Genomic DNA, 72,089 nt, shown 5'->3' with positions numbered 1-72,089 from the left:
TCTAGTCCTCTCTCCATTGATTCTTAGTTGTGCTTTTTGTCCCTCGTATATTTTCCCTATCCAATTGATAAAATTCTCCCCTATTTCAATCCTTTTTAATATTTCTATCATTGAATCCCAGTTAACCGAATCGAAAGCTTTTTCAAAATCAAGAAAAAACAATCCTAATTTCTTCTCGTTGTGTTTTTCATAATATTCCAGTATATCTATTACAGTCCTTAAGTTTTCTCTTATATATCTATTGGGTAAAAAACCTCTTTGATCTTCATCTATTGCATTCCTTAAGTAATCTTTTAATCGACATGACAAAATTGATGCAAAAATTTTATAATCATTATTTAGAAGTGAGATGGGTCTATAGTTGGCTGGGTTTAATGGATCTTTCCCTTCTTTTTTGATGAATATGATCTCTGCTTGCTTCCATGAGTCAGGTAACTTACCCACGAGTGCCTCATTCATTACTCTTTGTAGGGGTTGCCAAATTTCCTCAATAAAGGTTTTATAGAAAATAGCTGTGAGTCCATCATTACCTGGGGCCTTTCCTAATTTGCTTTGTTTGATTGCTTCCGAAATTTCTTCTTTAGCAATTGGTTGATTAAGTCTTTCATGTTGTTCTTTTGTAAGTTTTTGGATTGTACTATTCTTCAAAAACTGCTTGATATCCCCATTCTCTTCTTTTTGTCTCGAATATAATTCCCCATAGTAATCCAAAAAAACCTCCTCGATATCTTTTTGTTGTGTTAAAATTTGATCTCCCTTCCTGGTTTTGTTAATCAAGTTTTTCTCTCTCTCTTTTCTTAATTTGTGGGCCAGCCATTTTCCTGTTTTATTGGCATGTTCGAAGTTATTTTGCTTAGCAATCCTCAACTTATTCTCTAAATCTTTATTCGCTTCAGTTTCTAATTGTCTCCTCAAAACTTTTATTTCTTTTTGGACCGTTTTATTATTTGGTTCACTCTTTAAGTCCTCCTCTTTATCTTTCAATAGCCTATTTAATAAATTTAAGTTTTGTTTCTTTTTTTTCTGACAGATTATATTTTGTTGGGTAAAAAAACCCCTAATAGTAGCTTTCGCCGCGTCCCACACAGTTGCTATATCTACTTCATTATCCAAATTTACTTCAAAAAAAGTCTTTATCATATCTTTCCCTTTTCTAATTATGTCCTCATTCTTTAACAGTTCTTCATTTAATTTCCAAAAACATTTCTTAGGTGGCTCTTTTAACTGTAGTAGAATTGGGTTATGATCCGATATCTCCCTGTTTAATACTGTCATTTTTTCAACTTCATTAATCAATAATTTGGAAACTAAAAAGAGGTCAATTCTTGAAAGAGATTCGTGTCTCTCTGAATAGAATGTGAAGCTTTTTTCTTCGTTATATAAGTGTCTCCATGTTTCAATGAGAGAGAAATTTTTAACCATTTGGAAAAATTTTTTGGGTAGTTTACCTTGATTATCACTGATCATTTTTCCCGAGGATTGATCTAGTTTGGGGTCTATTACCCCATTAAAATCTCCTAATAGAATTACTTGTTCGTAGTCCAGCTCTGTTATCATCTTATTTAATTTGCCATAAAAAATATTTTTACTTTCTTGGGGGCCATATATTCCAACTATTAGGATTTTTTCCCCATTCCAATGAATTTCTGTTCCAACAAACTGTCCATTTTTATCCGAGAATACTTCTTTAGGTTCTAGATGATTCTTAACATAGATAATTACCCCTCTTTTGGATTTATCTATTGTACTGGTATAGTCTTTACCTAAGATGTTATTTCTAATTAATCTTATGTCTTTCGTTCTGATACGGGTTTCCTGCAGACAGATAACCTCGGCATTAATTCTTTTTAGATATTGAAATACCCTCTTCCGCTTCTGAGGGGAGTTTAAACCTTTTACATTCCAGGATAAAAGCTTCATGATTTAAATTAGACCTTACACTGGGAATAAGCACACACTCTCTTTCTTTTTCTAAAAGTTGCGACTTTATTAGTAATAACAACAAGTTGGTTAAACTATACCTAGATTAGGTTTAAATCGAGAATAAGTTAAAAAAGGAGAGGGGTGGGGAAAGAGCGGAGAGAAAAATAAGAAGGACAATAAAGTCTAATTGTATGTGAATGAGTTGTTTAAGTTTAAGTTTAAGTCTAGGAAGAAAGAAAAAAAAGAGTCCACGTAGAAATCTAACTATTCAAAGTCGTTCTTTGCTTATTCCTTTTCTTATTATCTTCTCTTGCCTCTTAACTCACTCTCCGGTTATCTCCTCCTCTTCCTCTTCCCTCTCTTCTTCACCACTCCTTCCTTCATCTTTCTTATTTCTTTCTTCTGGTTCCTTGCCTAGCTCATCCAAAAACGATCTAGCCTGTTCCACAGAATTCAGTCTCACTCTTCTTTGTTTCCATGTTACTATAACCCCATCTCTTTTGAGCATTTGAAACCATAGGATCTCACCAAGTATTTCCCTAAGCTTACTGAAATCAACTTTCTTGAAGTTCCCTTTTTTTGGGGCACATGCTCATGAATTGATTACACAAAATTGAAATAACCCAGTTTCTTGGTTATTTCGTAGTGTGAATGGGTCCTCAGAATTCCATAGCATTGGGCTATGGCAGTTAAATGGTATCAAAAGGATTATTTCTGCAGTGCTCCAAGTATTTCTGCAGCACAGATGCATCCATCTGTATCCATTTTGAGTTAAAGCAGTCAGAACTATATACATTACTTTAAGCATGGCCATGCAAATGATTTCTGGTATCAGCAATTTTATTTTTGATCACTTCCCTAGAATTTGCTTTTTCACAAGTGGCCCATACTAGGTATGTTTTTTGAACTCTCTATGCCAGCCTTAAGTTCAGTCCCTGTAAACTGAAACTCCATTAGTTTCTACATTTGAAACTATGGTTTGTGAAGGGCCATCAAAGCAAAATATCAAAACATTGTTTGACACAGGAAACATTTACAAACCACATTTAGGGTGATGATTTTGCTTCAAGAGACAGCTGCATTAAGAGAGAACCTACAAAAATAAGCATTGAGCATATGAGAATAGGAAGTCAACAAACAGCTCTAACTGCTAGAAGCTCAAGCCGTGTCATAAATTAACTATGGTGAACAAAACCATTATTTAATATTAAGTCTCAGTTCAGTCAATTTGGAAGTACTCTTTGACTTGAGAAGAAAGAAACTATTTTTATATTCTTTTTATATTTGGCTATATTTTAAATTTTAAATTTGAACACAAAACAAACAAAAATATATTTTTTCATTTCACTGTTTTAATACAGGAAGTCTCTCCTTCTCAACTGTAGCACAGATAGATTTCTGGCACAAAGTACAATGTAGTTATGTTTTAAAATACATTTGGTTGTATAGCACTGATATCTGTTTCTAGGATGTTCTCATAAATTACAACAGCTTATGCTTTTGTCTTCCTTTAAAGGGAGTTAAAATGAAGCTCAGATTACAACTGTTTTAAAGTCTGCAAATCATCACAAAGCTAAATCTTAGAAAGGCTGAAGAAGGAATAAAATTGCGTGGCATCAATATTTCATGAATACATGATTTGCAGATGATTCTAGCCCGCTCTGACAGTAAAAGCTACACTCATTTGAATGGGATTCATTTCCAAGCAATTGTGCATGGGATTGCAAGATGAAGAGGGGCATACTGGACCACCATACCCTGTGGTCAGAAATCTGCTCCCTCACTTTGACTCCACATCCTCCTTGGGCCCATCACTGTGAAACTGATCCTTGATGAATGTTTATTTCAGTGCTCCAAATATTTTGGAGTGGCATGTCACTACTTCATCTTGTAGCTTGTCACATTCCAGAACCATGAAAAAAAAGAGGGGGGGAAAACCCTCTTTTCATACTGACTGTCCGTCCATACTGCCTTCTCTGGCTGACAGCAAAGTCTTCAAGGTCTTTTTGAGCCCCGCTATTCAAAGGCTATATTGATACTGCATAGGACTTTCAACAATACAGTGGACCCTTGTTATACGCTGGGGTTTGGTTCCAAGATCCCTCATAGATAACAAAATTCGTGGATGCTCAAATCTCATTAAATATAATGGCAGAGCAAAATGATGTTCCTTATAAAAATGGAAAATCAAGGTTTGATATTTGATATTTATACTTTTTTGAACATTTTAAAACCATGGGTGCTTGAATCCATGTATAAAAGTCCGTGTATAAGAAGGGCCGAATGTACAACAGAATTTTCACCTTCTCTTTGTTCACCAGGTGCACAGGTAAATCAGCCAGTGAGGGTTTCTGGATGCCCCACCTGTCCAACCTCCACCATGGAAGAAAGAAGAGGGGAGAATGAGGAACTTGATGATACCTCTAGTAGGTCTTGGACATCAAGAATAGAGGTGAAGAGGCAATGTGTTGCTCAGCTATTCTCTGAATACCTGCTGGAGCTAAGACGCGGGACTGGGACTGGGACTGGCACAGGCAGCTTCCACAGTCCCATTCCATAGTTTTTGTTTGTTTGTTTTAGCAAGCATTCAAAAAATAGCTGGAATCTATATTGTCTCTGTTTCTTCTCCTTCTGCAGTCAGCCTACTAAAACTGCAATACCTATACTGTAGAGATGTGTTTAGGGGATGTCGAGAGCTATTCAACATCTTACCCATGGCTTGCCAGCCCTTAGGCTACCCACTGCTGTTCCATACACTCTGGGATGCCTAAAAATTTGTTCCAGAGGGCTTCCCAGGAGAGAAACTGTTTCTGATGCTGGAATCTCACTATCCATTCCTAGGGAATTAATCTTTGGACTGGAAATGCATGGAATTAAACCTTGGACTTTCTGTGCATGAAATATATCACTGATCCCTTGTTGACCTCTTATCACTGTTCCCTTATTGAATGCCAAACGACTCAGTAGTTCCTTGCCCTCTTAAAATACTAATTTCTTTCAGCGAACAAAAAGAGATCTCTCTACTAGCAGGTATCCTCATTTCACAATATTATAATCCTGATCTTGGAGACATACCTGGACATTAATGAATTTTCTTACCATTTTTACCTGTTCCTTAGTGAAGTTTGTTTCTCTTTTCCAAATAGATATTAAAACAAGGAATTTAACCTTGTTGCTGAAGGCCTCCTTTTCTGGACATAATGGCCTTGATCTAACCAGCTGGCCACAGTACATGTTGCACAGGAGAAGGGCTGCAACTCCAGCTTAGGTCTTAGATTTATAGGAAAAAATTATAATGGAAAACTTGGAAAGAGTTACTATAATTGAAATGGGGGGGGGGGACTGAATACATATCAGTATAATGGAGGAGGCTGTTAAAAGGTCCTATGAGTCATCTCAGTGTGTTGTCTAGGTACTGACTGTGATGAGCAATTTCAGGCTCCTACACTTCCTTCTTTGGTTCATGATCTTTAAATCAGACTTCACCTGTTCTTTAAATCAAACTTCAGACTAAAGATGCCTTGAAATAAAAGACTGTCCTCTATAAAGTAGGAACTAGTAATGAATAATTTCATCCCATCCTCTTCAAAGATGCATCCAGTCACTTTCATGGGTTTAGATAAATCTTATATGTATGGGGATACATACCCAGCCTGTGCATATCTATTGACAGCATATATAGAAGGAAAAGGCTATTTTGATGGCTGAAATCAAATGATTTTACCCAAAATATGAAAACAATATTTAGGACTAGAACTCCAAAAGTCACAGAGTGGCCATGCTGGCAGAGGAATTCCATGAGTTGCAATCCAAAAAACATTTTCTAACTCTAATTTTACCATTTCTTCTATTGTGAGAACAAGTGAGAAGAGTGTTCCATTACTTTTTGTGGGCTAGGTGTTGTTTCATCCCATTTTGATGCTAAGTCTTTGAATTTTAGAAGCTAGTCTATATCACAAAAGGTGGGGATCAAATCGAAGCAATTTGTCCTGGGTGTAATCTCATTTGGAGCTATCCTGATCCATTTTCAATAGGATTGTGATAATTCTTCACTGCCTCAATTATCTGTTCTTCTTTGCAATTTTTAATTTGAGTCTTTGTTGCATTGATACAATAGTATTACGCTCTTGTGTGAAATGGTAATGGAGTTTGCGGGAAAAATTTTGGTTCCCTTCAGGCATGACCCTATAGGACTTAGCCATGACATTTGGTTGGGTATTGGGGTCTATTACTGAGGCTGCCATGTTGTAGTGGGAGCAAATTGCAGTTTCTGAGCAACTTAGATTGGGCTCAGAATAGAATTTCACTTCCAGGTCTGAGGTCGGCATTCCCCTTGAGGCAGAATGTGGTTCACTATGGGAGAGTGGGTTGTTAGAAGAAGGGGTTAGACCAACAGAATGCTGGCTGCTGGTAGACAGTCCTGTTGTAGTTGGGTAGTACCATGAGGTCAGAGGAGTGGTTGACAGATGGGTGGGAAGAGGGCTCTCTGACTCTGGTGGTGCCATTGACTTTTGGCTAGGTGATATCACCATGGAGCTGTGTGGTGTGACCACTTCTACAGCACTCTTAAAGGTTTCCAGTACACGGTCATCTTTGTATTTCTCCTTCTTCTGCCGTGACTCCTCTATCCGGAGCTGTCGCCGCTGGTTACGCACCATCTGGTTCCTTGTATCCACCAAACCTCTTTGAAACAACAGAAGGAGTGCAGGTAGGAGAAGAATAAATAAGAAGTGAGCTGAAAGACTATGTGGACCAAAATAATTTACCCTTTTGAACTATAGCAATAGTCTCCAGACAGCAAGTTAGAGTCTAATATGATGTTGGAGGCTGTGAAAGTGTATTGAAAAGGAGTTATGCAGTTAAGTAAAGAATGGTGTGGTGGGAGTCATGAGACCTTCTAGATGTCTCAGTTCCACCATCTTCAGAGGTATGGATGGTAAGAACATGAGGGAGGGCATTCTCAGTGGCCACCCCTAGACTTTGGAATTCCAGCCCTGGGGGGCTAGAGTGGCCACTCCTTAATGGTCACAGACAAAGACATTTAAAAAAAAATCCAGACAGGCTTTTAAGAAAAGGGATGTAACAACTGTATAATTTCAAATGGTATTGTTTTACTGTTTTAAGCATCTTTTTAAATGGGTATGTTTTTAGTATGGTTTTTATCTAGATTTATTGCATGTCCTTTTCCAGGTCCTCCATTTCTCCCTCCTGGAGGAATGCCAAAACGTCCGCCCTCTGCCTTCTGCCAGCAGCTGTTTCCTTAATTAGAGGCTGCAGGAGGAAGGAGAAAGCAGCCGGGCGAGGGAAGTGTGTGTGTTTATCCCTTTAAGAACAAGGCTTTCTCCCTCTCCCTGGTACAGCAAGGGACCCTGGGAAATCTGGGAACAGGAGGCATCTGGAGGCTTGGTTTTCAGACAGCTGTCATTACATGAAAGAGAGTGAATTCACAAGCAAAATGTAAATGTAAATACGGTAGTTTTGTGAATTTGCTTATTTCCTGATTCACCTCACATTCTGTCTGGAATCTGTCCTGATTGTATGCAACACCATGTGAAAAGCAGCTGTAAAATTGTCCCTAATGCCCTGGATGACAGTGTATTGGCACCAGTATAGGGTTGCCATAGGTCAGGACCTCCAAACAGGGACAAATGTAGGACAAGTGTAGGATAACATTTTCAAATGTAGGACAACATTTCTAAAAATGGAGGACACACGAAAAAATTGGTGATTTTTTAAAAAATGTTAATCTAAATGCATGTTTCTTAGGCATGATCAAAATGGAGGACATTTTGACATTATTCCTGGACAAATGTCATGAATGTAATTCCCTTTCTGACCACACACACACACACACACACAATTCTAAAACACACACACACATAGCACATTTACACTATCATTTTTTCTTTCTTTCTTTCTTGCTTCTGTTGGATTTTTAACACTTTTGCCTGATGAAGATGTCAGTGGAGCTTTGAAAGCTTGCATGATATATTTTGTGCATTTTGGTTGGTACTATACAGGTATCACTGCATAGTAGATTTTGGCTGTTACTGTACTTGTGTGTCCAATTTGTTAGCATAGAATGTTTTAATGTGTGTGAACATTCTTGATCAGTGTAATCCTGAAAGGTTGACCATGTGAAGAATCATAATGACAATAGTAGAAGGTCCAAAAGGTTGGAATTAACAAATAGAGTATGGGCAAGTCCTACTCTCCACTCTCTCAGCCTCAAGGAGAGATGAGAGGTCAGGCAGCAAACCTCTTCAGAATAACATCTTGCCAAGAAACCCCAGGATAGGTTTGCCTTATTATGGTCTCAAAGTGCTTTTCAGTTCTAAGTCTCTGGTGCCACAGCCATTCTGCAAACTACAATTTCCACATCCAGGCAGGGCTGCCATAAGTCAGCAAGGAGTTGAAGGCACACAATAGCAATAACAATAACAACAGAAGAGGAGGAAGAGGAAAGAAAAGAAGAAGGAGGGAAGAAGAGGGGCTGGCTTTGGTGGCTAGAGAATTGGAGGAGCCAGAATGGCCATGCAAACCCAGTGAGAGATCTTGGGCAAGTCACACTCTCTCAGCCTCTTAAAGGCAAGCCTCTCCTCCTTTGAAGAAACTATGCCAAGGGAACTCTGCAGGGCTGCCATAAGTCAGAAAGGAGTTGAGGGCACACAATTACAACAGAAGAGGAGGAAGAGGGGAAGAAGAAGAAGAGGGGGAGGAGGAAGAAGAGGAGGAAATAATAATAATAACAACAACAACAACAACATCATTATTATTATGGCCATATGGCCAGCACAATGACAAAATCCAAATTTAAAACACCTTATAGGTTCATGTAGAGGCAGATTGGAGAGTATAAACAAATGACAGTCTATAAAAAGTAAGGCTAAAAAGCAAGGATAGGAGTGCAGGATCAGGCAAAGACACAACAACCGCTGGGTCCTCCAGGGAAAGGAGGAGGAAAGAAAAGAAGAAGGGGGAAGAAAAGGAGGAGGAGGAGGAGGAAGAAGAGGAGGCTGCCTTAGATGGAGGAGTGAGACTGGCGTGGGGCTTTTTCTCCCTCCTCCTCCTTCCCCTTTTCTCCTCTCCCCAGAAGCCATAGCCAGCCACTCGCAGAGCAGAGAGAAGCCCCAAAGGAGGAGCAGGAAAGGCAAAGCAACGAACGTGAAAGGGAGCCCCTGGTGCCTGCCTCCTTGCCTTTTGCCTTTGTACTGAGTCTTGGTGAGGGAGGAAGAGGGAGGCTGGGGGGCAAGGGAGGCTGCCACACCAGGAGACCCCCTCCCTGCCATGCTGCTTCTCCTTCTCCCTGGAGGCAGACATCTTGGCTGCTGAGGAGGAGGAGAGGGAGGCGTGACTAAGGGGGTCCCATGGGGGAAAGGAGCCAATCCTGCCTTCTTCCAGGCAGGCAGAGCTTGTCAGTCGAAAGTCTTGACTGGAGATTGCTAAAATCTGGCCTGGAGTCAGCAGGAACCCGGGATTGAATGGGCAAAACGGGCGGGAAACGGTTTAAACACTCCAATCCGTGAATTTCACGGGGGCAGCCGGGTTATGGCAAGCCTACACCAGTATAACCTTCCAATTTTTCTCATGTGAAAAAGTCCTATGATTCTATTAAGTTTATCACACAGGGCTTGGAGAACGGGAGTGGAGCGGAATGGAAGGGAACTAGAAGGGAATGGAACAGGGGGGAGATGTATGTTATCGCATGGGAGAACGCCACTGGGAGTCCTCAATCCATTCCCCAACCATTCCACAGCAGCCGATTTTGAAGGACTGTTCAGAATTGTTCATCAAAATCGGTTGCTGTGGGACAGATGGGGAACTCTTTGGGGACTCCCGGAGGCATTGGCGGTGTTCTCCTGTGCAATAACATACGTTTCCTCTACTCCTTTCCCTTCCAGTTCGCTACCGTTGCACTCCATTCCCATTCTTGAAGCCCTGTTCAATAATCTTAAAAGATTTAGCTCAGTATTGTCCCCATACTCACTCCAGAGTTTCAGGAAGAGGTCTTTCTGAGATCTTCTTGGAAACTCTATGGATGAATCTAGCATCTCCTGCATGCAAAGCATGTGCCCTGTGGCTGAGTCTATAAAAATAATCTGCAGATGACAAACACTGGGCTCATCCTATAGCAGACTTCATGCCATGTTCAGGAGTGGAGCAAAATAAATAAAATAAACAAAGACATGGGTGAGCCCCCCAAAATTATATGTCTACCAAATGTGGGGGTGGTAATGGAGATGAATGGAAGAGTGTTCTAGAACTGAAGAAGATCAAGAAATGGGGGATGTTAGTCCTTGGTGGCACAGTGGTTAAATGCCTGTACTGCAGCCACTCATTCACAAACCACATGGTTGTGAGTTCACTACCAGATAGGGCAGTGGTTCCCAACCTTTCTAATGCCGCAACCCTTTAATACAGTTTCTCCTGTTGTGGTGACCCCCACCATAAAATTATTTTCATTCCTACTTCATAACTTTAATTTTGCTACTGTATTTTCATTGAACATAAGTAAAGCATAGTGATTAATCACAAAAAAAGCCTCAGAGGATGGCAAAGGCAAAGCTCCTCTGAAGAAACCTGTCCCGAAAGCCCCAGGATAGGTATGCCTTGAGTCTTGGGCATGACTGGAAAAGACCCTTTCTTTTAAATTTTAAAGAAACAAAACATTCTCCCCTCTTACAAAACAACAAAAACCTAACCTTCCACCTGAAGGCCTTAATATTACTTTCAGTAGGAATTGGCCTCAGTGCATTTGGGATTCCAGAATACTTCTGCTGATGCAGATACATTTTTGACATGGAAATGTACTTTGTAGTACATTTGCTATCCAGCCATTGCTAGCTTCACGCCTGGCTGTCTGCCTTCCTTCCTGCCATTGTCTAAATATTGAGCAAGTGGTATTTTTTTTAGCAATCAGTTATGCATTTCCAGCCTTCCAAGATGTGCTGATGGACCAATCAATCAAATACTGTAACTGGCTCCTATCAGATGGACTCTGCAACATATTTCATCTAGTTATAGGATAATTAGTGTGCAATTTAACCTCCAGATCTTAGAAAAGAATCCAGCATGTGATTTTGAGAGCTGTAGTCCAAAAAGGTAACTTTCCCAAGTGCTTTGTATATCTGTCAAGCAATTATTTCACTATATTTCATCTGACATTACATTTAAAGGAGATTTGTTGTTACACTGGCCAAGCCTCTTTGCTTTCTTAGTGATCAGTGTAACTATTTGTTGTTATTTTGTTAATCATTATGCCACAACAGCTCTCCCAAGATTATTATTGAGGCCTAATATTTATTAATAACAGTGTGCCATATACTTTGATAGAAAGTGTGGCATAGTGGTTTGAGTGTTGGATTTGGACATTGGCAGACCAGGGTTCAATTCCCAGCTCAGCCGTGAAACCCACTAGGTGACCTTGGGCAAGTCACACACTCTCAGTCTCAGGGGAAGGCAATGGTAAACCTCCTCTGAACAAATCTTGCCAAGAAAAAACCCATGATAGGTTCACTTTAGGGTCACCATAAGTCGTAAGGCACACAACAGCAGCAGCCAGGCACTGTAGATTAAAAAAAAAAACTCATGAAACTGCTCAGGCCCGCATAATTTCACATTAGGCATTTAGAAGAAATCCAGTGTCTAAAGACTATTGGTTGTTGCCTTAATTGTTGTGTTATATTCCTGCTTTTCTTTTTCTCTATATGTAGATAAAACTTAAAATAGAAGAAAAAAACAGCCCTTTAGTTGGATCCCCATCCTTGAACCAGGAAAAGTCAAGAGCCAATTCAGATACACAAAATAAGCAAAAGGTTTAGTCTTCCTGGGCTGACTGTGCATCTTGTACATATGAAGCTGACCTGGTAACAGAACAAGAACTTCTTCTGTGCCTATAGAAAGCTATTATCTCACTCTAACAAAGCAATTCCTGCAAACTGTTATTAAACTCTGACTTTAAGCAACATCAGCATGCCATTTTGGTCTGTATTTTCTTGTATGCCACAGTACTGTGTTCCATTTAAGCATATTCTTCCTTTCTTTAAGATTTGTTTTTGTCTTAATTTGGAAAATCAGGATTTCTTGATGAAACCACAGTGGTATGATACTGTATTTCATAAAACGGAGATTATTGAGAATGAAGAGTACTGGTGTACTGGTTTGGGCATTAGACTATGATTCTAGAGAGCAAGAGTCCAAATCCTTGCTAAGCCATGGAAAATCACTAGGGGGCTGTTCATACTGCCCCTAAGGGTGGCATGCAGCCACCCCTTCCTCAGCTGGATTGGTCGCGGCCCTGATCCAGCCTTCCGAGGGGGCAAAAAGGAGCCGCAAAAAGCAGCTCCTTTTTGCACCCTCAAAAGGGCATCATAGCCGCTGCAGCACAGCTATATGGTTCCCCTTCGCTACTGCATCTGACACAGCTCCGGAAGTGCACCATGACACCGTGCACTGTCTGGAGCAGCACGTGGCGTCAGGGCCCCTGGGGGGCAGAGTCAGGCATGTGTCATCAAGATGCTGGACCTTGACTCTGCACCCAGGCCAGCATTTCAGACCAGTCTGGACAGCCCCTAGGTAACCTTGGGCAAATTACATTCTCTCTGCCTCAGAGGAAGGCAAAGGCAACCCCACTCCGAACAAATTTTGCCAAGAAACCTGCATGATAGTTTTGCCTTAGGATTGCCGTAAGTTGGAAACAACTTGAATGCACACAACAACAAACAGAAAGTAACCAGGGCCATAAATATCACAGCATAAAACTTGGTTGTTCTCTTTCAACTATTTACTGTCACACCAAAGGTGAATCTACTGAAAGAAACATGTTAGGCCCCACTACAACAACCTCAGATAAACTAAGTTTCCTCTTCCTTAAACTACTGATTGGTGAAGTTCCAGTAAAAGGGGGACCCAGCATAACTGCTCTACAAATTAATTGGCCAGTATTTTGCAAAACTGGTAATCTTTGTCAGACTAGTTAGCCCTTTTATTAAGGTAAAGGAAGAGAAGAACCTGAGGCCCTCAAGAAATCTCACCTACCTGGTGATATCTGTCATAATATGTCAGGCATACTTTGCTGCAGGTGCCCCTTCAAAATGTGCTGCTTAATGTGCTGATGAAATACCTTGCAAAGAAAGACATTTTTCAAACTTCCTCAATTGTGCAGAAAAGGGAATATAGGCAGGAAAAGCTTTTTAGGGCCTTGCTAAAATTTACTCTGTGTGTATTCTAGTGCCTGCAGTCACTCTGGTCTACAAGCATGGCAGATTAATGCAAACATTTAGGCTTACTCTTCAGCTGTGAAATACAGCAACATGAAGCATCTTAATGTTTTAGCATTTTGCATATTTGCATATATGAGCTTAATGAATGCATACATTTAGTAACATAGGCACATTGGATGCTACCTTATACTAGAGCCAAATTCTTTCTCTATATCCCCAGTATTCTGTGCTCTGGCAGGCAGCAGCTTTTCAGAGTCTCTGACAGAGAGTTTTCCAAACAACTAGAGATGCCAGGGACTGAACATGGAATGGGGGACTATCTCCAAGTAACTCCTTACCACTGATTTATGGTTCCATGCTTAACATGTATTACAAGGTAGATTTGGCTTTATTTTTGTCATAATTATTAAGAGTGGAGCTTAGGAAGAAGCTTTTTGTTTGTTTGTTTTTTTGTTACCTTCAGTCACAGAAGATGTTCCATTATTTTATTCTTTGTGCTATATTATCTTGAGACCTTCTTAAATGATGATGATGATAGAACTATGTCTGCCTCTATAAGCACACTGGGGACTTTGCCACAGTTTGTTTGTATGTATGTATGCACTAGAATATTTATTATCTTGCCCATTTTTTAAATATCATAAAGTTTTTGGCTGTACTCTAAACCCAGTTGTAGGAAGAAAACATTATTCTCCCTCCCTTTCATAATACAGAAATAAAAACTGAAGAGGTATAAATGGATAGGGCATTGGGTTGGAGAAAGAATTTGGCCACTGTCATCCTTTCCCCTTTTACAGTTACCTTCCTACAAGCATTGGCTTGCGATCAAAATTCCTGCAGAACTCAGTAGGTCTTACTTTTAAATCACTGTCCATAGGGTCATGCTTTAAATATGAATATGTGCTCCTATATTTGATTTATATAGCAGGGAAAACCATTGCTACTGAAGTGTTTAAAAATAAAGAAATTGCAAGATGTCCTGGACATGAGGAGTTGCTCATGTGTCACTTGTCGCTTGAAGGACTGATTTTAAATGAGGTTGCTTCAGAACTGCAAAATGTGCATCTGTTCAGAGAGCACTGAAGCGACTTTTGCCATTCTTACAGAAGCTTGACGTTCTTCATCCATAAATATTTGATGATGACAATAGAACTAAAGCTAGCTCACACAAAATCACAGAAATACAAGTGGGAAAGTCATGTTGTGTGTCACTACTAATATCAAGGCAGTCTTTAATAGATGCCTCTGACACTTGCCTTATTCCACATGGCAACACTAAAATAATAAATCCTATGTTTGGAGAGAAATATAGTATTATTTCCACATGGTAGAAGTTTTTGGGTCCTACAGTCCCCTCTTTCAAAGGCTTAGAAATCACTCAGTATTGTAGCATAGTTTATTTTCTAAAGTCAAGACCTTAACCATCCAAAAGCTTCTCTGTTGCTAGGACTTAGCCCCCAAACCAGAGTGTGTTGTCTTAGCTTCCTGCCAGGATTTATCCTTCCATCTTTCACCAGCTGACCTGACTGCTGGACCTGATTATAGTTCTTCTGATTCCTCCTCCACCTTAGGCTCCTGCTCTGGTTCCGCAACTTTAAAATGACTAATTTGAAAGGTGAAGGAAAAAACAGTGAGGATTTATTCAAAAAGAAAACCCTTTAATTCAAGTTCCCCACCATCCCTCTGCCAATCCCACAATCTGAGTGAAAAGATGTGATTGCCGTAGGAAATACTTGAGTGCTGTAGAAAATTATTGTTGTTAACTGCCAGGTTACATCCACAAACACTCACAAAACTTTACTTTACTATAGATATGTGCCCAAGGCATGGAACTGAATGTCTACAGCCATGTTTTACACAAGCTGGGAACCTTTCAAAAAGTTCCCGCTATTATGCCTTCATATAGTTTGCTTTTGTTCTTTTATTACAGAATTTTGGAGGTTTGTTACTTTAATATTTTGATCTAGGTAATAATATTTGTATGCTTTTAAATATTTTTGAATAACTAAGGCAAAAGGTAATTAATATAATGCTCAATATAAACTTCTATAATCCTTACCTGTAGTCCACATAGCCTGTCCTGCCATGGTCCAATTTACGTACCAGTTCTGTGACCTGTTCCCGGTTGAGGGAAATCTTTGATTGCTTGAGACAGAACAAAAATAATATGACTGGAGTTATGTCTTGGCAATTCCATATCCTTTCTGTGGGCATACTGCAAAGTGAGACTGCTCATAACTTCTCTTGGTTGTCTTATCTAGTGTCTGAAAAAGTTGCTATGTAACAGAGGGGGGCAGTGGTGACACCATGCCATGTCAGCAGGGCACTAGGGAAGATGTGCAGGATCTCGTTCAGACGAGTAAGCAGGAGGGCTCCCATGATACAATAGGACTTGCTGATCATATCTGGAAGTCTATGAACTAACATAATACACAATATCATCTTCAACAACTTTCTCATAAGGCCAGTTTAAATTTGTAAAGTCATGTATACGATCATCTGACAGCTGCATCTTTTGCATAGGTTTGACAACTACACATGAAAAGATCTAGGGGTCTTAGTACCGTAAACCACAAGCTAAACATGAGTCAACTGTATGATGCTAATGCAATTGTAGTTTGCATCAAAGGGAGAATAATGTCCAGTTCAAGGGAGGTAAAAACAACTTTATTATGCTTTAGTCAAACCTCACCTGGAGTATAATGTCCAGTTCTAGGCACTACAGTTCTAAAAGGATACTGACAAGCTGACAGATGTCCAGAGGAGGGCAAACAAGCTATGAAAGGTCTAGAAATTTTCTAAATAATGGCTTAAGAAGCTGGGTATGTTTAGCCTGAGGAAGAGAAGACTGAGAAGTGACATAGCCATCTTTTAAATATGAAGATATTATCTAGAAGGTTGAATCCTCAGGAGCCCTGGTGGCACAGTGGTTAAATGCCTGTACTGCAGCCACTCACTCACAAACCACAAGGTTGTGAGTTCAATGCCAGCAAAAGGGCTCAGGGTCAACTCAGCCTAGCATCCTTCTATAGGACACTAAAATGAGTACCCAGATTGTTGAGGGCAATTAGCTTACAGTAAACCACTTAGGGAGTGTTTAAGTGCACTGATAAGCGGTATAGAAATGTACTTGCTATTGTTATTGTGTTTTGCTGTTTCAGATTAGGACACAAACCAATGAAATCAAATTGAAAGAAAAGAAATTCCACCCAAACATTGGGAAGAACTTCCTGATGGTAAGAGATGTATGACATTGGAATGGACTATTTCAGAAGGTGATGGGGTTTCTTTTACTGGAGGTCTTTAAACAAAGGTTGGATTGCAATCTCTAAGGAGTGATTTAGATGTATTTCTACATGACAGGAAACTGGATAGTCCTTGGATTCACTTCCAGCTCTATGAAGTTCAGAATCTAACATTCTCTAATTCTATCAATGGAGAGATCGTGTTGATTCAAAGGTAACACAGTTTGCCCATAATTAAATCACTGTCCCCAACTGCTTTAACCACAAAGTAAAAAAGTCAAAACTATTGATGTGGGGGCAGGGCAAGATGCAGCACCAAAGCTGCTTTTGCTGCTCCTACTTTCTCCCACTTCCCTTTATGTAGCAAACAATAATTATTTCATGGCTTACTAAATCGATTTACCTCTATCCACCTTAAATCTTAATTTGGGCAGCATCCTGATCTTATCAGAAGGTTTTTGCTGCTGAATTTACAGCCTGAATACAGCCCGGGTGCATCTCTGCTTCCAGGAGTCCGCATCATGGCTCTTTTTGGATCAAGCGGTTTTCCAGCTTAAGAAAATTGCTGCCGGAGCACTCCTGGAGGAATGGACCTGGGCTGTATTCGAGCAGCAAATTTGGTGGCAAAAACCTTCTGATACATTAGGATGCCACCCAAATTAAGCTTTAAGCCAGATAGAGGTAAATCAGTTTTAGTAAACCATGGGATAAGATCCACAGTGATCAAACCCACATTTTTAAAAATCTGGTTTTCAAAACTTGAACTTAATTTCTGGCTTCTTTTTTAAAATCTTTGTCTATATCTGTGTATCCTTAGACTTGGTGACGGTGGCGGTGGCTTCTTCTTCTTCTTCTTGAATTTTTAACAGTCCACACAGCCCCCAGAGACTTCCAGGAGCAGAAACTGACTCTTGTACCCACCAAAGGTGCCTGTCCATGCTACTGACTATTTCTCTCTCTCTCTCTCTCTCTCTCCCTCTTCTATTTTGCTATCAATGACCATGTTCAGTTCTCAGTTTTAGTTTCAGTAGCCAGTCTTGCCACTACCACAGCCAGTTATCACTGCCAGGTTTTGGCAGCTATCATTGCTTACTGGTAAATAATGAAGATGAAAATGGCATATAATCCATTGAAAGTACTGTATCTGGTTTGTTTTTAAATGCCAGCATTCACTGAGGCTACATCTACACTACAGAATTAATGCTATCTGGCACCCCTTTAACTGCCATGGCTCAATTCTATGGAATTCTGGGATTTGTAGTTTTGTGAGATATTTAGCCTTCTGTCAGAGAGCTCTGGTGCCACAACACATTACAATCCACAGGATTCCATACGATGGAGCCATTACAGTTGTATCAAACTGCATTAATTCTGCAGTATGGCAGCAGCCTGAGTTTCTGAATTTACCGTAACATGAAAACTCCTGCTTGGTTTCCAGTAATTACTCTTTCAAGCACACACAGGTTTGTGAATCCTGAAAGTTGTGTGTGCTGTGGAGGGCATGTCTACACTATAAATATAAACTGGCTTCATTCTTGCTTAATGGTTTTGGTTTCAGCCATAAAAAACAAACAAACAAATAAAAACATGAAAACATATTTCTGGGAAGGGGCTGGAAACCTCCAAACATACAGCTCTCATCTTCCTTGTGCATTTGCTACTGACAGGAATCATTGTGGGAAACCATAATATGTGAAATACTAAACTGTTCAAACTGCTTTATGTTTTGAATCCTACCAGGAGCATAGCTCTCCGAAACTCTGCCACAGGAATCTTCATGTTGCCATATTTGTCCATATTCTTAAAGAAATCCCAGAGTCTCAGCTTGTTTGTATCCACATAGTCCTAGCAATTGAAAAGAAAAGAAACACAAATGAGAACATAAATTTTAAACTCTCCACCACTTTCTCTAGATAGCATCATCTGCTTTTTTGGAACATTCAAGTTATATCTCCCACTCCATTTGCATCTTCCAATTCTGACATAAAAGGTACTTTTTCTTATTTGTTGAAACATGCCTCCCAGGTAAAATTCAATTATTCTTCTCCCTTCTGTCTACATGTAGAACATTGTCAAAACACTAGTGAGCAGACCTGGTTTTGCACATATTGGATTGGCCTTTGCACTGTGATATTCTTACAAATTTAGCACCTTATGCAACTATCAAAGTTAGATACCTTTGAGTTTATCACATGCATTTTTCAGCCCGATCCTAGCACTGGATGGGATTCAGGCACTGGACGATCCGGGCACTGAACAGGATTGGGCTGGAACAGGTGGAAACGGGTTTTATCACACACAAAATTGCTGCTGCACTGCCATCCAACGATCAGCCGTCCCCCAGCCATGCTTCTCCCGGCGATTTTGCTCCCACAGAAGCTTTCCATAGTACCAGGAGCCCTGGTGGCGCAGTGGTTAAATGCCTATACTGCAGCCACTCACTCACAAACCACAAGGTTGTCAGTTCAAGACCAGCCAAGGGGGCTCAAGCTCAAGTCAAGCTTGCATCCTTCCGAGGTTGCTAAAATGAGTACCCAGCTTGTTGGTGGCAATTAGCTTACACTTTGTAAACTGCTTAGGGAGTACTTACATGCACTGATAAGCGGTATAGAAATGTACTTGTTATTGCTATTACTACCAAGATCGGTCAGCAGAGCACGGCTGAAGGATGGGTGATGGTCAGGTGGCAGCACAGCAGCAATTTTGTGTGCGATAAAACCCATCTCCCCCCCCCCGTTCCAGCCTGACCCCTTGCAGTGCCCAGATCGAGCTGAAAGGTGCATACAATAAACTCCCTTGTCTCTGAGGTGAATGAATTCATAATCTGTAAACAGATTAGCCAGCATGATGTTGTAATTTGAGTTTTGGACTATGTCTCTGCAGACCAGGATTTGAATCTTGGCTCAGCTATCTGAGTGATCTTAGGCCAGTCACACCCTTTCAAACTCAGAGGATGGGAATGGCAAACCCCCTCTGAAGAAACTTGCCAAGAAAACCTTATTATAGGTTCACTTTAGGGTTGCCATAAAGGATCAGAGATCAGGAAACTACTTGAATGCAAACAACAACAACAGCAGCAGCAGCAGCAGCAGCAACAATTCTGCTATCCCCCCCCCCCCAGAAATACAGCCATTGATTTGGGGGCAGTTGAACCTTGTTATAATTGCAAGACCACCCTAGAATCAGTAGATGCAAAAAGCTGACAGTAAATAATGGATCAGAACCATAATCCGAGGCTGGATGGTTGGTGAATGTGGTATTTTGTTTTCCCCTCCAAAGATGGTTCCTGGTTCAAGCCATTGCTTCTGTGCTCTGCTTTCTTTCTTGCACTGTACTGTGCAGTCTCAAGTGCTCTGGATGCAGCCTTTCCCATTCTTTGTACTGCCATGAGCTTTCATTTGCTCTTACTGTAACTTTTGCTAGTCATTTTTTTCTTGTAACCTAGCTTCTCATAGAACTCCTTCTTTTAAAAGTAGCCATTGTTCTATGATATAATGATATCATGGTTAGAGACGTTTATCACCAAGAATCTTACAGATTATTCATTCTTTATTTTTTAAAATATGTAACTGCTTTGCCAAAATAATAAAAAAAATGTTTCTCTGCACTGCTATAACACTATATTCAACTTTAGCTGCCATATCAACATCCTGTGGGATTCCGGGGTTTGTAGTTTAGTGAGGCCCAAGGGTTCTCTGGATAAGAATTCCAAATATCCTTCTCTAAACTGGAAATCCCAGGATTCCATCAGATGTTGCCCTGGTAGTTAAAGTAGAATAATAGTGCTATAACAGAGTAGTGTGATAAGGCTATTAAAATCATCTTATGCCTGATGATCCCACACAAGCTAGGCTTCCTGACACTATTGATGCTCTTTTTTATGATCTCTTAACTTTAAAGGCTTTTCAAGGCTATGTAAGACAATCTTTCCTATGCATGCCTCAAATAGATATGTCAGTTTTTAGTCCAACATCCATCACATTTCTGATTTCTCCCTGCTTGATGATCAGTCACTAAATCGACATAATAGGTTTTCTCTGTGCTTTGGGAGATTAAGATGGAAAATGCTTCTTCCTGCATGAGCCTTTCTACATACCAGGTTAAGTGGCTGGATGAGACCTCACTCCAAAATCTTCAATCTAAAGATAGATTGGTTAGGATGAGCAGCAAGGCTGGTCATTTTATCAGAGGTACACTTCTTATGTAACACCCTCCCCAGACCAGTGCTGCTTTCTCTTTTAAGTGAATTTTAAAACCCAAGCTATTATGACAGCCTTTGAGGAGGACACTTTGATTATCATTTTCTCAGTTGCTGGGGGAAAATTTTACATCATTTTAGTGCTGCTGGTTTATTTTTTTCAGCTTGTTAACAGTGTGTGGTAGGTTTGAGTTGTTTTATGATGATGGACTTATAAATCCAAAAGCTGGGACAGAAGCAACATGACCCAGCCTTGAATTTTTCAGCACTTTTAGGGTGCAGTGGCTGGTGTGCAAGTGGTCAGACAGTACAAGAGAAACTAATATTTTAGGGGAAAGGAGAAAGAAAGAAACATATGATGGATGGACTGGAAATGGGAGCTTATCATTAAAGAAAAGACGGCAATATCCTCCTTAAATATTTTCAACAAAAATTTTCCCAGCTGCCAAAACTTGATGCAGCAGTAGTTGGTCAGTCAGGCTCTCATGTCTTCTCCTAATGTGCAGTTTGAATAATGACACTCCTGCATCACTCCAGATGCATTATGTGTGCTTTATGAGGTGATGCTGGTGGAATGATACAGCTTCACTTAGACAATGTATTAATGGGAAATATGTTAATCCAGTTCACTGCTTGCTGTTGCTGATGCTGATTAGGAGTAATCAGGAAATCTATGCTTTAAAAAAAAGAAGAAGAAAAGAATAAGCACTCTTTGTAAATGAAAACAGTGCTTCCTTACTTTTTTTGGTAAGCCCCTAATACCTACGCCCATTTTCTTTCTTTCTTTCACATGCTTCCCTCCCCCAATATTGTTCAAGAATTCCTCATGGCTGTGTTTTGTATTTGGGGCTCTTAGCACAAGAGCATGTTTTCCAGCTAGCACTAATAGAAATTATAAATGACAAGGATGCCAGCCTCTTGCAACAATATGTCCCAACATGGGATTTAGGCTGCAGTTGTATACAGGTGGCCTGCATGTTACATGAGTACATATTATGCAGATCCAATTGTATGCAAATACCCCCTCTATGCTGCTAGTGCTACCTTGTGCTGCTTGTGTTATCCTGGGCTACTCATGCTATCCCATGCTGCTTGTGCTGTTTGCACTACCTCAGGTTCAGGATTGGATGACTGTAGCTGCAGAAGTCAGCTGCTGGAGGGCAGTCAGCGCTGGAGTGGCGGCAGTGGTGGACTTGGGGGTGGCGGTGGCAGTCCTTCTCTGGCTCTCTCCAGGGTTGAGTGAGCTATTCTCATCTTTCTATGGTGTAACTAATGTTGTAGCTGCATCTTCCTCCTCTTTAGCCTTTGGCGCAGTCACCAGGTGAGGGAGAGGAGTGGGCACTGATGATCCTGAAGATGGCTTACCAGGCTGTCCCAGTGGCAGTAGCCCTGGAGGGGGCCTGCAGCATAGTCCGGGAGGAGACATGGAGTGGCAGTGGCCTTCACTTGTCTGCCTCTCCAGCTTCTTCCTCATTTGTTAAGTCCTGGTAGTGTAGTGGTTAAATGCTGGTACTGCAGCCCTTCACAGCCACAAGGTTGTGAGTTCAATTCCAGGCAGAGGGCCAGGATCCACTCAGCCTTGCATCCTTCCATTGGTCACTAAAATGAGTACCCAGCTTGTTGAGGGCAATTAGCTTACACATTGTAAACCACTTATTATACTAAGTGGTATGTACTTGCCATTGATGTTGCTATTAGTCCATCAGCCTGGTCCCTCCACACTTCCTGGGCCACCTGTGGCAGATGCTGCTGCAGCACTGGCATGTTTACACAGCAACACCTTTCCCCTCCCTTCCCTGCAGCCAAGCTTCAATTATAATCAGGTCAATGCTGATGGATTTTGGCAGTCGCTGTGTCCTCATCATTAATTTCAGGTAAGAAAAATAGGATTCCAGATTCAACATGAAACAGTGGTGTGGGAGCATTTTCTGACTTCTTTGGGGCATGCATCATTTGAAGGTCATGCCGTCAAAGTGGCCAGAGTCTGCCTTGTTTTGCCTGGGTGTTCTAGGCCTGGGATTGAGAAAGGCATCTATGAAAGAACTGGACAAGAACATAAAAAGTAAAGACATTTTTAAAAAGTCAGCGAGTACTGAGAATACCATGGTTGGCAAAGACAAATAGGTTCTAAAACAGATAAAATCTGAACTCTCTCTGGAAGCCAAGATGACTGAATTGAGGCTGTGGGCCACATTGTAAGGAAAAATGAATAATTAGAAAAGACAACGATGCTGGGAAAGGTGGAAGACAGTAGAAAGAGGGGAAGACTGAACACCAGATGGTTACACCCAGTCAAAGAGACTACAGGCCTGTACCTGCAGGACCTGAACAGAGAGGTAGAGAATAGGGAGCCTTGGAGCTATCTCATCCACAGGGTCACCATGAGTCAAAGTTGAATCAAAGAAACTAACAACAATCCCTCATTGCTTTAGCTTCTGAAATGGAGCAGATCTGATATGCACTGGGTGGTATGGTGCTTATATCATGTTATTAGCCTAAACACCCTCAATAAAGCATGAAAGAGTAGGGCAGGACAGAAGCAGAAGCCAGCCTTTGTACCACATACTATATTCCTCCTCCTTCATTTAGTAAGGATGCAGCCCTTTAACTATAAAAGTAGCCACAACATTAGTTACAGTATGAGTGATATTATCACACATTAACATACTGTATAATCATTGTGCAACTTAGTCAAGTCTATTTATTTCAGGAAGGAATTAATTACATACTACTTAGAATTGTAACTAGGTACTTCTGAGCATTGTGCTCAAGGTGTAGGAAATATGAGCAAGTCAAGCTGCAGAACATCATTTGCTCTCCAAAAGTAATAGTATTATCTAACCCAACAGCACCATCTGGTGAAGCTTGTAAGGACTGCCTGATTTTGAAATTAGGAAAAGTCAAGTTGTATTTACTGAGATCTGCATGTTAACTGAAAGAAAGAAATTGGTAGCATGAATTTTTGTAGACTTGACCTGACTTATCATATCAATAGGCTCATGTCTATGAAAGCTCATAATACCAACTACTTTGTGAAGTCGAAGGCTTTCATGGCCAACATCCATAGTTTTTGGTGGGTTTTTCGGGCTATGTGGCCATGTTCTAGAAGAGTTTCTTCCTGACGTTTCATCAGCATCTGTGGCTGGCATCTTCAGAGAATGCTTGCCTGGAAAAAGTTGTGTGTGTGTGTGTGTACTGTGTGAGCCTGGGAAGATGCTAGCCACAGATGCTGACAAAACGTCAGGAAGAAACTCTTCTAGAACATGGCCACATAGCCCAAAAACCCCACAAAAAACCAACTACTTTCAGTTGGTTTCCAAGGTGCTACAAGATCCCATTGCATACTGATTTTCCTGACTAACATGGCTATGGCCTTTATCACACAGGAGGCAAGCACCATTAAATCTGTGAATATCCTGCAACAACAGGATTGTTTTCAGACAACATCATCATTATTCTGGCATTCTTTCATGGGATTTTTCTGTGAATGGAAAGTGGCATGATTTTACTGCTTTATTCATGGGTGAATGGCGATGTCATGGGGCATCATTTGAAAACACTCCCTTTATTGTGGAATATTAACAGGATTTAAATAGCAATTGATTTACAGGATGCGGGTGCTTGCCTCCTGTGTGATAAAGTCCTATGTCTTTGAATTCTGAGATCTTCATGTTATTGAATCAAATAGATTTATTTGCTGTTGGTGCCAAAGGAATTGGAGCAAAGCTTTTAAAACTTATTAGTTTAAATTGTACACAAAATGAATCAGTTTGATTAGTAAATTCTTTCCCTCCTTTTCTTTGTTTTTCTGGTAAAATTATAAGGTGCTATAATTATATGCAATAAAACTGGCTGATTTATATTGTATCAAACCACTGATCCATCTAGCTCAATTCTGTTTACATTAACTGGCAGTAGCTATTCAGAGAGTTTGTAACAGGGGTCTTTTTCCATGCCAGAAGGTGAATATGCAGTATTTTACATACAGAGTACTTCTTTTTTTGCAACATTACACTAATAGCTGTTTTTTTTATAAAAAAAACCCTGAGAATGTTTAAAATAGCAACATATCTGCCTTTCTGAAGTTGAACCCCCAATCTTCTGAAATATCATAAGTGGTAAGGAATACCAAGTACACTTGTCCTTCCATATTTGCTAGACTCCCGTGAATATGGAAAAACTGCAAATAACAAAAACACCACATTTTTACCTGAGAGGACACCTCTCTAGAAATATCTAGGTCCTCCAGTGCAACTCTGTGATCAACGTCAGACACTGACCATATAACTGCACCGGAGGAGCTACAAATGCTTAGTAGTGTATTCTCTCTAGGAATCTCTAGGTCCTCCAGTGCAACTCTGTGGTCAACGTCCGACGGACAATGACCATAGGACTGCACTGGAGGAACTACAAATGCCTAGTAGAGTATTCTCTGTAGGAATCTCTGGGTCTTTCAGTGCAACTTTTAGTTAAAGTTGACCATAAAGTTGCACTGGAGGACTTAGATAGTCCTAGAGAGAACATATTAATCAAATCCATAAATAATCAGATCCGCAAATATTAAAGCCTCAGATATGGAGGGATGAGTGTAATATCATCACCTCTTCCAGCTGATATAAAAACCATGGCCTATATAGAGAAGTAATGCTATTATTCTGAGTGTAATGACTTTACACTCAACTTCTCATGCAACAGATGACTGTAAATACTTAGCTTAAAGGCTGAATAAAAACAGATCTAGTTTGAGCCATTCAATAGAGACAGTAGGTGATGACAGGAGACAGCCATCACAGCTGTTGCTTTGGAAACTGAAGGGATTCGTGAAATTTTTGTGACTATATGGAGCATGTTTGTCTTTCCATAGTAGAGTGAAATCAGGTAGGTGATTTTGCTGGGAGACACCCTTGGTGAAGAACAGTGGAATAGAAAAAGGACCCAAAGGACAGCTAGACTGCTGCCACACTGCAGAAATAAAGCAATATGACACACTTTAGCTGCCATGACTCAATGCATGTAATTCTGGGATTTGTAGTTTTGTGAACTATTTAACCTTCCCTGTCATAGAGCTCTGGTGCCCCACCAAATTACAGATCTCAGGATTCCATAGCACTGAGCCATGGAAGTTAAAGTGGTATTAAACTCTATTATTTCTGCAGTGTGGCAGCAGTCACAGACAGGCAGAGTTGCTATCCATGATGGCTTGAAATTTTGTAACCTATGTATTCTACAGTATAACATTCCTTTAAATATATCTCTACTAAAGCATGATTGCCCAAATCTGGGTCAAAACCAGCATGCATGGGAGGGAGGAACTTAGACTACCCATCCCATTAACTGTTTTTATGTTTTCATTTGAGCTAAAAAAAGAAAGAAAAGTCAATTGGCATGTTACTCCTACTTCAAAATATAGTGGGTGCAATCCTACATCAGAGTTGCGTAGTGTGAACCTTTGCATGCAGAGTTACGCCATGACTGTATTTCACAACTGTTATGTTGATAGCAAGTATGGAAGCAGACATGCAATGACTCTGTGTGTACAACTCTGCTTTCCTGATCATGAAATACATATGGACACTGCACTTTACACAAAAGTGTCCAACCACTTTGTTGAGAAACTTAATGCATGCATAAGACAATGTCAGGATTCTGTCCAATGTTTCTGCAACAGTAGTGCAGCCTTAAGGTAAGATGTATGTGAACAACTAATATGGAGTTACTGCTCCAAAAACTGAATTTGATCTAAAGAAAGCAAGTTTATTCTTTTTGTCATTGCTAGTGTGAATCCTTTCCCCATAGCTGATGTGCTAGGATAATTTTAGACCTTGGATTTAATGATCTTATGGGGATAACTCACCTTTAGATGGAAATGTGTATTATTCCACATCCTTAAAATTGTCTTATGGGGATGGGGAGGAAGCTTTTTGGGTTTTTTTAAAAGGGAATTTGTTTGTTTCCTAATGGGAAAACCCAGCCCTTCTTTTTTGGGGGGCTTTCTCATCACTGCACAGTGGGCCCTACAGTGTGAAGTCCTGCTGTAAAGGAGCTCCTGAAATGACAAGGATAAAAATGCATTCATTGTAAGAGAGACTGAAGATACTCTCACCTGAATCACTTTCATAGCATCTGGACGTCTTTCTGTTTTCATGGCAATGTGGCCTCCAACTCCTCCGTATATGACATCCAGCTCAGGACGTATCTCTGAAACTAAATCAAGCAGCTTGATGAAGCTGTCATTCACCAGCACATTCTGAAACAGAGCAGACAAGAGACTGGCCTTAACACAGACAGAAGGAATCCCATTCCTACATATAGGCCTATTGGAATAAGAACCCTAGAGCACACATCTGTTCAGGCTGGTTTACATGTCCCAGATCCTGGGCTGTGCCATGCAATCAATCAGTCAGTCAGTCAGTCAGTCAGTCAGTCAACCACCCAACCAACTAACCAATACAGTGGTACCCCGGGTTACGAAATTAATTCGTTCCGCGGTTAATTTCGTAACCCGAAATACCTTCGTAAGCCGAATTCCCATAGGCGCTAATGGAAAAATAGCTCTCTGCTGCCCTCCGGTGGCGGAAAATAGCGCCGCGGTTTTTTCGTAACCCGAAGAAACCTTCGTAAGCCGAAGCAATAAATCCCTATGGGATTTTTTCGTATCCCGAAAAATTCGTAACCCGGCGCATTCGTATCCCGGGGTACCACTGTAGTGTAAACCTTCTCCTAATCCACTCTAGATGCCCTATTTTTGAGTTAGGATTACATTGTAACTACGGTAATTTATATAAATCCAAATTCTGAGTCCAAACTCAACATCTAGAAATATGGATTTTGCCATCCATACAAATTTACACACATAATTCCAGAAATGTTTTCATTTTCTTTGTCTGACTCCATTCTCTCCCCCTACCACCACCTCTTGCTAATTTGCTAAATGTATTTTAAGTTTGCTAGTCATGGGGAACCTTGTGGTTTCATACATAATTTTTATTTAGCCTTTTGCAGTTTTAGCAAATGAGGTCCATATTCTATGAAGCAAATATTTGCAAGATGGAAAAGTGGAAATCTTCTTAAATTTACAGGACTAAAGATCCTTGGAAAGCTAATTTCTGCACCCAAAGATGTGTTGGAATAAACACCCAAACTGTTTTGAGTAAAAGGTAAATATGTTTATTATAGGTATTACATCTACCGACAGAGATACAAGCTCGGGGTGCTATGGCTAGCTACAGGTCAAAGAAAAAGAGATTCTAGATTGAGAACAGAAGGAAATGAAATTGTTCTGAGAATGCCTGTAGTTGGGAAGGAAGAGACAGATTAGGCAAGATAAAGAGAGAAAACTCCAGGAGATCCAACCTACCTTGCTCCCTGTAAGCACATAGACCTTAAAGCTAGCATGGTTGCACTCCACTTGTAACATTTTCTGTCCTTTTGGTGAACTGCAGCACACATAGTGCTTTCCCAAAAGTGAATCAGTGAGTTAAGAGAGACAGGAACCCCTGGTTTTCCCTTAGAACCCCTTGTTTCTCTTTCAAGAATCCTAGAAACAGGAGCAGAGTTGTTATCTCTGCAAAGTGGAATCCACTGCTGCTCAGAAAAACACAATGTTGCACAAATGGCCTAAAGTTAGTAATGGGGCAGAGGGGCAACAGAAATATTCATCAGTTGTGAGATACTCTGAGGTACAATAGGGGCTATTGATATAACTCTATGAGTGTGTCAATCCTCATGTAGTATGAGGAGGCAAATATCCCCCCTGTTAGCCAAATCTCATCCACAAAGCACCTCCAAAACCACACCGGTGATCTCCTTCACTTAGCCTCATGGAATCCTTTCTGTTAAAATTTATTGTGTTCCAAAGGCAGAATAATCCAATTGTAATTTTATCCAATGTATTTTTGTCTTGAATCCTATGCACTTACTTGAAAGTTAATACCATTGAGCAAGTTGGTAGGTACTTAAAAGTAAATAGGAGGAAAATTAAATATGAAGAACAGACATTCTGTAACTTTTCTCTTTCTGGTTGTCATCAGGTATCCTTGCTATGAGCCACTGCTTTTGATGTATGGAGAAAATGTTGCAATATATTTGTATCACTGAGGAAACTGAAGAGCTGTCAGACTGAAACTCCTCAGCTCATTCACCTCTGGGCTGATATGGAAAAGGCTGCTCAAAGACAGATCATGAAAGATTTTATGGAGATTTCAACATTATAAAGTTCAAGGGCTACATATATATTTCTGAATTATCCCACCCCTAGGCTCCTCTTACTGAGATGTTGATTTCTTCCATTCTGGATTTTGAATTCTTCCTAACAGCTGTGACTAGAGCAATCGCGCCCTCTACTGTCACGGGATTATGAGACATCTGTGAGGAAAAGAAATAGTTGATTAGCTGACTATTGAAATGAATGTACTGTGAGTATACCACGGTCCTGAGGCTAAGAGATGCCTTGAATCAGAAAGTTGGGCTTATCCAAGTTATGCCACAAATGTAGTATGGTCTTGGCCAATTCATGAGCTGTTGGTCTCAATTCTCAATCTATAAAATGGGAGTGTGGAAATAAGGGTGGTGTAGTGGATCAAACATTGAACTTTAACTCTAGAGGTCAGAGACTGAATCCGCACTTGGACATGGAAACTCATCTTAGGCAATTCACAATTTTTCAGCATCACAGGAAGGCAAAAGGTGAACCTGTTCTGAATAAATCTTGTCAAGGAAACCCAATGTTCATTTTAGGATTGCCATAAGTCAAAAATGACTTGAAGGCACACAACAATGAAGTCAGAATAACAGAGCTATGAGCAGCATGGATGCTTGTAAGCAAGTGGAAAGCACTTGCAATTCACTGCCATTGACAGATGATAGAAGGAAAAAGGACCCCTAGGAGATGGAAACAGAAGGAGCAATAGGCCATAGCTACCTGGAGTGCTGTCTGCAGTGTTCAGCATGGACAAATTATGTCATTACTCTTCTGTGTTATGATGATAAATATTGAAGTGCATGCTAGTTCCTATAGCAAGACCCCCAATCTGAGTTCAAAAAATGAAGACAGCAATGTTCCAAATGTGTGCTTGTGTGTACACACATACAAACACTAATTTAGACAATATATTACAATATATGCTGTTTTCAGCAATATATTATTGCTGGGAAAATCCATTTCTGTACTCAGAAATGCAATGATGAGTAATGCAAACAAGCTTGGGGTTGTTGTCAAATGATGCCACCATCCTTGCTAATCAAAACATCCTGTCTCTTGAGGCCTGTGAGCTGTGGGTCTACTACACAACTACTATCCTATGCCTGGCATTACTAGGCAGCTCCTTGGTGCTACAACAGGCAGAATTGGCTTATTCCTTCCCTCTGCTGTCTGCTCTATAGAAGCAGAATTTGAACTGTAAAATACTTTTGCTTTTTAAATGAGCTAGTGTGGTGTAGTGGTTAGAGGAGAGTTATGGGGGGATGTGTGACCCACTAAATATTGTTTGAGTGCCACTCCCATCAGGCCCTGATCATTTGCTATGCTAGTAAGGGCTTATGGGATGTACAGTACAACAACAAATGGAGGGCCACAGGTTGCCCATGCCTGGTTTAGTGCTCTAGGTTGGAATCGGATTAATCCAGTGTTACCCTAAATCTAATGTGTTCAAAGAAGACACTCTAAAACTAATCTGAATTTAAAGGAAGTAATAATTAGCTCAAACTGGTAGATTTAGAGTGGCTGGGGTAACTTGGTCTTGGGGATCTATCCCAGCTTTACAGGATCAGGATCCCAAAGTATACAGAAATCCAGAGGCAAGTTTCCAGAGAACAAAAACAAACAACCATGCACGTACACAAGGACTAGAGAAATCAAAGTGTTAGACTGGAACAGAGTAAGGCATCACTAATGGGGATACTGCACCTGAATGGATCCTGGTTCCGAATTGCTGTTAGTCTGGAAATGAAAGAAGGACTCAATCGCTCCTTTAGCAATGGAGGGTGTCAAGCAAAAGAGGTGCTAGCCTAGCAAACCAGCAGATATTCTGCTTATTTGGAGCTTATTCTGCATATTATTAGGAGCCCTGGTGGTGCAGTGATTAAATGCCTGTACTGCAGCCACTCACTCACAGCCATAAGGTTCTGAGTACAATACTAGTTAGGGACTCAGGGTCAACTCAGCCTGGCATCCTTCTATAGCTCGCTAAAATGAGTACTCAGCTTATTGGGGGCAATTAGCTTACACATTGTAAACTGCTTAGGGAATGCTTAAGTGCACTGATAAGTGGGATAGAAATGTACTTGATATTGCTATTTGCTGGCCTAAGCCAAAGACACAATGAAAGGGTACCCATATTTATAGTAAATTCATGCCTTGAGGCAGAATCCAAGGGACTGAAAAGACCAAGTAGTCCTGGAATGACTTTGAAATGGGTTTGGATTCACTTTGAAGTAGTTCAGGTTATTTTGAAAGAGTTTTCCAAGGTAGTAATAACAGAGTGTGAATGGAAGCGATGGATGCGCATTTCCAGACAGAGACAATTAATGCGCAAGATCTCCCAGATTTTGTTTACCATATCTGTAGCCCTTTGTTCTTTATGAATCCAAAATCCATTCATCAATCTGAGCCCCCCCCCCCATGTATCTCCTGTTTACTAGCCTCTTTGGTTATGGCTTCCACAATTGGGGTTATGGAGGGGTCGCCCAGCTTTGTTTTATTACATCTCTGATATCAAAAGAGGAGGGGAACCCGTGGGCATAGTAATACCAGTTCACATCTCCACAGAGCCAGGAAATTCATTGCGAGACTTTGGACTATTCATTTTCTCTTCCTCAGCCTGGTGTTCCTCATAGGGTTGCTGTGCAGATAAAATGGAAAGATGTAGAGCCCTGCATGCCTGCTTTATCTCACTGGAGGAAATGCAGGCTATAATGTAACTAATACATTCATAATTAAATAGAATATTCTGTAAGCATTGGATTTTTAGAGCATCATGAATTATTGTATGTCTAAGGGTTAACACTACCAGCTTACTTGGCTCAAGAGGGAAAATATGGAATTTCATCACCCATCTGAGCTCCACTCCTAATCTTCATATTTAAATTGCTTTTAATTGTATGCTTGTAAATTATTTTTAATACTATTGATAGATGAATTACATTTTAACGGTTGTATGATTTTAGTAAAAATGAATATTTAACTTTTGTAAGCCTCCTTAATTCCCTAGACTGGGTAAATGTGGGAAATAAATAAATAAAATTTCTGAACATAGTGGCTGTAAAGGAACATCTGTTAAAATGGTGGATTTATTTTGGAATTGTTCGTGCTATATATTGAAATAACTTCAACTGAGACTTCAGTGTGATCCAATCTGATACCTAAGTGAGAACTAGTAAGGGAGTCAAGGAACCGGTCCATTTGCTTCTGGCAAACCCAGAAGCAAAATGACTCGCATTAACCCAAAAACAATAGTAGACACTTTCTTATTTTTATTTTAAAGGCCATTACACTCCCCCTTCTCCGGACCAGCTGGCAACCCTATCTCTATCAAAATCCAAATCAATGTAGAAAATAACCTTTTTCAGCTATAGTGATAGAGGTACAAAATCACAACATCATTAAAACATTGTGATCTTTCAGGTCTTTCTTATTTTCCTTCCTCTTTACTCTACAGTATTTTTACTGCCATCATTTTCAAATAAGTCCCTGGAGCCCTGAGCTCTACAAACATTTTAAAAAAGAAGAATATTTTGTATTTCTATTTCTGTCAACAGCTCAGGAGTTGCACAAAACAGCAGTGATGTCACATATAGCTCACACAGCTTGAGCTCAATTCCAGATCAGCTAAGGAAATAAAATCCTACCTTCAAGATTCTAAGGCTTCCATTAACTTCTAAGCCCTTGCACAGCTTTACAGTCCCCTCGTTGTTGATGTGATTGTTGCTGATATCCAGTTCAGTTAGCACCATGTTGACCTTGAGAGCTTCTCCAAGGGCCAGAGCACCTTCATTTCCAAAGCCATTCCATGCAAGGTTAAGTATCTTTAATGATCCATTAGCCTCCAAAAAGACAGAAAGAAGAAATCAACATTCACCTGCGCTTTTACCTAGAATTTGTACCTAATCTTTGTATTTCTTCCGGGAATTAATTTTGGTGCTGGGAGATGGAAACATGTTTTGAATTAAATCAACAATGAAATATAAATGTATTTTAAAAAGTAAACATTTTAAATAGTTTAATAGTTTAAATAGAGTTGAACAGATACCATGGACTGCTAAAAAGACAAATTAAGTCCTAGAAGAAATCAAGGCTGAATTCTTCCTAGAAGCCAAGTTGACATATCATGAGAAGAAATGACTCACTATAAAAGACAAGAATGCTTGGTAAAATAGAAGGCAGTAGGAAAAGAGGAAGACTGACTTCCAGGTGGATAGACTCAATCAGAGAAGCCACTGCCCCGATTCTGCAAGACCTGAGCTGGGCTGCTCATGATAGGGTGACTTGAAGGTCTCTCATTCATGAGGTCATCAGAAGTTGACTTGGTGGTAGTTAACAAGAAAGGCAAGCCTATCACAAGAGTTTCTTGGCAAGATTTATTCAGAGAGGGTTTGCCATTGCCTTCTTCTAAGACTGAGAGAGTTTGATTTGCCCAAGGCCACTCAGTGAGTTTCCATGGCTGATCAGGATATTTAGCCTTGGTCTCCAAAGTCAGTCCAGTGCTAAAGCTACTACACCACACTGGCTTTCTAAGGTGCTGCAATACAATCTTCCCACTCCGATTCCTACTAACCAGTAGTCAGGGCCACACTGATGATCTGAATCAAAGATGTAATGGAGAGAGAGAATTATGTTTATATGAAGTGCATGATTTATGTAATTTATAGCTAATACATTGATAGCTTTATCCTCCAGAAACTTGTTTAATCCCATTTTAAACCACCAAAGTTGAGAGTCATTACTGCCTTCTCATGACTAGATGCCGGAAGACTCTCATCTTTGTAAATTCTGAGGCAAGCTGATCCAAGCTGCACTTGGGTCAGCTTGCACCAAAGTTCAGACCAGAATATAATTCTTCGCTGAATTTTCCAGTAACATTATTAACTCAAAAAGATATCCACATTACTTTTTTAAAAAACATTTCCTATGATAAAATAGGACCCCAATTACAAAGGGAATGCCACTGGGCTGCTGTGGCCAGCCAAGCTGCTGCTTGAAGGAGTGACAAGCCCCCTTTCCCCCATTAAGAGAATGAATGAAAGAAGAATTCCCCATGTACCTCATCTTTAAAGGCCAACTTATCCTCATCTGAAAGTTCTTTGATTCTGCCAACCCCTTGAACTATAATCTGGCCTGGGGAATGTATTCCTCCCTATCAAGAATACAGAGAAAAGTCTGTGTCTAATACTGCGGCTCCACATTGCCTAAAATCTGTAACTACTGAGGAAGCCGATATGAAGGGGCAGTGGGAAGGAATAGAATATTATTTAAAGGGTGTTGCCTTTATATCTTGAAATGCTGGTAAAGTCTTTAGATTGAATTGATGGTTAGGAGATACTGAGTTAAATGTCAGCAGAGATGGCTCAAAAGATTTTGGGCTAATCTGAAGAACAAAGCCTTCCCTTACACATCCTGAGATTCAAGTTTCTTTTACATCAGCTTCAAAAAGATTTTGGTGCTTTAAAAAATCCAAATGATTTATCCACAATAATGATAGCAACCTGAGCGAGTGATGAATTTGAAAGGTTCTTGGACAAAGTATTCTGTAGTGTGCTCTCCATGTGTTTAGTAGGCAGTAGAATCAGCTCTTAAACAGGTTGACCAGAGGTCTTTCTTTTCCAGGACATGTCCTACAGTTCAACCTTCTGTCCAGGAGGGATTCCAAAGTGTCCTCCATTTTGAGCATGACTAAGATGCATGAATTTATATTTATATTAATGCTGTTAACTTTTATTTTGTGATGTCCTACTTTTTTTTATGTCAGACATTTTGCTATGCCTTTTCCTCCTTTGTGGTTAGGACATCTAGTCATCCTTCACATAAAATTTGTGCAGGGACTACCATTTTAATTGCCCACAATGCCCCAGAACATCTGAGATAGTTTCACTATAGAACATCAGAGAAATTAAAGTGGATGTTTGCAGATCCAGCTGCACAACACAGAGATCCTGGGGCAGTCAGGAAACTAGGAAAGAATCTTATCCTCTCTGTCATGGAGAGCAACAGAAAACTCTCATATCCACCCAGTTAGACCTAAGTTCAGTGCCATCTAGGAACTAAACTGTATAACAACATTATCCACTCAATGCCCAAGGATGCCAGGGACTGAGGCCAAGCCTGGTAATAGCACTTCATGCTCCTTTAATGGGGCAGGAGGACATTTCATTCTTCCTAATGATAGGATCTACCCTTTCCATTCACTGAATCAAACTGCCAATCAGGTAGTGTATCTACAACTTATGCTAAGTGGGTTTGGCCATTAGCACTGTATGGATAAGTCCAACTGGGAAGCACTTTAATCTCATTAGGAGAAAAACAGTAGAGAAGAAAATCAGTGCACCATGCTGTGCTGAAGTAATGCCTCTTTTTTAAAACTGTAAAACTTTATTTTTAAAAATTATTTGTAAGTCACCCTGGAAACTAATTAAAGGGTAGTGTAAAAAAAAAAACCTTTAAAAGGAGGGAAGTAGAAAATTAGTACAATTAGGCCCATGTCACAGCAGTTTGATATACACAATCCAAAATCTTGCTAGAATAAAGGTTAAGATAATGCAAGGGTCACAGGACAAATTTGGAGCACATCAGTGATATAGTGATAAATTTTGATGTATAGTCTCTCTCCATGACAGTCTTTATAGTAATACCCTAAAGGAGAGCCATAAAATGTTGGTAGCTGTTTTGATCTCTATATAAAAACACTTGCTGCACTTTTCATTTCCATGAGCAAATCTTTTGTAAAGCTAATGATTCAAGACCCAGCAGCCTCAAAATATTTTATATTGCATTAGGGGAAGTTGATGATAAAACACCGTTAGAGGAAAAATCCATTTTCCTTCAGCTACAGTGGAGATTGCTCCTAAAATTAAGCACAAGAGGAGTTCAAGGGGTTTGGGGGCAAATGATATCTAAGGGGTGGCCTCCAGCCGCCCTTTTACAGCCAGATTGGGGCCGTGGCAACTGCATGTTGCAGCTCTGATCTGGCCTTTGCAGGGCGTAAAAAGGAGCTGCAAAAAGCAGCTTCTTTTTGCATCCTGCAATGGGCACGATAGCCACAGCACCATGGCTTTACAGCACTTCAGTGCTGCATCGTGAGGAGACAGTGCCAGAGGAGTGCCGTGATGCCGTGTGGCATGTGGTGGGGTGTGTGGTGTCACACTGGCCTGGGGGTGGAGCCAGGGTGGTCATCACATGGATGCTATGCCCCAACTTCATCCGCAGGTCAGCTTTTCTTGCCAGTGTGCACAGCCTCATAGTCCCTATTAAATGAAAAAGTTCCAGACTTTGACCTTGTGAGCCCTGGCTTCACTGACCCACTGGGGCACATAGTAATGTGGTCAGGGCACTGCTTAATCACATATGCAGCACCCAATGAATTGACATTTTGCTTTTGTACTGCAAAAGCATGTAAGAGATGAGCAGTGATGGGACAGCACAATGCTGAAATATGCTTGCTCTTATACCTTTCTTGGAAGTTCCAAAATTTATCAAGGCCTGATAAGCACAGGTAAACTCACTGAGTTCCTTGTGACAGAATCAATTCACTTTTGCAGGTTGCCCCTAAAGAAGGATTTTTTTTTTTTAGTGAAATAGATCAAGCCTGAAAAGAGTTTCATACTTCTGGGAACTGTTTCTCCCTTGTTCATTGGGTGCATTGAGTGCCATCCTCCCTCCTGGAATGAATCCATACCAGCAAAATAATCCAGACCCAGTGTGCAGTATTTTGCCCAGATTTTACTCCATTTATGCTTCATTGATGTAAAAATCTGGATTGAACTTGTATTGATAGCCACACATTTCTCTGGCCAAATTCAAATCAAATACCAGTAAATTCAAATACAAAAGGTTGTTTCTTCCCACACTCTTTTTACTTTCTAAGTATGCACAAACATATCATCCAATAGCCTTTCTTGTTTTTCTAACAATTTTACCATCCACTTTGCACTCTCATTGAATGGCTCCCCCATTCAATCCCCTTCCCTCCTTCATGCCCCAGTGAATAAGCAGCAGCCCAGAGGAGAAGGAGGAATGGAAAAAATTGCTTCTTCCCTAATTTCTCTTTCCACTTCGAAACCTTAACTGAATTAAGATTGGTTCCTTCTTCTCAGTGTGACGAATTTGAATCTGTGCAAAACATGGCAAAATGCTTGCCAGCTGGAGAATGACACCCACCAATTTGTCCTGCCTTCGTCAACTACACCACCCCTCTAATGCCACACCAATCCAGCAGGACACACATTGCAATAAAAAAGGAAAAACATTTCCCCCCTGGAAACTGCAGAGTAAAAAGTGAGTTTTTCTAAACTGCATTAAAACCTAAAAGAAGCACTTTCATTGTGAAAACAGCCATGTGTCGTACGGTTCTAACAGCACTGGAATAAAGATGGGTATAGATTTTTATGCTAATTTAAGTCCAACTTTGTTTTCCTGTTTCTTCTTCATCCATCCTCACCTTGCTCCTAATATCTCGCCCCACCTCATCCCAGTTTTTAAGAAGAAAGTGCATCTGACACATTCTTACCCTGAGGCCAGCACTCAGGGCTACAGCTCCCTTCATCCTCAGATGATTCCAGCTCAGGTTGAGAATCTCCAGTGATTCATTATTTGCTGAAAGAAAAATGCAAAGGCAATAAAACATAAAGCACCTTTTAGAGACAGAGATGAGTCAAAAGAAGGACTTCTTTTGAATCATGAAAGAGCCAGAAAGCCAGGCTGTCAATCTCAGAGCCAAAGTATTTAACCCAGTGATTTCTGTGCATGGGGGGATGGGGGAACGGGACAATATCAGAAAATTTGATTTATCATAGAATCTTTTGGGGGCAGGTGGATTCTAAATACCGGGGTGTAGGTTGTATGACTGTTAGAAGGGTACGCTTAGCTCTTGGCTGCCTTCCATTAGATTACATCAGACATCTACATGCATCAGTCCTTCTTTTTAATTTGGCACCTGACTAGGGTTTATTATAGATCAATTCACTGTTTATGCTATCTTAGCTTGTGTTGGCTTTCTATCTGGAACTAGCCAGAGTCTATGCTCTCAATAACACACATATATCCCATAATACACAAGTTTTCTGTTTTATATTTTCTGTTTTATAACCCCACTATTTAGGATTTTGGGATCCTAGATTTCACAAACTAGAATGTAAATCAGCCCATTTCAAGCCCCTAAGTGTATGACTGTCTTTCCCACAAATAACAGCATGCCCCATCCAAATCAGAATGGCACTATCTATTTAAGTGCGTATATCTTATGTTTTAGGGTCTTTCTACCCATTCATTCATTCATTCATAATTAATAACTTGTGACTATTATTTACATGGAAAAGATGGTTCAAGGTGGAGCTCATGGGAGATCCACACCACTCTTGGTGTAAATAGTAGGCAAATTGGTGGGGAGGCTGATCAGTACTGCAGAACAAAGAAAAAATATATCCTGCTACTCATCACAGGGTCTTGATCTAGATGAGGGTCCTATTTACAAAAGAAAAAACACCAAAGGGCAAGCCACTAATCTCACATGTATAGCTTTTTTATGGGTTTATGAGTCTTCCATACCAGCATTCTCTGAAAATGCTAGCCACAGCTGCTGGGGAAACATCAGGAAAAAAACTCTTCTAGAACATGGCCTCATAGCCCCAAAAAACCCACAAAAAACTATGGATGCCAGCCGTGAAAGCCTTCGACTTCATGATCTCATATGTAGTTTGGCCCTACAGGCTTGTATGGCCCTTGTTTCCCAATAACTGGGACAGTCCTGTCCTAGGTAAAATGTTGTCTCTGTTTGCTTTTGTTCCCTTACAAAATGCTATTAATGTGCATACTCAGGAACTAGAACACTATTATTATTTCCTGCAGCCCTCCCCCCTGAAATTAAACCTTTGATCTTCAAAAAGGGTGTGTCTAAGAAATGGTGGTGCCTGAGGTTTTGGCTTGAAAACCTACAAATACTTACTGGGGTGTAAACTACACCAAACTCATTGGAACCTATTTGTGAGTGAAGATGCCTTGGATTATTCTGTTAAGTGATTTGAATTGTTGAGAATGCTATATTGAAAAAGATATAAAGGTTTAAAACATACACAAACATACTGTAATACACTTGACCCTTTGTATCCATGGATTCAACCATTCACAGGTTCAACCATCCACAGCTTGAAACTATGGCGTGGTACAGACCGCTGAAAAACGGCGGCCTCCCGGCACCTGTTTTTCCACTGGAGGGAAGCCACAACTGCCAAACCACATGGCTTCCCGCCAGCGGAAAAAGATCTGCAAAAAGCGGGTTCTTCTAGAGCCGTGGCGGTGGTGTAACAAGTGTGCCACTAGCGCACTCATTACATAAGCACTGTGCGGCGCTGTGTAGATGCCGTGCTGCACTTATTGTTATGCCCTTATCACGTGTTAGGGTTGCGGGGCATGTGGGCGCTCCACCCCCAGGCAACCCTAGCACGTGATAAGGGCGTTCCTAAAGGCCCGTTTGTACCGGGCCTATATTTCTCTTTAAATAATTCAAAAACCAAACCATGATTTTACCATTTTATATAAGAGACACCATTTTACTACTCCACTGTACAGTATATAATAATACTTGAACTCCCATGGATCTGCTATCCAGAAGGGGTCCTAGAACTAAACTCCAGTGGATACCAAGGGCCCACTATACTAACTGTCTTAATTTTTTAATAAAACTTAATAATTATTATGCTTTCTTTCAAATTTATTATTTCTTTTTTCCAAGGTACTTTGCTTCAAAAACCAATTCACGATAACCTCCTTGTAAAGTAAAAATAATGCTGCATGCTAGCAATGTGTATAGTGTTTGCTTGTACCCAGGCTAAACTAGTTTATTTTTAAATAACTAATTTTTTAAAAGCATAAGTCTCCAGTGATCCCTGCTCCAAAAGAAAACCAAATCCAGGATGCTCACCAGCAGAACAGTTAGGAAAGGTGGGTGGGGTCCTGAGAGTTTCTCTCTGCTTAAGAAGTGGAAAGTATATCACATACTGATCACCGGTAGCCCAATAAACACCATAAATAAAGTTACCCAGCATCTGTCCTAGCTGTTCTCCTCCCTTCTCAGCAAATTCATTGTGACTGAGGTCAAGCTCCATCACTCGATAATTGACCTGTGAAGAGAAATATCATCAAGGACTGGTCTAAAACATCTACTCTCCTGTTGTACAATCCAAGGGTCATTGCTCTTCATCCATACCAACACCCATATACTGGCTGTGATCTTCATCATTTGAGGCCTCTAAGATGGTGCCTTACTTCCAAACACTAGGAAGCATACAGTATATGAAATGCTGGTGTTGATATGGAACCATGTGAGATTCCCTGGTCTTGCCCTTTATATTTTAAGATTTTATAAGGGATCTTAAGGAAATAACATCATTCACATTAGAACAATTTTATATAAGTAAATTTAGTATTTAAATCAAACACACACACATGCTGCCATACAGTTGAGCCTTGGTATCCATGGATTTCATATTATATCCCTGCAGGTGCCTACTTTTGCTTTGAGGATTTCATTATATTATTTTCTTATGTCATTTTATTTTTACTAGATTTCCTAGTTTTCTCTAATGGAATGTTGTTGTTAAGTGTTCTTGAGTTGACTTCGACTCATGGTAATACCATGGATGAAACATCTCCAAGATGCCCTGTCCTCCACTGCTCTGCTCAGGTCCTGCAGGCTCAGTCCCATGGCCTGTCTAAACATCTGAAAAGTGGTATTCCTCTCCTTCTACTACTTTCCACTTTTCTAACATAATTGCCTTTTCTAATAATTCATACCTTTTCATGATGTGGCCAAAGTACAACAGCATCAATATTGTCATACTGGCTTCCAGAGAGAGTTTGGTCTTGATCTGTTTTAGAACCCATTTGGTTTTCTTCTTGGCCATCCATGGTATCCTCACCACTCTTCTCCCGCACCACCTCTCAAATGAGTTGATTTTCTTTCTGTTGGCTTTCTTCACTATCCAGTTTTCACATCCATACATGGTGATGGGGAATATGATCACTTGGACAATCCTCACCTTAGAGTTAATTCTTTGCACTTTTTGATCTTGTCAGTTTCTTTCATAGCTGCCCTTTCCAATCTTAGCCTTTTTCTAATTTCTGAGCTGCTGTCTCTGTTTTGATTAGTGTTTGATCCAAGGTATGGTAAATGTTTCAACTTTCTCATTATCTAGGATGAATTCTTGTAGATCTTCCTTGTTTTCTTAGTATTCAACATTAAGCCTGCATTGGCACTTTCCTCCTTGACCTTCTTCAGTAGGTGCTCCAGGTCTTTGTTGGTTTCTGCTATTAGTATTGTGTCATTTGCATATCTCAGGTTGTTAATTATCCTTTTTATTCTTGATGTAGCCAAAGGGGGGGGGGTCTGTGGGGTCCGTTAATTTATTCCAGCTGCACTGGAATAGAATAAATGGTGCATGCACCTGTGGTGTACACACACCACTGCGCTATTGCACCCAAGCCCTGCCTTCCCAAAATCCTGGCTACGTCCCTATCCTGCCTCTGAGTCTCAGCCTGCTCTGTGTAGAATATTCTCTGCATACTCACTGAATACTGTACATTATACACTCATGTATAAGTCTAGAAATTTTAGTCAAGAAACTGACCCAAAAAATTGGACTTATCCACAATTTAATTTAATTTAATTCTTTTTTTTAAAAGGAACAATTCCCTGATGAAAGGCAAGAGCATAATCTGTCATGGAAGCAGTGGTCCCCTCTACTTTCTCAACCTTCCAGCCTTTAGGATGAGCAGAAACAGTTAGGCCTGCTGGGATTTTGTCAGTTCCTTTGGCATTATTTACCATTGCTTCCTCCTTTAGATCCTGTGTTACACGCCCCTAAGTTTTACCCTTGACTTATTCATGGGTCATAGCAAAAACCATAATTTTGGCCCCAAAACCTGCTCTCCAATTATACATGAGGTCGGCTTATACATATGGTAAATGTTACTTACCATTAATGATTCAGAAAAATATAGTGCTGTCTCTTCCCTGAAGTTGTTTCCTGAAGAAGGAAAGAAGATGTTAACAGGACTGCAAGCTGTACTTTACAAGACTATTGTGTGTGTATGTGCCTTCAAACCACCTATGAATTTCATGGATTTCGCTTATGGCAACCCCATTAATTTCATAGGGTTTTCTTAGGCAAAGAATACTCAGAAGTGGCTTTGCCAGTTCTTTCTTCTGAAATATAGCCTACAGCACCTGATATTCATTGGCGATCTGTCCAAGCACTTACCAGGGCTGACCCAGCTTAGCTTCCAAGGTCATATGAGATCTGGCGTCTTTAAGATTTTTAGGCTGCACACTATTACCTGCAAGCATTTCACTTCTATGGCCTGTTACAGACAGCCAAAATAAAGCTGCTTCGAGTCACTTTGGAGGTATGGTATTTCAATGATACATGCGTCCTAAGAGTTCAAAGGCCGCACCAAAGCCACGCTCCAGTCCTAAGGACTGGAGTGCAGCTTTGGTGAAGCTTCCAGACTCTTAGGATTCATGCATCATTGAAATACCATATCTCCAAAGTGACTCGAAGCAGCTTTATTTTGGCTGTCTGTAACAGGCCTATGTGGGAAAACCACACGTGCAAAATCCATACATCTTTTTCATCCCACCAGAGCTTGAAAAGTTCGTTTTTTAAAAGTTCCTGTTACTTGTTTATGTGTTTGACAAGTAATTCATTGGTATTACTTGTTACAGTGTAAAAAGTGGCTTCAACAATTTCTTTTCATTGTTTTTTAATAGGGTGGGAATCGTGTAGCCCTCATTTTCAACTTGTGGCAACCCTAAGGTGAAACTACTACAGAGTTTTCTTGGCAAGATTTGTTCAGAACAGGTTGCCATTTCTTTCCCCTGTGGCTGAGAGTGAGTGACTTCCCCAAAGTTACCCAGTGGATTTCTATGGCTGGGTGGTGATTCAGACCCTGGTCTCCCAGAATCCTAGTCCAGTCTTCAAACCACTACAGTACACTGGCAAACCTTGACTGAAAAGCAGGGTAAAATACAAATCCATTGAATGAAGCAATTGTTTTGTACCACTAAACTATGTCAAGGCAGATGCCAAATACAGAAGCTATTGAAAGAATCTTTAAAAAATTTTCTGGACATCCAAAAATATCAATATTATTGGATCATTCTATTTCTGTCCATAGCCTGCCTAAATACCCTAAAGGTACTAATTTCTGTCTTATCTTGAAAGTTCATCAGGTCAGTCCTGGTAAGTACTTGGATGGAAGCCTGCCAACAAATACCAACAGCTGTAGGCTATACTTAAGAGGAAGGAACTGGCAAAAACACCTCTGAGTATTCCTTGCTAAGAAAACTCTATGAAATTAATGGGGTCGCTGTAAGTTGACAGGAAATATGAAGGTGCATATATCCACACATATGTCTGTAAGTACAGGAAGCTTACCTGCAAGCTGAACAGCCCGGACATTAGAAATATTATAGTAGAACATCCTGCAGATAGCTTCAGCTCCATCTGTGTTGAGGTGATTGTTGGAAATATTCTGAAATGAAAGAGAGACAGAAAGGGGAAGTGAAGAGTAGAAAAGCATTAAAGGATGAAATCTACCATGCCGAGATTTTCTAAGGAGAAGATCACCTGCCTTTGTCATTTATTTATTTTACCAAACGTTTGCAACTGAAAGCTGAAGAACAACAAGGAGGAGAGAACGTGCTTTACTTTTTCCTATCTATTTTACCACTCAAAATCCCTCCTCTCCAGCTGCTCTTCTGCTGACAGTGGAGAAGAGCATATGCACCTCTGTTATCAAACTCAGTGTATTCCTGGAGATTACCACTTTAAAGAAAACTTGGCACCAGAGGCAGAAATAATATGGAAACAATAGGTATAGGTTCTTGCTGTTGTTGTTGTGTGCCTTTAAGTCATTTTTGATTTATGGTGACCCAAAGGCAAACTTATTGCAGGGTTTACTAGGCAAGATTTGTTCATAGTGGGTTTGGGCTTGGCGTCCACTGAGGCTGAGAGAGTGTGACTTGCCCAAGATCACATAGCAGGCTTTTATGCCTGAGCAGGGATTTAAATTCTGGTCTCCATAGTCCAGTCATAGTCTTTCCCTTGTTTTTGAACAGGGTGGCAATTGTGTCGCCCTCATTTTTGATTTACAGCAACGCTAAGTTGAAACTACCTCTCTACACCTCAGACCTCTACACCAGGCTGGCTCTTACACCACAAAAAAGACGAACTGTTCAACATGTTTTAGCATTTTTAAAATGTAAAACTAACAATAAGCAGATATGAAATGAACAACATCAGATAAGCATTGCATAAGTAAACAAAAACATTTTGAGCTTTTTAGGGGCTGTACATACAGCTCCTAAGGGGTGGCAGGATGCTGCCCCTTTCCTAGCCGGATTGGGACTGTGGCAACCTCATGCCGTGGCCCCGATCCAGTCTTTTGAGGATGCAAAAAAGAGTCACAAAAAGCAGCTCCTTTTTGTGCCATCAAAAGGGTGACATAGCCACATTGCCATGGCTGTATAGCACTCCTTCAGCACTGTGTCTTATGTACACAGTGCCAGAGGAGTGCCATGATGCCACGCACTGTGTGGAGTGGCACGCGGCATCAAGGCACCCAGGGTGGTGGTGGCAGGTGTGTGTCGTGAGGACACTATGCCCTGACTCTGCCCCCATACCAGCCTTAATGGCTGGTGTGTACAGGGCCTTAGAGTCCATTTAAAGTCTCCTTAAAAAATGCATTAGAGATCAAATGGGTGCAGAATTGTGGTAAACACTTAGAGCTGGACCAATGGGAAAAATCTTGGAATGTAAGATTAAAATATTCAGTGAGTCAAGAGATTAGAGAAAGTCTCTATAAAATTATGTAGCATCAGAATCTTTCTCCTGATAAATTAGTCAGGTTATATGAAACAGGAAACAGAAGATGCTGGAAGTGTCAAAAAGAAGTGATGGACTTGTGACTGGGCCAAAAAGTATTGGAAATTAATTCAATTAAATATTAATGAAATATTAGGGACAAAATTAGAATTAAAGCCTGAAATCCTTTTACTAAATATGTTACAAAACAAGCTGGAAAAACTGCATGGTAATATACTATTCTATATGCTGACATCTGCCAGGTTACTTTACACAGAATTCTGAAAGATAGATAAAGAACTAGTCATAGGAGTTTATCAGACAAGGGAAATTGGAAGTATAATCCAATGGCAATCTGAACGCAATCATGGGGTTTAATGTTATTGCGTGATAACCCACTACACACAAATTCAGGCAATGGGAAGTCAGTCCAAGCGCAATCATGGGGTTTCACATTATTGCGTGATAGACTGCCACATGCAAATTTGGGCAATGGCATGCTATTTTCGGGCAATGGGAAGCCAGTTCGAACGCAATGCACATTCACATAATTGTACTAAACTAGCGACTTTACATTTACATTTACATTTGAATGTTTTCTGGCCCCACTCGCTTTTCATTTGAATTTAAGAGAAATTCCTCCCATTTGATAAACTCCATAGAAAACTGGCTAACAAAACTTTATGATATGATGGAATTAGACCTATTATCAAACAAACTAAATTCAGATCAGAGTATAGGATTGCAAAAAGACTGGGCAAAAGTCTTTACTTTTATGTCAAAAAAGTGGGGGGAAATAGCAACTATGTGAACAGAAACAGAAATATGAATTTATTAGATTGACACACAAAAGATAAATTACAGGATTAAGTGCTTAAAGCTGTGTACAGTAAATTTTATATATTCTTTTCTCACCTCCTAAAAAAAATAACAAAGAGAAGGGAGAGGATTGGAAAGGGAATGGAAGAAGAAGAAGAAAGAAGGTAAGAAATATATCATCTGATAAAAATAAATTTAAAAGTTTGGGGAAAAACTCGAGGAGTCAACTATGAAACTCTACACAAAGGAACTTCGCAGAATAGAAGACAAATAATTATTTTGGCATAGGTTAGCTTTACAGAAGTATTATGTAAATTTTCCCAGGAGATAATGTAATGATACAAAATATTACAGTGTTTTTTGTTTATCCTTATTTTTATTGGAATTGGAACTATATTAATAAAAATTATTTTTAAAAATTCATTTAGAGATTACTTATTTGTTCCATCAGCCTCTACTATTCTCATCATTTCCACTTTGGTGGCCTAACGTATAGATTTATACTTCTTTCACATGCTAGAGGCACCTGGTAAGTTAGGCTTATCTACTGTCCTCTTTACTCTCTTTAGGCAAGCACACACAACTACAGTAGGGCCACTTTTTCTCAACTCAAGCTTTGTTTATTGCACTGTTTATTGCAGAGATGCTGCTGCAACCTAACAACCAAAATGTGTGTTTCACCTTCCTCTCAGTGCTGAGACTGCTAAAAAAAAGGCCAAGTAGACAGATGACAAGTAGGACAAGAGGAGCTTAGGAAGCTCTTCTTAATTGGGGAATAAAAGTCTTTGTAAAAGAGAGTTTTAAAACTGTAGTGCTAATATTTTATAGTGTGAAAGGGCTTTCAGTCTGAGCAGTGGGCAGCTGCTTCATACTGCATTTGGGAAGGATTGCTTCCTAATGTCTTTTGATTTTTTCTCAGAATTTCAAGGCACAATCATAACAGTATTTCCAAATAGCACAACAGTGATGGTAATGGTAACTTGATAGTAACAAGTAACATGGAGAGTTGCATTTCTGGACTAATCAGAGCAATGAATAAAGTAACTATGTAGTTCCTTTTAAACAGTAACATTTCAAGCTCTGTGCATACCCCCTGAAATCCAAATTCTGCCCTGCCCCTCATAGTTTCTATTTATATCTGAACAAAACCTCTGCCCATTAAAAATGCATGTAGTGTGTGGCTCCAAGCTGTTGTATTCATGAAACAGAGTGATAAAACACAGGTTTTTACCTGCTTATACATTGCCAGTACAATCACCCCTCCATAGCCACGGATTCTTTACCCATGGATTCAACTATTCATGGCTTGAAAATATTAAAAAATAAAATATAAATTCAAAAAAGGAAAGCTTCATTTTTCTATTTTATATATGGGACTCCATTTTGCTATGCCATTGTATATAATGGAACTTGAGCACCCATATATTTTGGTATGCACAGGGGGTCCTAGAACCAAACCCCATTGTATATGCCTATTCCCCTGCCCCACAACATGTCAGGACCAATATCATATTGGTAGCCATTGGCTACAATTGTTTCTGTTTGGAAAGAATTAATATCAAAAATAATGAAAGAGTAAAGCAGATTGGGCAACAAAGCTCATTCTGTACTGAAATATATGAGTGAATTCCCTTCACCCTCCATACTGACAAAAGTTGGATACCATCTCTTGAATGTAGCAGTTCTCACGCAGCATCTGTACCAGGTATGTGGTCCCTTCTCCCAGAATCCAATTATCCTCTAGCTCTAAGTGAGTGATGGTCGTGTTTGACTACAGAATGAAAAATTCAAAGAAGAACAAAAAAAAAATGCAGGTAACTGACTAAATTAAGTGATACTAAGTGCCCTATTTTCTGCCATCAATGTAATTTTTAGAACAGTTTCCCAAATACATCCTATAAAATATAAGGCAAGCCACATAACATTAGGGTCAAATTATACAACACACACACACACATTTTTAAAGCAATCAATATGTTTTTTAAAAAAAATGTAAATGCAGCCATGAGTGTCAGGGTTGGGACTGTAGCATGAAAAGAGATAAGCCTTCCGCTTGCTTTATGGAAATAAGTACTTCTGGCTCCTCCAAACCTGTTCTTCATCCAGAACCAGAAGCTGCCACTTGTGCCAGGGAGCAATTGCTGTTAATCTTAGAGAAGCTTGGGTTTTCCTCCCCACACACTATGGGCTAAATCCTGACCCCTCTGTTCATTTTTTAAAATTAGAAGTGCATACCTAACAATTAACACAACACTTGTTTGGTCTTTTGCTATACAATAATCAATATATCTCACAGAGATAGAACTCCAACGTATGGTATTCTTTGATGAACTAATTTTATGCACTGCATCATTGACAGGTGTGGTAATATTGCAATGGATTATATAAACCTATGATAGGTCTAAGATGAGGATGAACAACTGCACCTATCATCATCCTTCATCACTTGCTGTGCTGGCTGAAGTTGATAGAAGCAGCGGCCCAACAGTATCTGGAGGCCATTTAAATCTGCCTCCCAGACCATTTTCATACACCAATGACAATTATAGGTGGATTTGATCAACAAGTCATAAATTTTAGGTTAAATTTTAATCCTCAGTATGATGAACAAATATGAAACAAATATGGAATAAAATTCCCATGTAGTCTATCTTGGCTTATATTAAGGAGCATATGATTAAGCTCATTCACAGATTGTATTATAGCCCAGTGCACTTCAGTCAAATTTCAGAAGATTTAAACTCAAAATTATAAAGATGTCAGGAAAACCTTGGAAACTTGGAACTCTTGATCCAGCAACAGGCCTTTTGGCATTATTTCTGGGATCCAGTGAATCTATCCTACATAAAGAGCTAACTGGCTTTTTCTGCTTACCAGCAAGATTAAAAATATCAGGCCATTGGGATAAATCATTTTTTTTTCTTTCTAGCTGCAAATAGAGACTGGTTTTTGGCCCACATGGAAAAGCTAACCAGGTATCTGCATGAAAAAATAAGGACCAACCACATAATTTATTTAAAACAGTTTAAAATACTGTTTTAGAGTTCCCCCTGAGCTCTATAGTCATGAAACAGAACTTCCACCTTTTTATGTGAGTATGGAGGAGGCAATGCTGAAAATTCTCAGCCACAGACATGTGGAAATAACAACGCTATGGAAATTATCACACAAGGTTTCTACAATGCAACAATTATGTTTTTGAAGCACATGAAAACATTGAAGCTGTCTTTAGCACACCTCCATTTCAGTACCAGTGCACGGTGCTGAATTGTATAGGGCACCAGTAGTGGCACTGCCCTGCTTCTGCCTCCTCTCTCCATTGTTGCCCTACTTAGGGCATACAGAAAGGTGAGGTGGGGAGAGAGATTGGGCATCGGGAGGAGGAAAAGAGAGATCAGGTAGGGTACAGGGAAGAAAGACCAGGGGCTGGTGAGGGAGCATGAGGAAGAGAGATCAGGCAGTGGGTGGGGAAGATAGATTGGATGGTATAAGGAAGAAAGATTGGGCAGAAGAGGAGAAGAAGAAGAGAGACTGGGCAGCAGCGGGGTTCTAGGAAGAGAAATGTGGTGATGTTGATGGGGAAGAGAGATCAGGTGGTGAGGGTATGGGGAAATATATTTGGCAGCAGTGGGGGGGAGAGAGGTCAGGTAGTGAGGGGCAGGGAAGAGAGATCGGGTAGAAGGGAGTTGTATACAGAGAGATCAGGTCTTGTGAGGGGTAGGGAAGAAAAATCAGGTGGCATGGGAAAAAGAGATTGGGTGGCAAAAGGGTGTGGGGGAAGTGGAACTGGCAAAGTAGAGACCTTTTGCACCAAGGCAGTCATGGAATAGCAGTGAGATTAATTGCTTTATCACACTAGGGGGCAGACAGGATTTAAACAAGAGTTAAACAGGAAATGTCGTGTGATAAACTTCAGGCATTTCCTGTTTAACTCTCGTTTAACTCTTGTTTAAATCCTGTTTGCCCCCTAATGTGATAAAGCAGTAAGATTATTGACAGATTTTCCCATCAATGAAAAAGTGCACAGCAATAAAGAAATGAATACAAGGCAGCAGCAGGATGGACATGATGCCATGTGATAAGTACTGGCCCAAATGCTTTTATTCTGTTCAAATACTGTTTTTTAGTCTTATGTAATAATCTTCAACAAATCGGGGAGAATCTAGAAATTGCTTCAGCATGTTTCCATTTTCTATAGTACTAACATAACAAGCTTTTAGATATTAACCCTCCTCCAGAGCGATTGGCACCTGTATAATACACCATTCAGTACAGTTTGTAGTGGGTTCATTTAAAAGAAAGTAAGCACAGGTAGTTGTCTGACATTAAACTGTAATGAAATGCACTGTATGATTATTTATGTAATAATCAACTGATTAGAATGTTGGCTGACTTGCAAAAAAACACAACTGCAATTGCAATTCCATTTAAAGCCATTGAAATGAGGAGCAGATGTGGGGAGTAGAACATTTGCTGTTACCTTATATAATTAAGCCAGATCTAGAAATGAGACAACATTATCTTTAGTTTTTTGTGGGTTTTTTTGGGCTATGTGGCCATGTTCTAGAAGAGTTTATTCCTGACGTTGAAGATGCCAGCCACAGATGAAGATGCCAGCCACAGATGCTGGTGAAATGTCAGGAATAAACTCTTCTAGAACATGGCTGCATAGCCCGAAAAACTCACAAAAAACTATGGATGCCGGCCATGGAAGCCTTCAATTTCACAAACTTTATCTTTCATCCCTTCATGTGTAAGAACCCTTCTCTAATTCGGCAGCTGTTCACAATAGTTGTTCCCCTTGAGTAAAACAGTGCAGACTACCTTTTTGTACATACTTACAACCAGGGCAATGGCAATAGCTTTAGTTCCCTTGGGCCCAAGCCCATGATGGTTAAGATTCATGATGGGCTCTTCCATGTTCCGAATGAAATATGAGACAGGAACCACTCCCACCAGTTTGCAAGCCTCTGTGTACAGCTCTGCACCCTTTATGGTTGCAAATGAACGCTCAGGATCTGCAAAGACAAACCAATCTGGTTAGCAAAACATTTCCACTGGCTTCACTAAAGTGCCTGTCCCAGGTTTTTTAGTGTGGTTTAAGTCAGTTCTTTTTGGTTTAAACCAGAATGTTTTTTATTTTTGTTGCTTTAATGTTTCAATATATGTAGACAATATATAACAAAACATACAAAGTACAGTGGACCCTTGTTATACACTGGGGTTTGGTGTATACAAAATCCGTGTATGTTCAAGTCCCATTAAATATAATGACATAGCAAAAAAATGGAAAATCAAGGTTTGATATTTGAAATTTATACTTTTGAACATTTTCAAATCATGGATGCTTGAATCCGTGTATAAAAAATCCATGTATAAGAAGGGCCAACTGTACTTTCAGACAGATGAGGATTAGTCCTACTTATTACCTATAGGAGTGTAGTACTACACCAATACAGGACTAAATAAGAAAATTAATTAGTAAAATGCAGTTCAGATGTTATAGCTACTAGCTTAAATAATAACTGTTCTTTAAAAAAATGCTCTTTTAAAGCAAGTAGTTTTGCATGAACTTATATTAATTGAAGGATTTGTTTCTGAATAACATTTTCTTGCACTATAAAATAACAATGTACAACTGCCAATAAACTGTTAAAGCTAAAATGTTTAAATTCAGACAGTCGTTGTTGTTCTAGTAAGAAGGTTGCAAAATAGTAATAATAGCCAGCCTTTAAAAATATAGGGTCACCCCTTCTAACTCTCAGGGGATCCGTTCCAGATCATCTCCCCCCCCCCCCCCATGAGTTTGGAGACTTGTAGATAATCAATCCTCATTGAAATGAATGGGGTGCGCTCCTGTATGTGAGTATAGGGCACGCACCAAGGGAACGCGCCCCATTCACCTCAATGGTGGGTCACCCCTCCTCAGATTGTCAAGTCCACTGATTTCAAGTCCACGGACTTGGAGGGGCAACTGTATATAAATCATCAATTTAAAAAAAAAAAGTCATTCGGTTTAAACGATTAAAACCAGCCAACCCTGAGAAAGCACATACGATCACACAAGGTTGGCTTTTTTCTCAGTTATGCCAATCCTGAATTTACAATGCATGCAGTATCTGTGTAAAGAAATTATGCCAATTTATGCTTAAGAGAATCCCACAAAATCAACCTGATACACAGAAAAAGAACATCCACATATGGAGGTGATGGAGATGCACAATCTAGTACACACTTGCCACCCCTTTTCTTTGATAGCTGCCTGATACAAAGTTAGGAGAACTTTATTATGCCTTGGATATACCATTTTAAAAAGAACGGATTCAAGCCCAAATCTGCAGTAAATAACTTGGACAAGGCTATTATTACCAACAGCTTTGATAAGGCTATTTTGCAGCTGATCCATGTCTTGCTTTGCCTTGATGAGCTATAATGAGAATAATAGACCTATTTCTCAATTTAGCAACAGTTGAGTGACTTTGAATAAATCACTATCTCACAGATTAGTGGGATGATGCAAAGAGGAAAGGTTTGGATGGAAGACAGGACAGTAAACAGTCACCTTCTATCTCAAGGTCTGTGTCAGAACTGTCTTCCCTGGCCTTCTGTTCTGTGTTGTCAGTGGCATCAGTGAGAGACTGTATCTCTGGAGATGTGCTGGCTTCTGACATCTCGCCATTTTCATCTGGAGCAAAAATGATCACATTTATTTCCTAAATGAGAACATGAGCCCCATATAATTGTCTAAAACATAATGAAGAGCACAGAGAACTACGTAAGTTAATAATCACTGTTGTACTTCCCTCCCTCCAGAGTACCTTAAATGACATTTATTCTCCTCCCCATTCCCATATTATTACCCTCTCCACTCTCCATGCAACTCACCAAAAAAGTTGTCACGGATCAATAGATGCTCTCCAAGATGGAGCCACAAGTGTTGCCCACTTGCTGTGTCTTGATGTTGCCCTTCCAGTATGCCCGCAACCCAGATGAGCTCTTTGCTACTCTTGGAAACCTTTTCCATTGATCCCACTGTTGATCCATATTTTGCACCATATTTTGTAAAAGGACAATAATTTTCTTCCTGTTTTAGTATTGCTTTCTTGCTATTAACTGAAAGACCTGCCAGTTGTCATTACTGTTAGTGAGAGGTCTGGGAGGTATTGTATTCTGTTCCAATAAGGTAAAATGGTTTGCACGCTGGTGTGCATGGGGACATGAAGCAAGATTTGTAACTAGATGCCATCAGATGTGATACCACTTCTCTAGCTTCTGATTCATAATTTATTTTACAATTAGACCAAAACACAGTTTGGAAAGCTGTGCTTTAAGAAAACTTGGATTATACAAAAGCCTCCAGTAGCATTATTGCTACAATTTGCTTTGCCTGGTGAACAGGAAGCAAAATGGTACCTGTATTACTATATTTCAACCCCCCCCCCCTTTAACAGAGTGTTTTTTGGCCTCCTCCTTCCATTTACTGGGTTTCTGACTGACCTGTACTTTTTGCCCCTTCTTAAGTATGTTATTCAATATTCAAGCCTGACACGAGATCCACCATTCACGTATCCAGGCATAGATGCATGTGAGGGGCAAAAAGTCCTGGCTGAGGTCATTGATAGGGATCGTTCTCATTTAATTGAACAGCTCTTCATTTTTAAACTACTGTACTGCTTTTTCCCAATTACTTTTTTTTCTTATAGAAAACAAAAATGTTTGAAGGACAAACATTAATAATCACAACTGAATGTGACTTTTTTTCAAGGACTTCCAACCTGGGTACTGGGAATGGCTTAAACAGCTGCTCAGTGAGATTATAAGCAAAAAAGTTGTGGTGCAGAAACCTATGGCTTTTAATGTGATGTTGGACTGGACTGCCCATCAGCCCTAGCCAGCTTGTCCAGTGGTTAGGGGCAATGAGTCTGCAGTCTTAACAACATCTGGAGAGCCACAGGTAAAAGATAATAAAGGATCCACACAAGTCTATTTGTAGCAACCTCCTCCTGAATATTTCCCTCCCCAAATTTTAACTTCCTCTTTCATTCCACACAATTTTTCTCATAGAACATGCCAGCCTATATTTATATAGGGTTACAACAGATTGTTTTATGGGATGGGGGCAGTCATTATTATTATTGGCTCTTTCATCCATCTGGTTCTTCTCATTTTCTGTCTCACACATAAGTTCCACTTTCTTCTTTGAATATTTCTGCTGGAAAAGGAAGGGGGGATTTGTTTCGTTTTGGGTTGCTCGCATTTCTACAAAAATATCTCAAAGTGTCCACTTCTCCCTTTTGGATTTCACATGTGAATCACACATGTATAATTGTAATGTATACCGAAGCTGTAATGGCAACTCTCAGGGCAATTTTCTTTTAAAGAGCGTGTATATAACACTCTCACCTTCATCTTCGTCATAGTCAAAGTTTAAAAAGTCCATGGCGTCTTGAGGGAATCAGGAAGTCTGTTTCTTGAGTCTTTCTTTTTCTTATTGTGTTATCAGTTATATACAGTAATCTCTATTTCAGATTCCTTTAAATGTCTGAGCCATCCAACCACAACTATTTTTTTTGACCTATGGTGTCAGCTGGCAATGGGGAATCCCAAATGATATTGTTTCTGGTTAGAAAGACCACATTTACAAGTCATTGGGACTGCCTGTGTGTTATGCATGCTGTCTGCCTCCTCTTGAGCTCACGTCACTTTAATTTCATCTCAAGTATTCCATGACCTCATCTTGACATTGTGACTCAAGGTATATGGTATCTGTATCACCTATGGTCACATCGGTCAGACTTGTGTCAGGTTTTCTTTACTGAGGTGGATCAGAATGGATCAGAATACAGGTGAGAGACTGCGTTTCAGAAAGTGGTGCTGTTAATCATATAAGGGAGGTTTAGATTGCCGCTCCCACAGTCCTTGATTGTTGGCTATGCCAGCCATGGCTGATGACAGTTCAGACCAAAAATTAGTGGGATGATGCAGTATTTGTTTTTTCCACTTTGAGGTGAATGGGGCACGTTCCCTTGGTGCGTGCCCTATACTCACACACAGGAGCGCATCCCATTCATTTCAATGAGGATTTATTATCTACAAGTCTCCAAACTCGTGGGGGGGGGGGGAGAGATGATCTGGAACGGATCCCCTGAGAGTTAGAAGGGGTGACTTTCAGAGCTAAGCTGGTAAAGGTTATGAGAAAAATATATTTCATTTGGCATATTACTTTTGCTAACTGCCCTGGTGGTGCAGTGGTTAAATGCATCCACACACTCATAAACCACAAGGTTGTGAGTTCAATACCAGCCAGGGGCCCAGGGTCGACTTACCCTTGCATCCTTCCGAGGTCACTAAAATGAGTACCCAGCTTGTTGGGGGCAGTTAACTTACAGTTTTAAACTGCTTAGGCGGTATGTAGTGGTATATAAATGAAGCTGCTACAGCTAACTTTAGGGCTCTACAGATGCCGTAGCTCCACCCCCTTTGCTCCAAGATGCCGCACACCCTTCTAGAAGGCATGCGGTATCATGGCACAGCTCTGGTGCTGCATCTAGATGATGCAGTGCCGAAAGGGTGTTAAAAAGCCATGCCGCCGCGGTTATGATGCCCTTTCTGGAGCATAAAAAGAACTTTCTGTTTGCGGGTTCTTTTTGCACCAGGTTGGGGGTGTGTGGCACGTCCATAACCCAGTGCTTCTAGGGGCAGCATACAGACACCCCTAAAGGCTGTCTGTACAGCCCCTTTCATGCCTGAAGTCCAGCCCCATTTTAAAATCTGTTTTTCCTTAATATTTATGACAAAAGATAGCCAGCTAGCATCACAATTTGAAGCAGCATCTCCAAATTTATAATAACAGCAAGATCACAGAAGTTCATATGCAGGTGATCTCTAAGAATTCTTGCCAGCCACAATTTTTAGACTTCTGTACTGTCTGTCTGGTGTTTGTATTTTGTTTGCAGGCATTCAAAGGGAGGCATGGGATTTTATCTGTATTTATTTATAATCAGTATTTTGCTTCTAGTATTACATAATTGTGGACTTGAAGACAATGCTTAGACAATGTTAAGCATGATTCATTGTAATAATCTCCATTCTTAAAAGATCACACACATAATAAAAACTGTTGTTTTATTTATCCAGAATGTATGTGAAGAAATTTAGTACCAGGGCCATAGAGAAGCAAGGAATAAATTAGGTAAAACTGTTTAAGTATTTGAAGAGGTGTAATATTACGGATGGAGCAAGCTTGTCTTCTGCTGCTCCAGAGAATAGAACCTGGAACAAAGATTCCACCTCAACATTAGGAAGAACTTCCTGACAGTAAGAGCTCTTCAACAATGGAACACACTCCCTTGGAGAGTGGTAGCGTCTCCCTCTTTGGAAGTTTTTAAACAGGCTGGATGGTCATCTGCCCGGGGTACTTTGATTGTGAATTCCTGCATGGCAGGGGGTCTTGGACTGGATGGCCTTGTGGTCTCTTCCAATCTGCAAGGATAAAATAATGTTACCCAGTAGGTTTTCGTCACCAAGGGGGGTGGATTTGAACCCTGGTCTCCCAGGGTCCTAGTTGAACACTCAGACCAATACACCACACTGGCTCTAATGAAGACACAGAAATAATTAAAAGATTTTCTATATTTTAGCTCAGTCATAAATCAAAATGAAAAACCCACAAAAACTATAAAAAATGAAAACTGTTGAAGAAACCAGAAAAATAGGACTTGAAAGTGTAGATATGAAAGACTTAGATAAGATCCTCAATTGTAAACATGTATAATTAAATAACAAGGTCAGAATTAAAAAAGATTAAATTTTAAAATGTTAAATTTAATTAAAAAAACCACTGAACCTGACCCCACTCACACCATCTCCAGCATTTTAAATCGATACAGGAGAGCACTACAGCCCATTTCTGCCCAAAGGCAGATGTTTGGGGAACACTGCTATCACTCCCTTTAGGGTGTCATCTGGTGCAGCCCTTGTGACACTCCTGTTTCCATGTATCTTTGTGAAAACTGGAGAGTAAAGAAAGCTGACAGGATGAAAATCAACTCATCTGAAGTGTGATAATGGAAGATAATTTTATGGAAACCATGGACTACTAAAAAGAAAAAATGGGTTCTAGAGCAAATTAGGCTTTAATTCTCCCTAGAAACCAAGATGACTAAACTGAAGCTGTCCCATTTTGGACATACTGTAATACAATATGATTCAATGGAAAAGATGATAATGCTTGGTAAAGTGGAAGGGAGTAGGAAAAGAGGAAGACTTCATTACAGGTGGAGTCAATCAAGAAAACCACAGCCGAGTTTACAAGAACAGAGCAGGGCAAATGGTGACTAGGGATCTTGGAGGTCTCTCATAGGGTCACCACAAGCTGAAGTCAACTTGATGACAAACAACAATGAACATTGGTTTATAGAATGAGTTATGAACAGCAAAATGGGGGTTGACTGTTGGTCATTTGATCACATATAAATACACACATTGATCACATACAAATATAGGAGCCCTGGTGGCCCAGTGGTTAAATACTGGTCCTGCAGCCACAATGCTGTGAGTTTGATCCCAGGGCTCCAAGGTGGACTCAGCCTTCCATCCTTTTGAAGGTTGGTAAAATGAGTACCCAGCTTGTTGGGGGCAATTGACTTAGATTATAAACTGCTTAGAGAGTGCTGAGTTCACTATTAAGTGGTGTACAAGTGTAAATGCTAAATATAAACGGTGAAGCAGTGGCACAATTGGTGCACTCACACAATTATTTATTATTATTATTATTACTAATGTCCTGATGTAAGGACTCAAGGCAGCTAACAACAAATTGAAAAACAATACAAATTAAAAACAATACAAGTGTTAAAATATAAAGTGGAAAAAACGAACTACACTCATCCCTCCATATTTGCAGCTTTGATATTTGTGGATTTGATTATTCACGGATTTGATTAATATGTTCTCTCTAAGAATATCTAGGTCCTCCAGTGCAACTCTATGGTCAACTTTAACTAAAGGTTGCACTGAAAGACCTAGAGATTCCTAGAGAGAACGCTCTGCTAGGCCTTTGTAGCTCCTCCAGGGCAGTTCTATGGTCAGTGTCTGTCAGATGTTGACCACAGAGTTGCGCTGGAGGACCTAGAGACTCCTAGAGAGGTGTCCCCTCAGGTAAAAAACATAGTTCTTTTGTTATTTGTGTTTTTTCAACATTCACAGGGGTCTTGTGCCCCTAACCCTAACGAATATGGAAGGGCAAGTGTGTGTGCGTGTGTATATATATCCCACCTCACAGGATTGTTGTGATGATAAAATTGGGATGGGAGATCTTGAGCACTGACTGTAAATTGGCTCTCTTCCTATGTGGTCTCTTTCAACTCTATGATGAAATATAACAATGCAAAGTAAAACACAATTATCCCTCCCCACCCAAACAATAACATTATATATACAGTGGTGCCTCGGGTTACGAAATTAATTCGTTCCGCGGCTAATTTCGTAACCCGAAAAACCTTCGTAACCCGAATTGCCATAGGCGCTAATGGGGAAAAAAGCCGCGGCTCTGCCGCGGCTCCATTTAAACAGCGCCGGCATTTTTTCGTAACCCGAAAAAACGTTCGTAACCCGAAACAATAAATCCCTATGGGATTTTTTCGTATCCCGAAAAATTCGTAAGCTGGGTAATTCGTATCCCGAGGTACCACTGTATATATATATATATAAACATTTTATTAGTATTATTATTTGTTATATATAGGAAGGATATGGGCCATCCAGTCCATATATACAACATATAGGAACAGATCGCCTCTCTCTCTCTCTCTATATATATATATATATATAATCCTCACAACAATCCTGTGAGGTGGGTTACTCCCAGGGAAACACCAACTCCAATCACACTGCAGAAAATAAAAGCGACAGGACACCATTTTAACTGCCATGGAACAGTGGTCCCCTCACTTTCTCAACCTTCCAGCCTGTAGGATGAGGCAAAAAGTTAGGCCTGCCGGGGAATGTGGCAGTTCCTTTGGCATTATTTACCATTGCTCCCGCCTTTAGAATCCTGTTTACACGCCCAGAAGTTTTGCCCTTGACTTATTCAGGGGTCATAGCAAAAAAACCCATAATTTTTGGCCCCAAAACCTGCCTCTCCAAGGAGACAGGAGGTCGGCTGATATAGATGGTAAAATGTTACTGACCATTAATGATTCAGAAAAAATATAGGGGCTGGCTCTTCCCGGAAGTTGTTTCCTGAAGAAGGAAAGAAGATGTTAACAGGAACTGCGAGCTGTACTTACACAAGAACTATTGTGTGTGTAGTCCTTCAAACCAACCTAATGAAGTGCATGGAGTCGCTTATTGGCAACCCATTAATTTCAAGGGTTTTCTTAGGCAAAGAATACTCGAAGTGGCTGTTGCCAGTTTCTGTCTTCTGAAATATAGCCGACAGCACCTGATATTCATTGGCGATCTGTCCAAGCACTTACCAGGGCGTGACCCAGCTTAGCTTCCCAAGGTCATATGAGAAGCTGGCGTCTTTAAGATTTTTAGGCGCACACTATTACCTGCAAGCATTTCACTTCTATGTGGGGAAAACCACAACACGTCGCAAAATCCATACATCGTTTTCATCCCAACAAAGCTTGAAAGTTCGTTTTTTTAAAAGGTTCCTTACGTGTTTTGTGTTGGACAATAATTCATTGGTATTACTTGTTACGTGTAAAAAGTGCTTCACAATTTTCTTTTCAATTGTTTTTTAATAGGGTGGGAATTGTGTTAGTCCCCCCCTCATTTTCAAACTTGTGGCAACCTAAGGTGAACTACTACAGAGTTGCGTGGCAAGAGTTTTGTTCCAAACAGGTTGCCATTGTCTTTCCCCTGTGCTGAGAGGAGTGACTTCCCAAAGTTACCCAGTGGATTTCTATGGCTGGGTGGGTGATTCAACCCTGGTCTCCCAAGAATCCTAGTCCATCTTCAAACCAACTACAGTCACTGGCAAACCTTGACGAAAGCAGGTAAAATACAAATACATTGAATTGAAGCAAGTGTTTGTACCACGAAAAGGATGTCCAAGGCAGATGCCAAATACAGAAGCTATTGAAAGAATCCTTGAAAAAATTTTCTGACATCCAAAATATCAAGAGATTGGATCTTCTATTTCGGTCGCAGACCTAGCCTAAATACCCTAAAGGGTACTAATTTCTGTCTTATCTTGATTCTCAGGTCACCCTGGGAAGTACTTTGGATGAAGCTGCCCAACAAATCCAACAACGGTAGGCTATACTTAAGAGAAGGAACTGGCAAAAACACCTCTTCTGATATTCCTTGCTAAGAAAACGCTACTATGAATTAATGGGGGGTCGCCTGTAAGTTGACAGGAAATATGAAGGTGCATATATCCACACATTGTCTGTAAGTACAGAAGTTCATGTCAACTGAACAGCCGCGGACTTAAAATATTATAGTAGACATCCTGCAGATAGCTTCAGCTTCCATCTGTGTTGAGGTGATTGGTGGAATATTCTGAAATGAAAGAGAGACAGAGGGGGAAGTGAGAGTAGAAAGCATTAAAGGAGGAAGCTTACCATCCGAATTTTCTAAGGAAGATCCCTGCCTTTGTCATTATTTTTATTTTACCAAAAGTTGCAAACTAAAGCTGAAGAACAACAAGGAGGAGAGAGCGTGCTTTACGTTTTCCTATCCTATTTTACCACTCAAATCCCTACTCCCACTCTCTTCTGCTGACAGTGGAAAGAGCATATGCACCTCTGTTATCAAACGCAGTGTATTCCGGTGGAGATTTACCACTTTTAAAGAAACTTGGCACCAGAGCAGAAATAAAGGGAAACAATAGGATAATAGGTTTTGGGTCTTCTTGTTGTGGTGGTGTCCTGTACGGGTCTTTTGTTTTTGTTTGATTTATGGTGACCCAAAGGCAAAACTGATTGCAGGGGTTTACTAGGCAAGATTTGTTCATTAGGGGGTTTGGGCTTGGCGTCCACTGAGGCTGAAGAGAGTGTGACTTGCCCAAGATCACATAGCAGCTTTTATGCCTGAGCAGGGATTAAATTCTGGTCTCATAGTCACAGTCATAGGCCCGTTCCCTTGTTGTTTTTGAACAGGTTGCAATTGTGTACGCCCTCATTTTGATTTACAGCAACGCTTAAGTTTGAAACTACCGTCTATACACCTCAAACCCTTACACCAGGCTGGCTCGTTACACCAACAAAAAGACGAACTGGTTTCAACATGTTTTAGCATTGTAAAAGTAAAACTAACAATAAGCAGATTGGAAATGAACAACATCAGATAAAGCATTGCATAAGTAAACAAACATTTGAGCTTTTTAGGCTGTAATACAGCTCCCTAAGGGGTGGCAGGATGCTTCCCCTCCTACCGATTGGGACTGTTGGCCAACCTCATGCCGTGGCCCCGATCCAGGTCTTTTGAGGATGCAAAAAGAGCACAAAAAGCAGCTCCTTGTTGTGCATCAAAAGGTGCCATAGCCACATTGCCGATGGCTTATAGCACTCCGTCAGCACTGGTGTCTTATTACACAGTGCAGAGGAGTGCCAGATGCCACGCTCTGGGTGGGATGGCACGCGGCTCAAAGGCACCCAGGTGGTGGGGGCAGGTGTGTGTCGTGAGGACCATGCCCTACTCTGCCCCCATACCAGCCGTAATGGCTGGTGTGTACAGGGCCGTAGAGCCATTTAAAGTCTCCTTCAAAATGCATTAGAGAGCAATGGGTGCAGAATTGGGTTAAACATTAGAGCTGGACCAATGGGAAAAATCTTGGAATGTAAGATTAAATATTCAGTGAGGCAAGAGATTAAGAAGTCTCTATAAAATTAGGTAGCATCAGAATTTTCCCTGATAAATTTTTTGTTTTTTAGTCAGGTTATATGAAACAGGAAACAGAAAAGGCTGGAAGTGTCAAAGAAGTGAGGGAACTTGTGACCTGGGCAAAAAGTAATTGGAAATTAAAGTCAATAAATATTAATGAAATATGAGGGACAAAATTAGAATTAAAGCCTGAAAAATCCGTGTTAACGAAATATGTTACAAAACAAGCTGGAAAACTGCATGGTAATATCTATTCTATATGCTGATTCTGCTACACAGAATCTGAGAAAGATAGATTAAAGAACTAGGCATAGGAGGAATCAGACAAGGGGAATTGGGAAGTATAAGCCAAGGGCAATCTGACGCAAGCATGGGGTTTAATGTTAGGAGTGATAACCCACTACACACAAATTCCAGCAGGCATGGAATCGGTCCAAGCAGCAATCATGGGTTTCACATTAAGTGCGTGATAGACTGCCACATGCAAATTTGGGCAATGGCATGCTATTTCGGGCAATGGGAAAGCCCAGTTGTCGAAACGCAAGCACATTCACATAATTGTACTAAACGAGCGACTTTATACATTAACATTTACATTTGAATGTGTTCTGGCCCCACTCGCTTTTCATTTGAATTTAAGAGAAATTTACTTCCCCATTTGAATAAACTCCATAGAAAACGGGCTAACAAAACTTTATGATATGATGGAATGAGACCTAGGATCAAACAAACTAAATTCAGATCAGAGTATAGGATTGCAAAAGACTGGGCAAAAGTCTTTAACTTTATGGCAAAAAGTGGGGGAAATAGCAAACGATGTGAACAGAAACAGAAATAATGAATTTATAGATTGACACACAAAGTAAATTACAGGATTAAGTGCTTAAATGTGTACAGTTAAATTTTATATATTCTGTTCTCACCGACTAAAAAATAACAAAGAGAAGGGAGAGGATTGGAAGGGAATGGAAGAAGAAGAATAAAGCAGGTAGAATATAGCATCTGATAAAAATAATTTAAAGGTGGGGGACAAACTTCGAGAGTCAACTTGTGAAACTCTACCCAAGAACTTCGTAGAATAGAAGACAAATAATTATTGTGCATAGGTAGCTTTACAGAAGTATTATGTAAATTTTCCAGGAGAAATGTAATGATACAAAAATATTACAGGTTTTTTGTTTTATCCTTATTTTTATTGGCATCTGAACATATTAAAGAAAATTATGTTTTAAAAATTCATTTAGAGATTACTTAGTTGGTCCATCAGCCTCTACTCCTGCTCATCCTTTCCCACTTTGGTGGCCTAACGTATAGATGGATCTTCTTTTCACCATCTAGAGCACCTGGTAAGGTAGGCTTATCTACTGTCTCTTTATAATCTCTTTAGGCAGCACCACCACAACGCACAGTAGGCCACTTTTTTCTCAACACTCAAAGCTTTGTTTTATTGCACGCACTGTTTATTGCAGAGATGCTGATGCAACCTAACAACCAAAATGTGGTGTTTCACCTTCCTCTCTGGGCTGAGACTGCTAAAAAAGGCCAGTATACGATGACAAGTGGACAAGAGGAGCTTTAGGAAGCGCTTCTTAATTGGGGAATAAATCTTTTGTAAAAGAGAGTTTTAAACTGTAGTGCTAGATATTTTTATAGTGGGAAAGGGCTTTCAGTTCTGAGCATGGGCAGCCTGCTTCAATACTGCATTTGGGAGGATTGCTTCCCTAAATGTCTTTTTGATTTTTTTCTCAGAATTTCAAAGGCACAATACAAACAGGTATTTCCCAATAGCACAAAGTGGATGGTAATGGTAACTTGATAGTAACGTAACATGGAGAGTATGCATTTTCTGGACTAATCAGAGCAAATGAATAAAGTAACTGATGTAGTTCCTTTAAACAGTAACATTACAAGCTCGGGCATACCCCCGAAATCCAAATTCTGCCCTGCCCTCAAGAGTTGTCTATTATGTCTGAAAAAACCTCTGCCCATTAAAATGCATGGAGTGGTTGGCTCCAGCTGTTGTATTTCATGAAACAGAGTGATAAAACACAGGTTTTTTACCTGCTTATACAGTGCGCAGTACAATCAACCCCTCCATAGCCACGGATTCTTTACCAGGGATTCAACTATTATGGCTTGAAAATATTAAAAAATAAAATATAAATGCAAAAAAGGAAGCTTCATTTTTCTATTTATATATGGGACCTCCAATTTGGCTATGCCATGGAGATAATGGAACTTGAAGCACCCATATATGTTGGTAGGCACAGGGGTCCTGGAACCAACCCCATTGTATATGCCTCTTCACCTGCCCCACAAACATGGTCAGGAACCAATATCATAGTGGTAAGCCATTGCTACATGGTGTTCTGGTGGGAAAGAATTAATAGCAAAATAATGAAAGAGGAAAGCAGATTGGCAACAAAGCTCATTCTGTACTGGAAATATTTTTATGAGGTGAATTCCCTTCACCCTCCATACTGACAAAAGTTTGATACCATTCTTTGAAATGTAGCAGTTCTCAACGCAGCAATCTGTCGCAGTATGTTCCCTTCTCACCAGAATCCAATTATCCTCTAGCTCTAAGTGAGTGATTGGTCCGTGTTTGACTAAAGAATGAAAAATTCAAAGAAGAACAAAAAAAAATGCAGGTAACTGACTAAATTAAGTGAATACAGTGCCTATGTCTGGCCATCAATGTAATTTTTAGAACAGTTGCCCAAATACATCCTATAAAATATAAGGCAAAGCATATAACATTAGGTCAAATTATACACAGACACACACCATTTTTAAAGAATCAATATGTTTTTTTGTTTATAAAAAATGTAAATGCACCATGATGTCAGGGTTGGGAATGGACATGAAAAAAGATAACCTTCCGCTTTTCTTTATGGAATAAGTACGTCTGGCTCCTCCAAACCTGTTCTTCATCCGAACCAAAAGCTGGCAACTTGTGCCAGGGACCAATTGTTGCTGTTAATCTTAGAGAAGCTTGGGTTTCCTCCCCACACACACTATGGGATAAATCCTGACCCCTCCCTGTTCATTTTTAAAATTAAGAAAGTGCATACCTAACAAGGTAACACACACTTGTTGGGCCTTTTGCTATACAATAATCATATTCTCCAGGCAGAGAGAGAACTCCAACGGAGGGGATTCTTTGATAACAACTAATTTGATGCACTGCATCATTGACAGGTGTGGTAATATTGCAATGATTGTAAGAAACCTATGATAGTCTAAGATGAGGAGAACACCTGCACCTATCATCATCTTCATATACTTTGCCTGTGCTGGCGGAAGTTACAGAAGCAGCGGCCCAACAGTATTGAGGCCATTTAAATCTGCCTGCCCGACCGTTTCATACACCAATGACAGTAATAGGTGGATTGATCAACAGTCATAATTTTAGGTTAAATGTTTTAAACCTCAGTATGATGAACAAATATGAACACATTGAATAAAATTCCCCATGCAGTCTATCTTGGCTTATATTAAGGAGGCATATGATTAAGCTCATTCACAATTGTATATAGCCCAGTGCACTTCAGTCAATTTCAGAAGAATTAAACTCAAAATTATAAAGATGTCAGAAAACCTTGTGAAACTTGGAACTCTGAATCCAGCAACAGGCCTTTTGGCATTATTTCTTGGGATCCCATGAATCTATCCGACATAAAGATCTACGGTAATTGGCCTTTTTTCTTCTGCTAAACGCAAGATAAAAATATCAGGCCATTGGGATAAATCATTTTTTTTGCTTTTCTAGCTGCAAAAAAAATAGAGACTTGTTTTTGGCCCAACATGGAAAAGCAACCGGGTATCTGCAGAAAAAATAAGGACCAACCACATAATTTATAATTAAAACATTTAAAATACTGTTGTAGAGTTCCCACGGAGCTCGATAGTCCATGACAGAACTTCCACCTTTTTATGTGAGTATGGAGGAGGCAATGCTGAAAATTCTCAGCCACAGACATGTGGAAAATAAAACCTATGGAGAATTATCACACAAGGCTTCACAAGGCAAGCAATTTGTTTTTGAAGCACATGAAACATTGAAGCTGTCCTTTAGAATCACACACTCCATTCAGTACCAGTCACGGTGCTGAATTTGTTAGGCACCAGTAAGTGGCACTGCCCTGCTTCTGCCTCCTCTCCCCATGTTGCCCTACTTATGGCAATGCAGAAGTGAGTGGGGAGAGAGATGGGCATCGGAGGGGGAAAAGAGAGATAAGGTAGGGTACAGGGAAGAAAGACCAGGGGGCTGGTGAGGGAGCATGAGAGAGAGATCAGGCATGGGTGGGGAAGATAGATTGAAATGGTATAAGGAAGAAAGAGTGGGCAGAAGAGAGAGAGGAAGAGAGACTGGGCAGCAGCGGGGTTCAGGAAGAGAAATGTGGTGGTGTTTGATGTGGCAAGATATTCAAATGTGGTGAGTTTATTGGGGAAATATTTTGGGCAGCAGTGGGGGGGAGCGCGGTCAGGGTAGTGAGGGCAGGGAAGAGAGATCGGGTAGAAGGGATTTGTATAAGATAGATCAGGTCTTGTGAGGTGTAGGGAAAAAATCAGGGGTGCATGGGAAAAAAGTAGATTGGGTGCAAGGGTGTGGGGGAAGTGGAACTTTGCAAAGTAGACCTTTGACACCAAGGCAGTCATTGAATAAGCAGTGAGATTAATTGCCTTTATCACACGAGGGGGCAGACAGGATTTAAACAAGAGTTTAAACAGGAAATGTCGTGTATAAACTTCAGGCATTTTCCTGTCTAACTCTCGTTTAACTCTTGTTTAAATCCTGTTTGCCCCCTAATGTTGATTAAAGCAGTAAAGAATTAGTGAACAGATTTCCCATCAATGAAAAAGTGCACAGCAATAAGAAATGAATACAAGGCAGCACATGAATGGACATATGCCATGGATAAGTACGGGCCCAAATGCTTTTATTCTGTTCAAATACTGGTTTTTAGTCTATGTAATGAAATCTTCAACAAATCGGGGAGAATCTAGAAATTGCTTCAGCATGTGCCATTTTCTATCGTACTCCGATACAAGCTTTTAGATAGACCCGCCTCCAGAGCGATGGCGACCTGGTATATCACGCCTTCAGTACAGTTTTGAGGGGTCATTTAAGAAGAAGTAAGCCAGGTAGTGGTCCGGACATTAACTGTAATGAAATGGCACGTAATGATTTGATGGTATCAACGATTAGAAAGTGGCTGCTTGCAAAAAACACCAACTGCAAGGGCAATTCCATAAGCCTTGGAATGGAGAGCAGATGGGGGAGTGACTTGCGGTCTACCGTTATATATAAGGCCAGATCTCAATGCGACAACAGTTCTCTTTGTTTGTGGGTTTTTTGGCTATGTGGCCATGTTCGAGAGAGTCCGGACGTCGGACGTTGCCAGCCACGAGGGCCAGCCACAGAGCGGGAAAGTCCAAGGCCCAGAGCGGGGAAACGGCGTTCTCGAGAACATGGCCTGCATAGCCCGAAACACGCACAAAACTATGGTGCCGGCCAGGGAGCCGTCAATTCCAACTTTAGCGTTCTTTCCTCCCTCCGTGGGAAGACCCTTCCTCCTGTCGCGCTGTTCCGGCCTGTTCCCCTAGGCTCCACGCGTGCCGCTCCGTTGTACATACTGACGAACCGGGCAAGGGCATAGCTTTTGAGTTCCCTGGCGCCAGCCCGATGGGGTGTAGATCCTGGGGGCTCTCGTCCATGGTCCCAATCGAAATAGATAGCAGGAACCACTCCCACCAGTTTGCAAGCCGCTGGTACAGCCTCGGCAGCCCTGTGGGGGTTGGCAAATGAACGCGCAGGACTGCGACAACCACGGGTTGCAAACATGGCCTCCCCGGGCTTCCTAAAGTGCCTGTCCCCCGGTTTTTTAGTGTGGTTTAAGGCCGGTTCTGTTTGGTTTGACAACCAGATTGGTTTTTTTTGTTGTTGCTTTAATGTGTCATAGAGGAGCCAATATATAACAAAACATACAAAGTACAGTGGACCCTTGTTATACACGGGGGTGTGGTGTATACAAAATCGTGTCTGTGTCAGTCCCATTAAATATAATCTACATAGGCAAAAAAAAGGAAAATCAAGGTTTGATATTTGAAATTTGTATCTTTGAACATTTCAATCATGGATGCTTGATCCGTGTATAAAAAAATCCTGTATAAGAAGGGCCAACTGTACTTTCAGACAGATGAGGATTAGTCCTACTATTACCTATAGAGTGTAGTACTAACCAAACAGGACTAAATAAGAAATTAATTAGTAAAATGCAGTTCAGATGTTATAGCTTACTAGCTTAAATAATAACTGTTCTTTTAAAAAAACAAAATGCTGCTTTTAAAGCAAGTAGTTTTGCATGAACTTATATTAATTGAAGGATTTGTTTCTGAATAACATTCGTCTTGCACTATAAAATAACAATGTACAACTGCCACTAAACTGTTAAAGCTAAAATGTGTAAAGTTCAGACGGTCGCTTGTTGTTTCTAGTAAGAAGGGTGCAAATAGTAATAATAGCCAGCCGTTAAAAATATAGGGTCACCCCTTCTACGCTCAGGGGATCCGTTCCAGATCATCTCCCCCCCCCGCCATGAGTTTGGAGACTTGAGATAATGCACCTCATTGAAATGACTGGGGCGCTCCTTATGGGAGTTATAGGGGCACGCACAAAGGGAACGCGCCCCATTCACCTCAATGGTGGGTCACCCCTCCTCAGATGTCAAGTCCCACTGATTTTCAAGTCACGGACTTGGAGGGGCAACTGTATATAAATCATCAATTTTTAAAAAAAACGTCATTCGGTTTTTAAACAGTAAAACCAGCAACCCTGAGAAAGCACATACGATCACACAAGTTGGCTTTTTTTCTCAGTTATGCCAATCCGAATTTACAATGCAGGCATATCTGTGTAAAGAAATTATGCCCAATTAGGCTTAAGAGAACCAACAAAATCAACCTGATACACAAAAAAGAACATCCACACTATGGAGGTGATGGAGATGCACATCTAGTACACACTTGCCACCCCTTTTTCTTTGATAGCTGCCTGATACAAAGTTAGGAGAACTTTATTAGGACTTGGATATACCATTTTAAAAAGAACGGATCAAGCCCAAATCGCGCAGTAAATAACTTGGACAGGCTAGTATTACCAACAGCTTGATAAGGCTATTTTGCAGCTGATCCATGTCTTGCTTTGCCTTGATGAGCTATAAGAGAAAATAGACCTATTTCTCCAATTTAGCAACAGTTGAGTGACTTGAATAAATCACTATCTCACAGATTAGTGGGGATGATGCAAAGAGGAAAGGTTTGGATGGAAGACAGGACAGTAAGAACGTCCCTTCTATCTCAAGGTCTGTGTCAAACTGGTCTTCCCTGGCCTTCTGTTCTGTTTGTGCAGTGGCATCATGAGAGACTGTATCTCTGGAGATGTCTGGCGTTCCGACTCGCCCATTTTCATCTGGAGCAAAAATGATCACATATTTCCTGAAAATGAGAGACAATGAGCCCCATATAATTTCTAAAATATGAAGGCACAGAGAACACGTAAGTTAATACTGAAATCAATGTTTGTACTTTCCCTCCCTCAGAGTACCTTAAATGACATTTATTCTCCTCCCCATTCCCATATATTACCCCTCTCCACTCTCCATGCAACTCACCAAAAAGTTGTCACGGATCAATAGATCGCTCTCCAAGAGGGAGCCACAAGTGTTGCCCACTTGCTGTTCTTGATGTTGCCCTTCCAGTATGCCCGCAACCCAATGAGCTCTTTTGCTACTCTTTGGAAAACCTTTCCATTGATCCACTGTTGATCCATATTTGCACCATATTTTGTAAAAGACATAATTTTCTAATTTCTTCCTGTTGTAGTAGTGCTTTTCTTACTAACTGAAAGACCTGCCAGTTGTCATTACTGTTAGTGAGAGTCTGGGAGGTATTGTATTCTGTTCCAATAAGGTAAAATGGTTTGCACGCTGTGTGCATGGGGCCATGACGCAAGATTTGTACTAGATGCCATCAGATGTGATACCACTTCTCTAGCTTCTGATTCATAATTTATTTTAACAATTAGACCAAAACACAGTTTGGAAAGCTGTGCTTTAAGGAAAACTTGGATTATACAAAGCCTCCAGTAGCATATTGCTACATTTGCTTTGCCTGGTGAACAGGAAGCAAATGGTACCTGTATACATATTCAAACCCCCCCCCCCTTTAACAGAGGTTTTTTTGGAGCTCCTCCTCCATTTACTGGGTTTCGACTGACCTGTACTTTTTGCCCCTTCTTAAGTATGTTATCAATATTCAAGCCTGACACGAGATCCACCATTCACGTATCCAGGCATAGATGCATGTGAGGGGCAAAAAGTCCTGGCTGAGGTCATTGATTAGGGATCGTCTCAATTTAATGAACAGCTCTTCATTTTAAACTAACTGTACTGCTTTTTCCAATTACTTTTTTTTCTTATAGAAAAACAAAAATGTTTGAAGGACAAACATATAATCACAACTGAATGTGACTTTTTTCAAGGACTTCCAACCTGGGTAGGGGAATGGCTTAAACAGCTGCTCAGTGAGATTATAAGCAAAAAACTTTGGTGCAGAAACCTATGCGTTTTAATGTGATGGTGGACGGGACTGCCATCATCCTTAGCCAGATTGTCCAGTGGTTAGGGGGCAATGAGTCTGCAGTCTTAACAACATCGGGAGAGCCACAGGTAAAAGATAATAAAGGATCCACCAAGTCTATGTGTAGCAACCTCCTCCTGAATATTTCCCCTCCCCAATTTTTAACTTCCTCTTTCATTCCACAACAATTTTTCTCATAGAATCATGCCAGCCATATTTATATAGGGTTACACAGATTGTTTTATGGGATGGGGGCAGTCATTATTATTATTGGCTCTTCATCCATCTGGTTCTTCTCATTTCTGTCTCACACATAAGTTCCACTTTCTTCTTTAATATTTCTGCTGAAAAGGAAGGGGGATTGTTTCGTTTTGGGTTGCCGCATTTCTTACAAAATATCTCAAAGTGTCCACTTCTCCCTGTTGGATTCACATTGAATCAACATGTATAATGTAATGATACAAAGCGGTAATGGCAACTCTCAGGGCAATTTTCTTTTAAGAGCGTGTATATAACACTCTCACCTTCATCTTCTCCATAGTCAAAGTTTAAAAAGTCCAGTGGCGTCTTGGAGGAATCCGGAGTCTGTTTCTTGAGTCTTCTTTTTCTGTATTGTGTTGTACCAGTATATACGAGTAATCTCATTTCAGATCCCTTTAAATGTCTGAGCCATCCAACCACAACTATTTTTTTTTGACCTATGGTGTCAGCTGGAAATGGGGAATCCCAAATGATATTGTTTCTGGTGTAGAAAGACCACATTTAACAAGTCATTGGGACTGCCTGTGTGTTATGCATGCTGTCTGCGTCCCTTGAGCTCACGTCACTTTAATTTAATCTCATATTCCAGGACCCATCTTGACATGCGTACGCAGTATAGGTATCTGTATCACCTAGGGTCACACGGTCAGACTTGTGCAGGTTTTCTTTTACTGAGGGGGATCAGAATGGATCAGAATACAGGTGAGAGACTGCGTTTCAGAAAGGGGTGCTGTTAATCATATAAGGGAGGTTTAGATTGCCGCTCCCACAGTCCTTGATTGTTGGCTATGCCAGCCATGGCTGATGACAGTTCAGGCCAAAAATTAGTGGGATGATGCAGTATTGTTTTTTTTTTCCACTTTGAGGTGAATGGGGCAACGTTCCCTTGGTGCGTTGCCATACTCACACACAGGAGCGCATCCAATTCATTTCAATGAGGATTTATACTTTACAAGTCTCCAAACTGTGGGGGGGGGGGGAGATGATCTGGAAACGGATCCCTGAGAGTTAGAAGGGGTGACTTCAGACTAAGCTGGTAAAGGTTATAAAAAAATATATTTCATTTGGCAATTACTTTTGCTACTGCCCTGGTGGTGCAGTGGTTAAATGCCTGTACTGCATCCACACACTCATAACCACAAGGTTGGGAGTTCAATACCAGCCAGGGGCCCAGGGCGACTTACCCTTGCAAGCACTTCCAAGGTCCACTAAAATGAGTACACCGCGTGTTGGGGGCAGTTAACTTACAGTTTTAAACTGCTTAGGGCGGTATGTAGTGGTATATAAATAAGCTGCTACAGCTAAACTTTAGGGCTCTACAGATGCCGTAGCTCCACCCCCTTTGCTCCAAGATGCCCCACAACCTCTAGAAGCATGCGTATCAGGCACAGCTCTGGTGCTCGCATCTAGATGATGCAGTGCCGAAAGGGTGTTAAAAAGCCATCCGCCGCGGTTATGATGCCCTTTCCTGGAGCATAAAAGAACTGTTCTGAAACCTGACCACTCACACCATCTCCAGCATTTTAAAGCGATACAGGAGAGCACTACAGCCCATTTGCCCAAAGGCGAGTTTGGGGAACACTGCTATCACTCCCTTTAGGGTGTCATCTGGTGCAGCCTTGTGACACCTCGTTTCCATGTATCATTGTGAAAAACTGGAGGAGTAAAGAAAGCTGGCAGGATGAAAATCAACTCATCTGACGTGTGAGAATGGAAGATAAGTTTATGGAACCTGGACTACTAAAAGAAAAAATGGGTTCAGAGCAAATTAGGCTTTAATTCTCCCTAGAAACCAAGATGACTAAACTGAGCGGTCCCATTTTGGACATACGTAGGTAAACAATATGATCAATGGAAAAGATGATAATGCTTGGT

The 72,089-nt window shown here is 40.4% G+C and overlaps 1 protein-coding gene across 1 annotated transcript; it reads right to left on the bottom strand.

Annotated features, from left to right (window-relative positions):
- Positions 1-14,539: 14,539 nt before the first annotated feature.
- LRRC74A (leucine rich repeat containing 74A) lies at positions 14,540-53,913 on the bottom strand. The gene is made up of 14 exons (XM_042463620.1): positions 53,877-53,913; positions 52,036-52,158; positions 50,316-50,491; positions 47,137-47,244; positions 43,227-43,323; positions 41,767-41,816; positions 39,830-39,911; positions 37,304-37,389; positions 32,433-32,627; positions 28,857-28,952; positions 26,692-26,835; positions 18,128-18,235; positions 15,205-15,290; positions 14,540-14,748 (listed from the first exon to the last, which is right to left on the bottom strand). The coding sequence occupies exons 1-14, from the start codon at positions 53,911-53,913 to the stop codon at positions 14,685-14,687; spliced, it is 1,452 nt and encodes a 483-aa protein (XP_042319554.1). The 3' UTR covers positions 14,540-14,684.
- Between the last annotated feature and the right edge of the window lie 18,176 nt (positions 53,914-72,089).

This window comes from Sceloporus undulatus, chromosome 1 (assembly GCF_019175285.1).
Source record: "Sceloporus undulatus isolate JIND9_A2432 ecotype Alabama chromosome 1, SceUnd_v1.1, whole genome shotgun sequence".
Lineage (NCBI taxonomy): Eukaryota > Metazoa > Chordata > Lepidosauria > Squamata > Phrynosomatidae > Sceloporus > Sceloporus undulatus.
Note: the sequence above shows the minus strand (reverse complement) of the source record. Positions and strands in the feature narration are given on the sequence as shown.

Excerpts from the sequence above, each read along its gene's own strand:
- LRRC74A (XM_042463620.1), bottom strand. The coding sequence starts at position 53,913 with ATGGACTTTTTAAACTTTGACTATGACGAAGATGAAG. Across the intron at positions 28,953-32,432 it reads GAAGCCTTAGAATCTTGAAG|ATGTCTCATAATCCCGTGAC; the intron begins GTAGGATTTTAT and ends TTTTCCTCACAG. Across the intron at positions 14,749-15,204 it reads ACAGGCTATGTGGACTACAG|TCATTTTAAAGTTGCGGAAC; the intron begins GTAAGGATTATA and ends CTTTCAAATTAG.